Source organism: Euphorbia lathyris, chromosome 6 (genome assembly GCF_963576675.1).
Source record: "Euphorbia lathyris chromosome 6, ddEupLath1.1, whole genome shotgun sequence".
In the NCBI taxonomy this organism is placed as follows: Eukaryota; Viridiplantae; Streptophyta; class Magnoliopsida; order Malpighiales; family Euphorbiaceae; genus Euphorbia; species Euphorbia lathyris.
In genome coordinates, this window is record NC_088915.1 from 35,721,170 (window position 1) to 35,793,258 (window position 72,089).

Below are 72,089 nucleotides of genomic sequence, written 5' to 3' on the forward strand. Positions count from 1 at the left end.
AACCTCCATGATCAAACTTAATAGGCAATATTAACGGGGATTGATCATTCTTTGAGAATTCAATTGTACCTCACCAAGGTATTTCACTCTTATCACTCAATTTTTGGTGGGTTAGTGTTTGTGCGCTCTTCTTAGTACTTACTCAAAGTCATCCCGAGTTTGCATGTTCATCCGAGTTTTTCCACCTATATTATGGTTGGGCAATATTAAAAATGAACCCGGAGAGGGGTTGTAATGTAGGTGAGCTTTTTAGTGGTGAGTGTTTAATATTAGGAACTCGAGTCCGAATACCGATTTTGGTGATTGCATCATCTTTTTATCATTTTGCCCTAGCAAGCATGAAAGATGGATTTTGAAATTGCTCGAGTGGAGCTTGAGAATGCCTATTTTGCTCTCTATTTTTGCTTTATTTTTTCTTTCTTTTTATCCGAGAGTGGCACAAAAACGATTTCAAAGATTACTTGTGCTTTCTTGCAAGAGACTTAGCTTGTTTCGGGTCTTTTTGATGCATTTGATTTTAGTATTCGAACAAGAGGAAAAATGGTTACGTGTTAAAAGGGTGTTAGCAAAGAAGTTGGTTAATAGGCTCGAGGGGGCTTCCTAGAGGTTTATGAAAATGAAGAAAAATAACTAAGAAAGAATTAGCCTAAGTGGGTTCGTTTTATCATCTATTGCTCTTTTTACCAAAACAAGTGTACTTCACCCGGTATGTAATGAAAACTCTATGAATTAAGTGAAGCAAAAGCCCTCAAAATGTTGTGAAGCAAAATAAAGTTCTCGTGCGAACTCTTTTAGGCTCAAAATACCTCATATTGATTTCGGGTTTAATTGTGTACTTTCAAGTTCTCGTAAAATTTTCAAAAATCCCGTTTTTATTGCCTTTTTAAATTTCACTATGGAGATGACTCGTGGGTTAGGACTCGTTGCTTTAGTTAAGTGCAAACTTCGACTATGCATAAACTCCCTAGCTTCGGAAACAAGACCTAAACTTCTTAATTAGACTGATCCTTTGTAATTGAACATTTTTTATTTTAAGGACAAATACCAGAACTTCTAATCTATTTCCGAGGGGGGTGACGTGTCAGAGGAATTTTTGAACTAATAATTTAGTTTAATTATTTTGTTTTTGTGAGTGCAAAACAAACTACTAGTGCGGGGTTGCACAACCTCCTCGGACTTTAAAGTTTTACTTGTCCTCAAGTAAAGGAAGTCGACAGATAAGGGATTGAGACGATTAAGAAACAAACCTCTGGTTGGTTTAACCAAGTGCGTGATTTTAAAACCAAGGTTTTATGAAAAGTTTTCGATAAGCACTTACGTAAGCGGATGAGTGACCAAACTTATTCGAAACCTCCATGATCAAACTTAATAGGCAATATTAACGGGGATTGATCATTCTTTGAGAATTCAATTGTACCTCACCAAGGTATTTCACTCTTATCACTCAATTTTTGGTGGGTTGGTGTTTGTGCGCTCTTCTTTGTACTTACTCAAAGTCATCCCGAGTTTGCATGTTCATCCGAGTTTTTCCACCTATATTATGGTCGGGCAATATTAAAAATGAACCCGGAGAGGGGTTGTAATGTAGGTGGAATTTTTAGTGGTGAGTGGTTAATATTAGGAACTCGAGTCCGAATACCGATTTTGGTGATTGCATCATCTTTTTATCATTTTTCCCTAGCAAGCACGAAAGATGGATTTTGAAATTGCTCGAGTGGAGCTTGAGAATGCCTATTTTGCTCTCTATTTTTGCGTTATTTTTTTCTTTCTTTTTATCCGAGAGTGTCACAAAAACGATTTCAAAGATTACTTGTGCTTTCTTGCTAGAGACTTAGCTTGTTTCGGGTCTTTTTGATGCATTTGATTTTAGTATTCGAACAAGAGGAAAAATGGTTACATGTTAAAAGGGTGTTAGCAAAGAAGTTGGTTAATAGGCTCGAGGAAAAATAGAGTTCTCGTGCGAACTCTTTTAGGCTCAAAATACCTCACATTGATTTCGAGTTTAATTGTGTACTTTCAAGTTCTCGTAAAATTTTCAAAAATCCCGTTTTTATTGCCTTTTTAAATTTCACTATGGAGATGACTCGTGGGTTAGGACTCGTTGCTTTTGTTAAGTGCAAACTTCGACTATGCATAAACTCCCTAGCTTCGGAAACAAGACCTAAACTTCTTAATTAGACTGATCCTTTGTAATTAAACATTTTTTATTTTAAGGAAAAATAACGGAACTTCTAATCTATTTCCGAGGGGGGTGACGTGTCAGAGGAATTTTTGAACTAATAATTTAGTTTAATTATTTTGTTTTTGTGAGTGCAAAACAAACTACTAGTGCGGGGTTGCACAGCCCTCTGCGTGACTAAATAGACGTTAATTACAGAAACGTTCTAAACTAAAAACAACATAAACAAAACACAAAAAATAAAATTAGAAAAATATAAAACCAACAAAACTAAGGTGGAGGCAGATGAGGAGTGGTTTAATTTTATAAAAAAAACCCTACAGGTTTGCTTCCACGCGGAGCATATTGTAGGATACGCTCCGCGTACTATGCCTTTTATTGCATTTTTATTGGCAGAGACTTGTTCACGCGGGGCTTGGCCATAGGCACGCTTTGCGTGAATTTTGGATTTTAGGAGGAATTTGTTTTTCTTTTGATTATTTTGTAATTTTTTATTGGTTACGGGTGAAAGCGTAAATAAAATGTCGATACAAACGAGAAACGATGCTGGAAATAAAACACGAGAAATCATATCTAACTGGGAGTTCATGAACTAACCTCTTCGTCATCTCCCACTAGAAAACCATATCTAACTGGGAGTTTATGAACTCTTTGAGACCTACGAGTAGGAAATGACACTTGTGTTTCATCTAGTGAAATAGGTTCGGGTTCCACTTCCTCTTCTGTGGTTTCAGCATGTGTTTTCTCTTGAACTTCCTCAAGTTCAACTATGCTTCCATTCTCTGTTTCTTTTAGAAACTCTTTCTCTAGAAACACTACGTGTTTGGATACTATTACTTTCTGATCATCTAGATGATAAAAGTAATATCCCAAAGTTTCTTTTGGGTATCCAATGAAGAAACACTTGTCAGACTTGGGATCTAATTTATCTGACACAATGCGTTTAACATATGCTGAACATCCCCATATTCTCATAAAAAATAAGACGGGCTTTCTACCAACGAACAGTTCGAATGGCGTGGAGCTGGAAGATTTGGTTGGAACTCGGTTTAAGGTAAATAGGGCAGTTTCTAAGGCATAGCCCCATAATGATTTTGGAAGAGATGCGGTGCTCATCATGGATCGTACCATATCCAATAAGGTTCGATTTCTCCTCTCTGACACACCATTGTGCTGTGGTGTATAAGGAGGTGTCCATTGTGAGCATATTCCACATTCATTTAGATAATTCATAAAATCTTCTGAAAGATATTCTCCACCTCGATCAGATCGAAGTATTTTAATAGTCTTTGTAGTTTGATTTTCAACTTCATTCTTAAAGCATTTGAATTTCTCAAAAGCTACTGACTTGTGATTCATCAGATAGATATAACCATATCTATTATGATCATCTATAAAGCTAATGAAGTATCTGAATCCTCCTCTTGCTTGGACTGACATATGACCACATACATCTGAATGTATTAATCCTAGAGTGTCTGATACACACTGACCTTTATTGCTAAAGGGTGTCTTTGTCATTTTTCCTTTTAAACATGACTCACATGTTCCCATTGATTCACAATCAATTGAGTCTATAAGCCCATCTTGATGTAGCTTAAGCATGCGTCTCTGGTTTATATGGCCTAAACGACAATGCCACAAATAAGTTGAATTATGTAGTCTAAGTCTTTTGGTATCAATTGTGAAAGCAGAAATCTTATCATTCAAAATATAAATCCCATTTAATGATATTCCTGAAAAATAGAAAATATTGTTTCTATAAAATTCGCAACTATTGTTCTTAATTGAAACATGAAAACCATCATCAACGAGATAGCTAATAGAAATAATGTTACGAGACATCTCTAGAACATACAAACAGTTCCTCAATTCTATTACAAGTCCTGATTGTAGGTGTAGAACATAATCTCCAATCGCGAGTGCGACAACCCTTGCTCTATTTCCTACTTGCAACGTCTCCTTTCTTCAAATCCCTAGTCTGCCTAAGCTCCTGCATATTTGTACAAATATGAGATCCACATCAGGTATCCAATACCCGAAGACTGTGAAATTTAGTTAATTTCAATATAGAACATACCAGATATTGAAGCACCGTTCTTTCCCTTCTTGAGAGAAGCTAGGTACTCCTTGCAATTTCTCCTCCAATGCCCGTCTTTAGCACAGAAGTGGCATTCCCCTTTGGGCTTCTTAACTTGCTTTCCTTTGGCTTGGCTGGTTTGGCTCCCTTATTCTTCTTGGGATATTTAGGATTGGGAAAATTCCCTTTCCTCTTCTTTGATCCCTCAATGACAAGTGCGGGTATTGCCTTATCTTTCTTCATATTGGACTCAACAGTCTTGAGCATATTGGCGAGATCTTCAAGAGAGGTCTGTAAGTCATTCATCTGCTACGTTGTCCTCTGTAGGTACTCTTTCTATTCTCACATCTCCTCTTGCAACAATCTTTCTTACAAGGTGGTATCGCTTAAGGTAATGCTTAGATGCATTATAAGAACGTGGTTCCTTTGCTTATGCAATGGCTCCATTGTTATCACAGTACAGAGTAATGGGATTCACAATGTCAGGCACCACACCAAGTTCGGTAATGAACTTCTTAATCCAAACTGTTTCCTTTGCTGCCTCCGCAGCAACGATGTACTCAGACTCGGTCGCAGAGAAAGCCACACTTCCCTGCTTGGAACTCTTCCAACTGACCACGCCCCCATTCAAGATAAACAGGTATCCTGATTGGGATCTAAAATCGTTCTCATCTGTGAGATGACTGGCATCTGAAAATCCTTCTATTTTTAGTTCCCCTTCTCCGTACACTAGGAACATGTTTTTAGTCCTTCTCAAGTACTTAAGAATGTTCTTGATAGCATTCCAATGCTCATCAACCGGATTTCCTTGATAGCGACTTGTTATACTTAACGCGAGCGCTACGTCAGGTCTAGTGCAAAGCATAGCATACATAATCGAACCAATCGTGCTGGCGTATGGAATTACAGCCATGCGTTTCTTATCATCTTCCGTTTTAGGACATTGATGATTGTTTAACTTTACCCCATGTACCATGGGTAAGTTACCTCTTTTCGATTCACATGCTAAACCGCTTTAGCACCTTTTCAATGTATGTAGCTTGTGAAAGACCAAGCAGTCTTCTTGATCTATCTCTATAGATCTTTATCCCTAGTATATAAGCTGCTTCACCAAGGTCTTTCATGGAGAAGTTACCTGATAACCATACTTTCACCGGCTGTAGCAGAGCTATATCATTTCCCATCAGTAATATATCGTCCACATATAATATGAGAAATGCTACTGAGCTCCCACTAACTTTCTTATAAATACAAGCTTCTTCGCAATTTTGTTCGAAACCAAACTGTTTTATGGTTTCGTCAAAACGCTTGTTCCAGCTTCTTGATGCTTGCTTGAGTCCATAAATGGATCTCTGAAGTTTGCAAACCTTGGTTGCATCATTTGATGTGAAACCTTCAGGTTGCATCATATATACATCCTCAAGCAGGTTTCCATTTAGGAAAGCCGTTTTCACATCCATTTGCCAAATCTCATAATCGCAGTGAGCAGCAATAGCGAGCATTATTCTGATTGATTTGGACATGGCTACTGGAGAGAAAGTTTCATCATAATCAACTCCTTGTTTCTGACGGTATCCTTTCGCTACTAACCTAGCTTTGTAGGTGCTAACCTTTCCATCCATGTCGGTCTTCTTCTTGAAGATCCACCTGCACCCAATGGGTTTTATCCCTTCGGGTGGATCATCCATAGTCCACACTTGGTTAGTGTACATGGAATCCATTTCAGAATCCATGGCCTCAAGCCATGCTTTAGAATCTGGACTGGTGAGAGCCTCTTTGTAGTTCTCGGGTTCGTCGTCTAACACGGGAACCTCTTCATCATCTCCCACTAGAAAACCGTATCTAACTGGGAGTTCACGAACTCTTTGTGATCTACGAGTAGGTGGTCGCACTTGAGTCTCATCTAATGGGACTGCTTCGGGTTCCTCTATCGCCTCTGTTGTTTCAGCTGGTGTTTCTTCTTCTTGAACTTCATCAAGTTCAACCATGCTTCCCGTTTCTGTTTCTTCGAGAAACTCTTTCTCTAAGAATGTTGCATGCTTGGATACTATTACTTTCTGATCATCTGGATGATAGAAGTAATATCCCATAGATCCCTTAGGGTATCCTATGAAGAAACATTTATCAGATTTAGCATCCAATTTATCTGATGCTATGCGTTTGACAAATGCTGAACAACCCCATATTCTCATGAATAAGAAAGTAGGTTTCCTACCAATGAACAATGCATATGGTGTGGAACAGGCGGATTTAGTTGGTACTCGATTTAGGATAAAGAGGGAAGTTTCTAAGGCATAGCCCCGGAACGTCTTTGGAAGTAATGCTATGCTCATCATGGATCGTACCATATCTAGTAAGGTACGGTTTCTCCTTTCGGATACACCATTGTGTTGTGGTGTATAAGGAGGCATCCATTGTGAGCATATCCCACATTCAGTTAGATAACCCAGAAAATCATCTGAAAGATATTCTCCACCTCGATCAGATCGAAGTATCTTAATTTTCTTTCCTGTTTGATTTTCTACTTCATTCTTGAAGCATTTGAATTTCTCAAAAGCTTCTGACTTGTGCTTCATTAAATAAACATAACCATATTTGGAATGGTCATCTATGAAGCTAATGAAGTATCTGAATCCTCCTCTTGCTTGGACTGACATAGGACCACATACATCCGAATGTATTAATCCTAGAGTGTCTGATACACGATCACCTTTATTGCTAAAGGGTGTCTTTGTCATTTTTTCTTTTAAACAAGCTTCGCATGTTTCCAATGATTCACAATCAATTGGATCTATAAGCCCATCTTGATGTAGCTTAAGGATGCGTCTTTTGTTTATATGGCCTAAACGACAATGCCACAAGTAAGTCGAATTATCTAGCTTATGTCTTTTGGTATCAATTGCGAATACATAAATTTTATCATCTAACACATAAATCCCATTTAATGATATTCCTGAAAAGTAGAAAATCCCATTTCTATAAAACTCACAATACTTGTTCTTTATTGAAATATGAAAGTCGTCATCAACAAGACAGCTAATAGAAATAAGGCTTAATACATCATTTGCCCCCTGAACTTGTCCAAAAAGATTGATTGGCCCCTAAACTTTCAAAGTGTTCTGATAGCCCCCTGAACTTACATAAAATGTTCAGTTAGCCCCCTGAACTTGCGTAAATTGTAATCAATTGTCACTTGGTCATAAAAAAAAGTAAGTTAAATGCGGAAGATGGATTCCACGAGTCTTAAAAAAATTAAAACGACCAAAGTCAGAGTATACGATTCTAATATTAGAGAAGACAAGTTGTATAGTTGAGCAAGCAATAACTTCCTTTTTAATCTATTTTTTAATTATGTAATAACATTCTAAGATGCGTGAAATACATCTTCCGCATTTAACTTACTTTTTTACGACCAAGTGATCAATTGATTACATTTTACGCAAGTTCAGGAGGCTAACTGAATATTTTATGTAAGTTCAGGGGGCTATCGGAACACTTTGAAAGTTTAGGGAGCCAATCAAGCTTTTTGGACAAGTTCAGGAGGCAAATGATGTATTAAGCCTAGAAATAATGTTTCTTGACATCTCTGGAACATACAAACAGTTCCTTAATTCTATTACAAGCCCAGAGGGCAAACTTAAAGCATAATCTCCAATTGCGAGCGCGACAACTCTTGCGAGGCCACCTGCAGTTTCCGGGATCGTTAATGGTAGTAATGCAGCAAATTGGCATCTAAGTTTAAGTTCATCTGCTGATTTTGTGACAGCAAATACTGCTGGGAGAAATAGCAGAATTATTTCTGCGAATCATGGGCCAGTTATGCAAAATGAGAACCATGAGGGGCAGCAATCAGTTTTTAGAGTGGAAATGGAGACGGAAGTGCAGATGAATACCGGAGGCGGAGAAACTGCTGAGACGGGGGCGGACCAGGTGAACATCAGCACTAACGCTTCGGGTAGCAGACGTAATACGCAGGAAATGGGCCCGAATAATGTGATTGCTGCAGCATGAGGTTTGGGGGCGAGGCGTGATCAAGTAAACTGGCGTTTAGTGAACACTTGTAACGACCAAAATCAAGGGAAGTGGGCTAGTCGAGGGACAGTTTCGTCAAATGCAACTCAGATGCAGCTTTGTTCATAGATGAGGGAACTATTGGTGCAGGTGCAGTATTGCGTGATCCGAAGGGACAGTTCATTGTTGGGCTCAGTTCTCATAAGCAAGGGTCTGTATCGGTAAAAATGGTGGAGGCCTTAGCTTTACATGCATGTATAGAGTGGGCGGTAGCACAAGGTTTTAGCAGAGTCGAGTTTGAGACCGGTGCGAAGAATGGGGTAGATAACATCAACAAGAAAAGTCGAGACCTTACTGAGTATGGATCGGTAATATAAGAGATTAGATTTTTTATTCATAATCACCCGAATTGTTCGGTGGCTTTTGTTCCAAGGTTAGCAAACTGCGCAGCAGATGTTATGACACGTAATGCTCGTTCCTATGCTAATTCTTTCATTCATTCTTTTATTCTTGTATTTCTTGAAAATATCCTAACTCGAGATATGTCTATTCTTTGAAAATAAAGTTACAGTTCATTTCAAAAAAAAAGTTTGTCATATATAAATTAATCACAAATGTTCTACTAATGTTTTTAAAATGTTTACTGTGTTATAATACGGTTACAAACAACCAACCAAAATTGAATATATAATTTAAATAACTGTCAAATCAGTTTGTTCAAATTTTTCTTTAGATATGGATAAATTGAACCTTACCTAGAAATATTAGGTATTAATTTTTACTTAAGGTTAAACAGTAGTGCTCACCAGAGCCGTGAATGACCAAATTATGAGTACTACTATAAGGTTAAATATGTACTTATAAAAAAAAAAATTGAGTAAATTTGAATCTTATCCATCCCCACAAATAATAGAATATCATTAAAGGAAAAGTATGTTGATAAGATATTTATCCAGCAAATAAAGATAATGATATATAGCAAAGAGATGGGAAATAAGAGAAAGAAAGAAAAAAGGGAATTGGGAGATATTTTGATGAAATAAATAGCTACCTACCACCGGAAATAGAAAAAGATATTTTTATTTTGAGTTGGAAAAGTTAGAGATATTTGTTTGTGGACAATATAAATAATATAATATATGCAAAGAAACGAAAGTGTGAGTAATAAAAGATAAGAAGAGAGATGGAAGGGAAGGGTGAGAGTGAGAGAAGGGCAAACAGAAGCGACGTTCACTTGGGGAAAGAGGAAGAGGCTAGAATTGAAGAAGAAACTAGAGATTATTTTGATGAATTAGCTCCCAAACGCCATACAAAGCCTTCAAGAAGTGAACATTCAACCAAGTATGAAGATGCTCTCAATTCCTCGTCTTCTTCTAATTCAATTCCTGAATTCCTTGTCTTCCAACATCTTCAATCTAATCAGGTAACCTCATCTCACTACCTATTTCACTTGACATATGTACAATTTACACTTACACTTTATTTTACAGAAAGTAGTTAACGAGGAGGAGGAGGGAAAACAAGGTGGAGGAGATGAATTTGTGGAAACAGAATACTACAAAGATCTCAACTGCATTGACAAGCAACACCATACGGTATTAATCTTATAAATTACTCTGCTTTTTTTCACTTTCATCGATCCGTAATTATGTATGTTAAATTTCAGACAGGAACAGGATTCATAAAAATGGAGGATGGGAAATGCTTCAGCTTAAGACCAGACAACACTGCTGTTGGTGTTGATGTTCACCCATCTTGCACAGGAAACCCTGCAACTAATGACTGGATTCCACTTCCTCACCACGACTCTTTTGCTTCAAACAAACCCAAAAGGAGTGATAATTAATTATCACCTTTTTTACTCTTGTACCAACTATTTCTATGTCTCTTGGTTTGTCAACTACGATTGTAATTGAATTGGATTCAAGTGTAATATCATATTTATATATATTGTTGCTTCTCTAATTAACTCACAATTTTCCAGAACCACCAAAACAATTTATCAACTTAATTATTTGGTAGTGTGAGTGAGTGATACATTAACACATATATACAAGTAATAGGAACCCCAAATCCAGTAGTAGTGTTTGAACGGATCCTAATTAACCAAATCATCGTTATACCTAAATTTATTAAATATGAGTTTTAGGATGATTTTAATTTCCATTGTAAGATTTTAATAAATCTTAATCTAATAGTGAATTCAGTCATCCATATGAGCACTATTGTTCCAAATAATTGAACAAATAATTGAATACAGAATAAATTAACACCAGCTGCACCTATCAACTTCAAGAATGGTAAAGTAAAAATCAAACTAAGTGGTTGCAAAATAGCCTTCTTTTTTAGTGTGAAATTAATAAATTTAGAAAAATATGCAGCACCAAATAGAAATAAATAAAATAAAATCAAGTTAAATATTTAAAACTAGTACTAACTTCTTATATAAAAAAAATATTTACAAATAACTTTCTTGTTAGGGAAGGGCTTGATATGAATTTTATTTTATTTTTAATTGAAAGATAGAACGTTCAATTTTATGTAAACTTAGTAATTTCAAATCAAAATAAATAAGAGCATAGTAGAAAATTAGTGGCTAATTATAATTAAAAGAATTTTCTCCATTTTATGAGACACCAAAAGGATGAAAAGAAAATTATAATTGATTTTTTTTTAAAAAAAATTGAGCACAATGCGCTTACATTAAAAAAGAAATGAAAATAATACCAAAAAAAAAAATGAAAATACCCACCAGACACGGATGTGATTAGAACCCATGACCTCCCTAGTCATAGGTAAGCTCTCCACCACTAGGCTAAGAGTTTCACCACTGAAAATTATAATTGATTTCAATATATCAAATTGAGAGATCGGTAGATTTAAAGATGTTAATTATTTTTATTTTTGTTGGTGTTCTTGGGCAATAACTATAGTGCCGTTTAACGGTTTAAGACACTTTGAAAGTTACCACGAGTCTTGACTAAAAGTGTGATGCCAGGTTGTCCATGTGAGTATGGATTATGATGTTAAACTAGGCTAAATGAGTTCCATGATCATCTTTACATCTCAAAGCAAGGTTAAAGTCACTAAACAGTCAAAATTCCACCAGGTCATCGGCAGATTAATATACAACATAAATTAATGGCTCATTTACATCATCTATTATGCTGCTTAACCAATGGACAAACAATTATACTCCCGTAATGTACAAGCTAGCTGCAAAAACTATATCACGTTTTATTGCATTTGATGCAGTTTCCATTTTCTTGTAGAGTGCAGAATTACCCATAATAGAAGCAGCATTTTTAAACTCCCGACATGTCTCGTCTAGTCTGACTATGGTCCGTACAATCATTCCTTCAGGTACATCAGTAAGCTCACAGATATCAGCAAATGGAGTTCCCTGGTTCACAAAAATAACATTACAGACAGGCATTCAAAAATCAAAACTAGTCAAAGGTAAAAGAAAAACTAATGTGTTTTGATAAAACAAACCTTTGCCCACTCGTAAACAACTTCCACTAGGCCAAACTTAAGGTTGTCCCGGACATACTCGTCAGGGTCGACTTGTAGATTAAAATGGGATTGAAGCTGTCCAAGCCTTAATGCCGTATTGTATAATCTGAGGTTCACAAATATCTGGGATTAGGCTTAAGAAATGAAACTAAAGTTGAAATATAAAGAAGAATAAAAGTTAACATAAAATAAAACTGAAGAACTGAACTTTTATTATATGACCAAGGTGAATTTTAAATGCATGCTCCGAAAATTATCTTTTAGGCTCATTAATGATATGAGATTAAGGATTAAAATGGCAAACGAGCATCTTACGCAAAAACCTGAATGCCTTGACAGAAATCGAGAAAGATCACATGTGATTTGAGCTTTAACAGCTACAAGCAGAAAACATTGACAAAACATGAAAAAAATCACCGAATTACCTTTGTTTAGCTTCAGCCAGCTTCGGAGTAAGAGAAGGCTCAGAAGTTTTCCTCTGCTGAAATACAAAAGCTGACATTATAGCAACTGCTTCTTCTGGTTCCAGGTCATCAAGTTGATTCTCAAATAAACATTCTGTAGAAATTAATTCCTCCCCTGAGTTCATCTCACAAGCAACACGGCCTTTAATTTGAACAACCAGGTCATTATTTATACAACCAATTTCCTTCAGAACATCTATCTGCAAGCAAATGCACAATTTAAATTCTTCAAATTTGTGTTGTATGACTACCTGAGATTATTAGCAGGACATCCAACTTAAGACAAAGAAAGAACAACCAAGCAGGACATCATAAAACTCACCCTGCCCTGAAAGTCTGGCATTTGTTTTAGTGCTTCATCAGACATTTCATACTCTAGCATCGTAATTTCATCTTTATGCTTTTTTATTTCTTTTGCCAAGTTTATGTGCTCGTCCAGTTTTATACACCCATGACACTTATTCATTGCCATCTTTTGCAACAGGCTAGTCCATTTGCTGTATGCTTGCACAACATCCATATCTTTCATCTTCAGATCTGCCAAATAATACCAAAAAAGAAGTAATTTCAAGAGTCAGCATTTGGTTTTATGCAAAACTAAAATTAGCTCTGCAGGGAAACAACAAAGAACATGTAAAAACTGAAAAAGCGAGAAAAATATATTCAATTATAAACTAGTTACTTATGATTGCTAATATATACAATGTACAATGAATTATGCATCACCAAGCATATGAGAATTCATCATCTTGAATTAAATCTCTCTTGCAACTCAAGAATAAAAGAAAGATGATTATATTACCATATCATAAGGTTGCATGCCACTAGTATAAAAATATTTAACATCAACAGCTCATGGTATTAACACAAATTTTTGAGCTAGTAGTTTTGACAGGCAGAAAACAGTACACACTGCACGCCAACTGATTACAGCTTTCATTACACCGCAATTTTCCTAATTCTGACAGCGCATTTGCTAATATTAGCACGGATTGATATATGGGCTTTGCGAAGTTTTTAGTTCAATTGGTTCTTTGACATGGTATGCCTCGTAGACCAAGTGATCGAGAGATTGTATCTTGGCAACCCCATTTGTTGATTAAATTTCAAACACATGGTAAGATGGGCCTGTGTTGTACACACTTCAAGCCCAGGGGTATTCGCATGCGGACGTGCCAGAGATAATAATAAAATTTATTGTTAAGCCTTAACTATCAGCTTAAGCTTTTCGTTCAATTGGTTCCTTGACACATGTTAACAAAGAAGATGGCAGAATTGTATGATTTGTATTATGGATCGATACATACATGAGCAAATATGCTATACATGGAAAGAAATCAAATCCATCCCTGTGATTATGGATCGCATCCCTGTGATTATAGAATCTAATTCCTATTCCTATAATAAGGGTACTAGCTATAACAAACATGAACAGGGGTTTATCTTCAACCGCTATTTAAGGGAAAAAATCTTAGCTACAGGAATGTAACAGGAGGACAAATAGCTGATCTTTCAAGCCTCATGTTCACCATTGCTAAAGTACAAAGATTAGAGGTAAGGCATTGGAGATCACTTGGAAATATTTAATGAAGTGTGTAAGGTCATTTGATTAGCATAGCTAATGGCAATGAATATAGAACTCATAAATTTCCAAACTTTTGACCACATAAAATGCAAGTCAATGCCAAGAATGTGTCATCCTCCAAACAAGAACTCCACTGCGTTTTATATGAATTATCCATCAGACTGAATTGATCTTTGAAGGCATGTATAGAGGAGATGTAGTATGCAAGTCCAGCAGAGCTAACAATTACACAGTTCACTTTTCCCTAAAAGCAAAACATAATCTTCATCAAGAAATGGATTTACCTTTCAGTGGATCCAAGGCAGGAGGATATTTATTTCCATCAGATTTCACTTCCAACAACAGTTGAACTGTCTTAGAGAAAGCTGTACTGCTAACGTCTTCAAGAAGTCCAACCTGGTCAATTTTAATTTTTTTACTGCATATGCATAAGAATTCGATATTATCCACTCCTCTAACTTCATAACTAACACCAGCACCAGTGCCTTGGTATGGTAACTTTATGTTGATAGCACCTGATCCTTTGCGAGAACCTGAAGAATAGAAGTAGTCTTCTCCACCACGCTTTGATTTTGGCATAAGCAAATAGCCTTGTGAGCTATCGCCAGTCTGCTTATCTTGCAAGTTAGAAATCTGCATTGATGATGGCAAATCAGGCTTGAGAACTAAGACTATGTATTGCTTCATGCCGGCAGAAGGTCCTTTAACAACTACTCCAAGTAAGTGGTCTTGTGCCTGTAATATAATAGTCTAAATTTAATATCCCACAACTAGTGCATCAATAAAGCATCTCAAAGGTGAAGCAAAAAGATTAAATGTTTAGCAATTATATGATTCAAAAAATCAAAGAATTCAAAATCAGTAGGCCTCTGGCAAATTAATACCATCCTCTGAAAAGGAGGGTGGGGTTCTTGGGTTTAGATCCAGGACTTTACTCCCCATTTACTACAATAAATAATTAAATAATAATAATAGGAATAATCATAATTATTATAAAAGAATCGAAATGATAATACCAAGAAAGAACTTCATCCGCATGCATATTAATAGCAAGCACGAATAAAATTATATGCATGGGAAGCATCTTCCCAAGTCATTGACTCCATTTAGTTTGAAGTTTCGTCTTGAGTTTATAAAATCTAATTAAAATATAATAAGCAAATGTTCTGCAAAATTAATGCTACTCTTCACTTTTCACCCGGAGTTGTTTTGCCCTTAGGCTTCACTTGTCTCGGTGACAAAAAATGCAATAACTAAAAATATTAAGGAAAATATCTATTGACAAAATACTTGACTCCCTATTGTTTGGTTACATGCTTAAGATTACTTGGAAACTAAATTCTGGCTTTGGAAGTGATAGAGAACGGGCTACAAGTGTTCTAAAGAACTGAGGGTGTACACTCATAGAAAGAAGAAGCCACAGAGGATTAACACCTAGCTGGCAAGTTAGTTACTCTAGGGGTATCTAGAGGAAAAGTTGTTACACCTAGGGGTGTGAGCTGCTGAGTTTTTTTTTTTCTTCATAAAGCTGCTGGGATTAGAGGGCGAGCCTTGGCGCAACGGTAAAACGTTGTTGTCGTGTGACCAGAGGTCACGGGTTCGAGTCTTAGGGGCAGCCTCTTGTCAATTAAATTGGCAAGGGAAGGCTTGCCCCCAATACACCCTTGTGGTGGGACCCCTCCCCGGACCCTCGCTCAGCGGGGACGCGTAATGCGACCGGGCCGCCCTTTTAAAGCTGCTGGGATTAATTCTGTTATATAGAGTAGTTTGTTTGGGGGAAGGGAAGATAATTTTGTATTTGCAAATCTGCTTACAGCAGGGCTCTCATTGAGAGAGGGAAGATATCCTTCCTGGTTGTCTGTTTACCTTTACACTTTTCCTCATTTACTTCATCAATTCCTTATTCTGTTCATCTAAATATTCTCTGTTCTGAAATTGTTTCTTATCAGGAAGTGTACTGGAAAATCTCAATTTTCTTTAAATAGAGAAAAAATAAACCCACAAAAACTTCATATTTTCACTTGGGATAAGGTACAAAAAGACCCTTATGTTGGCAGCCATGGTGCAATTTTACCCCTAAATTTTGCAAGTTAGGCCAATTCCAGACATCAATAACGAAACCCTCTCTATATTCATGAATCTTGGAACCTCCACTGCACACGTTCGTCATGTTATTACTCATTGTAACAAATCACAGATATATGTATACACATAAAAAAAATTATCATGTGTTCTACATGTGTTGGACAGAAAAATGAAAATCTAAATATTTCATCGAGCTTAAAGGTATTCCATCTCCAAATCTATTATGAAATTACAAAAAATGCAAAATCTTTTTCTTTTCCTGAACCAAACTGATATGCAACTGGTGCAGAAAATATAATATGTCTGAAATTGGTCCACCTTGCCAAAGTTAGGGGTAAATTGTTTGCAACTTATCCCTTTTCACTTTATAAACACTAATTAGGGAAGGCAGGAAAAAAAAACAAGAAACAGATCGGCTTGGATCTCCAACTTTGACCGTCTAATGATATTCGCGGTGCGACTAACCAGGCATGATTGGTCTTAGTTACTGAACTATTTGGCACATACCTAGTTCCACTCTAGATTAATTCTTGTACAAATCCGAAAAAATAAGCTCTTTCAAAAAGTTGGAAGTCATTTCCTCTAAAATAGGTTAGTCTCCCCTTTGACCGAAAAAAAATCTTTTTCATTGACCAGTTATGAGTTGTCGAATGCACCAGAAAAATTTCAGATTTTTTTTTACAACAAAATTCAGTAAACAAATGGATCCTCGATGTCATAAATTTTTCTCTGTATAATCTGTCACAGTATACATAGACCACTTTCTGTAGGTTTACTATTTGCAAACTGAAAACCAACCCATCTAATGGAACTAGTAACTGCTAAACTGGAGAAAGCTTAGTGAGACTGCAGATGCTCAATTAAGAAATTAATTAGAAGAGCTGTCTTCATCAAAAGCTATACATTGCCAATGCTCTCCGTAAGACAGACTCTAAGCAATCAAAGGAATTAAATTTGATACAGCGACATACTGAAAGTAGAAGCACCAACAAATTAAGAACTCACTGATTGTGACTTCTTCACCACTACCACTCTTCCAGGTTGAAGAAATTGTTGGGCAACAGTGGACTGCATGACTACCTCTGATATCTGGTTTCTATATTCCTCAGCCTCTAAGTACATGTCATAGTATTCTTCAATTGCAGGTTCGCCTTTTATACACCTGCATTGAAAGCACCATGTTTGATCGGTAACCAAAAAGAAACCTCACAAAATCGTATGACACCATAAGATAATCAAACAACTAAAGCTACATGGTAGTTCATTTTCTCGCAACTTCTGAGATACTTGGAAGACCTTTGCAATTAAAAATATTATAATGATAAGGAGGCCCATAAACTTTAGTTACAGAAATAGGGGGGAACAAACCCAACATTAAACTGGTTTTATCATGGTGTAACCTGATCCTTTGCACCTAAAACCAGGTCAGTCTGGTTTGTGTCTGCATTAAAATCTCTTACTAAAATTGAACTGGTTTCATTATGGTTCAACCATTGAACCAAATGGAAAAAAAGTGTGAAACCCAAAGTGGCCCAATCATGATTATGGAAAGGAGAGCGAGCCAGCCATTCAGCGTAATTTGGTTGGGCAAAAATTCATATTCGTTTAAGATGTTCAAGACGCTGTCGGATAAAGGGAACCTCACCCCTTGCTCCAGGAAATTTTTGTAAAAGCCTAGATGACCTTCAGGAGCACGGGTAATAACTTGATCCTCACCAGGGAGCACTCGCCCCCTAGATGGACAAATTCAAGGTACTTAGTGATGGGTATTTTAGGAAGTTTAGGCAATTGAAACGACGGCGGCGCTATGTTGATCCTGATTAATGAGATTAATAATGGGGTTCAAGGCACGAAGAGTCTTGGCCAATCCCAAGAGGAGAGATAAAGCAATAAGCAGACACCTGGCATTATGTGCAGATGGAAGAAGCACAATTCCCCATAGCCAGCTACCTCACGCAAACATTAGAGAATGACTTCACGTGCTTCACTGAACCCTTGAAGGACGCAAATGACCTTACCTATTTGATTATGCCACTATGCCATTTTACCAAGACCAATGTGAAAACCGAGCCCTAAAGGACTCGGAGGCATGCCGAGGGGGGGACATCTAATACCCTAAAGAATATTCTCGAGTATATTCCTAATGAGCATCCTTTACACGTGGATCGATGCCCTCCTTACGATCCGGATCACTCAGGGATCGTCCGATCCAAGCTAAGGAATATCTTTAGAAGATGCTTATAGTACCATCTGACCACGTGGATCAATATTCACCGTTCATCTCAAGAACAGTACGACGAATGGAGGAGAGCCTTTGGATCACGCGAAGCGGTTACGTAAAGGACGACTGCCATATGGCAAGCCACGTGGATCAATATCCACCATTCGGACCAGAATCGGTAAGAGAGCACTTGGATCATATGAGGCAGTTACGCAGGATGCACGAGCCGTCCGGCATCATAACGGTTTGAGGACCTCAAGATCAATCGGATAATGACATCTGTCCAATAAGTCACTAAGGCACAGATTCCCAAAAATTACAACAACTAACCTTGAAACTACTATATATATATATATAGAAAAGATGAGCACCCTAAAGAGGTAAGTAACATCACAGTCACCAATATTTTAATTGCTTTCAACCCCTCTTTCAACCTTTACTAACTTAAGCATCGGACTAGGTTCACAGGAAACCGGACCCTTTCTAACCAGCTGTTTCTCCCTTTTAGGTCATTCAAGAAGATACTAGAAAGCATCACATATTGAAAAACATCAATTGATGCGGTAAGCGTGGATTGAACACGAGCTCCCATCAAGCAATGAATCTGATAACTAGCACAGTCCATGGAGCTATGACCAGTCGAGTTCCAGAGCGTATAATCCAGGAGGGAAGGGGTGGTGGAATCTCGGGCAAAATCTCTACAGGCCTCACAGCCAACGCCACCAGGAACCCCTGGATTCTCAACATCATTGGTTCCTTGATGAGATTAGCAGGCAGATCAACCGCAATCTCACTCTGAAGGATTCGGCGACTTATTGATATGAGAGCTCTTCCCTGGTTCCATTCGGAACTTTAACCAAATGGCATCATCATTTGCAGAGCATTTCATCACATCCATCCACGAGGGAAAGACGATGCAGGATTTGAACAGGGTAACCCAGGCCGAAGGAGAAACCCTAGCATAGTTTATCGAGTGATTACACGCGCTAGCCGTTCGGATAAAGGAGTTCAACGTCGGCGGAGCGATAGACTCCAAGGCGGGAATCTGTAGAAGTTGGGCCCTACAGCAGAGCATTGTCACCTCCAAGTCCCGAGGTTTCCAGAACTTGATGAAGAGGACAAGAAGTTATACCTGTTGGGATGAGCACAAGCCGAATCCATTGGTAAAGGATTGACTTGGCCCAACTTAGGACAAGAGGCTGGGGAAGGAGATAAAGAAAGAGAACAGCGGAAGCAACGAGAACAGGAGGACAGAGTTTAGTCCTCTTTAACGCTCCCAGAAAAGAAGTTATGTAGTGGGTGGAAAGAAATAAACTGCACATTCAATACCCAAGCAAGTTGAAAAAACACTGAGTCGCAACAACAACACCTATTGTGAGTTCCACAAAAGTGAGGGCCACGATACGGAAAACTGCAGACAACTCATCGTCGAGTTAGAAAAGATGGCTGAGAGTGGTAAGTTGTTTCCTGAAAAATATGAAGATACCTTGCGAAAGGAGAAGAAACCAAATGAAAGGATGTCGAATGGTGTCATTAATGTAATCGCAGGAGGATCAGGTCCCAAAAGGAAGAGAGAGGTAGCTAGCCTGGAACTGTGTGGGAGGCCTGATCTGACTTCTATTTCGAGAACCTCAAGAACAAGTCGAACCAATGGCATGACGATATGTTGGTCATTGAGATAATGATTGCAGAATTCAGGTTTCAGAGGGTTTTCATCGATACCGGAAGCCCAATCAACATTATCACGAGAAAAGAATTCAAAACCCTACATATCAACCCGGACAAGTTGCTTCCCAGTACGGCCCCACTGGTAGGAATTAGTGGACACACTAGGTAGCATTCGGCTTAAGGTGGAAGTAGGAGACTCTGGGCCCAAATGGAGGACGGAAGCTGAATTCCTAATGGTAGACACATTTCTACCTTACAATACAATTATGGGTAGATCGATGTTATGCAACTCGATCAGAGCCCTATCTATTTGGCACTTGGCTTGGTAGATTCCAACCGAGGAAGGAATGGCAGTGGCTCAATGTAATCGGATGGTAGTGCATGAGACGTACATGGCATCTCTGAAGGAAAGCCGATTGGCGTTTAGAGACCGTACGGATGGCAGAAGGAAAGCTAATCCAAATTGCCTCAGAGTTAGCTGAACCTGTAAAGACTCAAGTACTGGACTGCGTAAAAGAAAATATAGCGGCTTTCGGATAGTGCCCGGCGGATGTGACTAGAATATCACCTAATGTCGTGATACATTCATTAAACATTGATGAATCAGTGGAGGGCGTCAGGCAAAAGATGAGAAACCATGGCTCCGAAAGAGAGAAGATCATCAAAGCTGGAATTCAGAAGTTGTTGGATTGTGGCCACATTAAGGCAGTTGAGTACCCTGAATGGAGGGCCAATGTTGTGTTGGTGAAGAATGTTAATGGCAAGTGGAGACTCTGTGTGGATTTCATCGATCTAAACAAGGCATGCCGTAAGGATTTACAACCTCTGTCTTGCATTGATATGCTCATCGACTCAACGGTGGGTTACGCCATCTACTCTTTTTGCAACGCATCACAGAGATCTCTATGAACCCCAAAGACAAAAAAAAAAAAAAAAAAAAAAAAAAGACGAGCTTCACCACACAAAAAGGGACGTATTGTTACAATGTCATGCCCACGTACTAAAGGTTGGTAAATGAAATCTTCAAAGACCTAACAGGGGATAAGGTAAAGGTTTACGTAGACGATATGATCGTAAATAGCAGAACCAATGAGGAGCATGTGAAAGATCTTACTAGAATCTTTGCATCATTAAAAGTTTATAATTTGAAGCTCAATCCTGAAAAGTGTACCTTTGGAGTAGACTCAGAAAGTTTTGGGGGTTCATGATTTCCGAAAGTGGAATTGAGGCTAACCCCGACAAGATCCAGGCAATATTTAAAATGGAGCCTCCAAGGAAGCTCAATGATGTGCAAAAGTTGATCGGTAAGATTAATGCTCTAAGTCGTTTCATCTTATGCTCAGCAAAGCGTACCTTTCTACAAAAGCTTGAAAGGGGCGAAAGACTTCTAGTGGACAGCTGAATGCCAAGCTTCATTCAAGAAGCTAAAGGAATTCCTGGCACCTTTGCTCGAGGTAGGAGAAACACTCTATTTGTACATAAGTGTGGCCAACGAGTTAGTAGGCACGATCTTGATCAAGGAAAAAGGGGGAAAGCAATTCCCGATATATTACGTAAGTTGAGTGCTGAGGGACGCCGAAACCAGATATCCCAGGTTGGAGAAATTAGCCACCTTGTTGTGGTTGGATCTGACATGCCCCTAAGGAAGATCCTCGGGCGACTAAAGACATTTGGCAGATTGGCCGAATGGGCATAAAAACTCACCGAGTTCGAGCTTTCGTACGAGCCCTGAAGGGCATTCAAGACTCAAGCCCTAGCAAATTTCTTAGTCGAAATACCAGTAGAGATGAGCGAATTGGGGCTCACGAAGGAAACCTGGGAGTTTCTTGTGGATGGAAGCTCAAGAAGATAAGGAGCAGGGATCGGGGTATATGTTAGAGGCCCATAAAAGATCAAATTGGAGTACGCGGCAACTTTAAATTTTTCAGCAACAAATAATGTCGCTGAGTACAAAGCAATGATTCAAGCACTCCATATCCTAAAGGTCATAAAACTTGACCGCGTGGTGATCAAGACCGATTCAAAGCTAGTAGTGAACCAAGCAACCAACCAATACAAGGCTAAGAAGGATTCAATTAAACTATACCTACAAATTGGAAGGTCGGCACATCGAGGTCCGGAGAATTCCAAGAGAGCAGAATAAGAGAGCTGACAAGTTGGCTAAGCTGGCGTGCACCCAGACGGACCCTGCCTTAGCCCTTGCATCATGGAGCAGAAGACCCAACCTAGTACAACCAAAGTAGAAGCAATGGTGATCGACACATCAGAAGAATGATTCCATCCAATCGGCAAGTATGCGATAACAATGGAGATACCTGCTAATCGAAAAGAGAGGATCAAGGTGCTAAGAAAGGCTGGAAGATACTCGGCAACAGGAGAGGACCTTTATATGAAATCATATAGCCATCCATTGCATAAGTGCGTGGGCTTTGATGAAGCTTAATATATTATGAGGGAAATTCACGAGGGGGACTGTGGGGCTCATGAAGGAGAGAAGCCTTCGCCCGAAAAGCACAATTACAAGTATTCTAGTGACTTTTGATGGCTAAGGATGTTGCCGAGTACGTGAGAAAATGTGGAGTCTGTCAAAGTTATGCACTAGTAGTAAGATCTCCAGCATCGGGCATGAATATCATCCACCCATCCTAGCCCTTTGCTACATAGGGAATCGATATTATGGTCCCTTTCCTAAGGTCAAAAAGCAGAAGAAGTACCTACTTATAGTCGTCGACCACTTCACCAAATGGTTGAAGTCGAGTCGATGTACTCCATAACAGCGGCGGCCGGTATTGATTTTGTGGATAAATAAATACTCACGAAGTATGGGATTCCACATACAATCATAATGCACAATGGGAAGCAGTTTGATAGCACAGCCTTCAAAACCTATTGTCAAAAGTTACACATCAAGCTTCGGTTCACTTCCGTAGTTTATCCCCAAACCAATGGAATGACAAAGGTAACAAACCGCACCATTGTTCAAAGCTTACAAAAAAGACTAGAGCTCATTGATTCAAACTAGGTAGAATAGTTGCCAAGCGTCTTGTGGGCCTATCGGACCTCCCCAAGGACAACTACTGGAGAAACCCCTTTCTCCCTCTCCTATGGAACCGAGGCATATATCCCAGTCGACATCCAAGAGGGTGGTTTACTCTGCGACAGACAATGAGACCAACATGAGAAGGAAGTTGGATATGGCTGAAGAGAAACATGACCGAATGGCGATAAAGATGGAGGCCTATAGACAGAGGAGAAGGCATTCTATGACAAGAAAGTGAGGCCGAGGCAGTTTCAGTCAGGGGATCTAGTTCTCCGAAGCACAGAAGCGTCCCAAGCCGAAGCAGGTAAGGGCAAGATAGGGAATAAATGGGAAGGACCCTTCTAGGTAGCCAAATGCGTTAGCTCTCATACATATCGTCTGAAAGAGATGAATGGCAAGCCAATACCAAAGACATGGAACGCTATTGCTTTGCGCAAGTATTACAATTACGCCTGAAAGGTCCAAGGTCCAATTAAGGTTCAAATATAATAAAATTACTTTCGCCATTTTGCTACTACTTTGTAGATAGAAAAAGAGCAAACATTGTAACTGCCAAACGACAGACGTATGTAACTTCCTATCTTTCGACAGTCAAACTATTAATGAAATTTCTTCGTCAACTATTTAGCATTTTTTATGAGTTATCTTTCGGAATTCCTTAATCGACTATATTAAATCGACTATATTAAAGATCAATCATATGCATGGTACAAGGATCTCGACCAAAAGTCTCAAGTAGAATAAATTCCAAGACCACACTCCCTCGGAAACATTCTAGAAAACCTATCCTAAATTGTGGTAAGGATCATTAGATTTATGGATCATGAATTCCACCTTACAACTTAACGAGAATCAAGCAATAACAGAGGACAAATAGCTAAATAACAATACGATAAAAGTAAAGGGAAGAAAACTTGTATAAATTGCACAGAATAAATGTTTACAGAAACTTTACGACAAAAAAAAAAAAAAAAAAATGACTTGATGATCGCTTCTAGACCAACACCAAGAGTACTCGAAGTTCCAGGTTCTAGTTCTTTCGCCACCATGCCTTCGACGAAGGGCCCCTCAATCAGGCCTTCAGTCTTCTACTAGGCTGGCTCAAGATGATCCTCAGCATCAACCACCTCGATGGGCCTTTCAACATTATCAGGAACCTGGACTTCGAGAGCCTCAACTTAGACTTCACCAACCGGAGCATTAGGTTGGGGGACCTCTTCTTCTCCATCGGAATCAGGGAAATCTGGGTCATACTTAGGACACTCAACATCATCCTCGGGAGGAAAGATGTTCACCCAAAATTTGAAGTCAGCATACGGATACTTCTCCCTGTTCGCACGAAGGATCTTGACGTTGAACTTATTAAGTCACCCCAGCCAATATCATTTTCACATGGAACATCTTTCTTAGCTTTCTCATTCGCCTTTCTCTCGAAGACCATGTCAGCTTGCAATTTTTGCAGTTTGTCCCCTTTGTCACCCAAAAGGTGCTAGAGAATTTTATACAAGTCCTTCAGCTAATTAAGCTCGCCTTCGAAAGAATGAAACTTCTTTTCAACCGAGTCTATATCAGCTGTTAGAGAAGCCACAACAGCATCCTTTGCGCCAGTTGAGCTTCTTTGTCCTTCGGAAGCCCAATGTTCTTCAAGGCCGGTCTTGAGCGTCTTTAAGGTCAACTTCAAGCCCTTTCTCCTTCGCTCAACCCACGCCACGCTCAGCCCGAAGCCTTTCCTCGTTGGTCTCGACCCTCTGTTGGGCTAATTGTGCAGTGGTCAACTCCTTTTGTAGTCGAGCAATGGTAGGCGAAGAAGTCTTGGTCAATTCTAAGCTCAGGTAACCTCCGGTTGAATAGTCTCTTCCTTTTGGGCTTGCTCGCAACAAAGGTCATCTTTCTTTTGAGCTAGCTCCTCGTGGGCCTTTTTTAAAGCTTCTTCATTATTCTTGCTAGAAGCATCTCAAAGGTTCTGCTGAAGCTCATAGATTCGTTACAAAGTTGTCTCCAACCTAAGAACGACTTCGGCATAAAAGGGTAAGGCCTGTTCAAAAGAGTTGTATAATTACCGAACCAAAAGCAAAGGGAAACTCGAAAATAATTCATGGTTTACCTGCGCAAAACGGGTGTTCAGAAGCTCCACAACCGCCTCGTTTGACTGGCGATGGAATAGAGCCCTTTCAGTAGGAATCCGAGCTATGTGAGCAAGGCTGCAGGCTATGGAAGGATACTCCAAAAGAGGCCCTTCGGGATACCTTTCCAACCAAAGCTGGAACAAGCACAAGCATCGGTTAGACTTCAAAAATGCACAACAAAGTTGGCGAAAAGCAAAAAGATAGAGAGAGCTTACATTATAGGTGTTGTATTTGTTGAATAGGGCCTGCCCCTAAGAGTCAAGATTTATACGATCAGGAATCACCTCCGTCCAGTGAGGGATGATGGCTGGAGCCTTCCCCTTCCCCCTAGCCCCGGCTAAAGTAGGCCGAGGCAGAGGAATCTGAGTGGCAGGAGCAGGCGCCAAGGCCCCTTTTTTAGCGATGGAAGCAGGTGCCAAGGACCTTTTTGGAGGGACAAGAGCAATCACTATAACCTTTGACATTTGGCCTCCGGGCCTTGTTCAGAAAGGCCTCCAGTTCGCTTAACGGGCGACGAGGGCAGCTTCCTGATCACTACTCCTTGTTCGAAAGGAGTTGGAAGCAAGACGAAAATGACAAAAGGGACTGATTCTCCTATCGGGACCACAGCAATAGGGGGAAATAACAAGAAGGGTGCCCTGAGTAGCCAGTTGGACCAGCTTGGTTTGACAAATTAGGCTTTTTACGGGCCATATTAGAAGGAAGATAAGAAAAACAGAGAGAAAGTTTAGGTAGACTTACTTGTTCGGAGGAAATAGAGATCACTGAAAAAGAGGTAGCGCAATCACTGAAAATGTCATAGGAGAAATTACGTAGGTAAAAGGTTCGAAAATGTTGAAATTTATAGGCAGTTTAGGCAATTGAAACAACGACGGCGCTACAGTGACCTTGATTAATGATGGGGTTCAAGGCCCGAAGAGTCTTGGTCAATCCCAAGAGGAGAGAGAAAGCAATAAGCAAACACCTAGCGTTGCGTGTGCAAATGGAAGAAGCAAAATTCCCCATATCCAGCTACCTCATTGAGGGGGTTCTTGTAATTACTCTAAAGTCTAAATAGAACTACAATTACTATAATCAAAAGCTTAATCCAAAGTAGCTAATAATACTTAAGCCATTGAGTCTAGCTCTTTTGCATCTATGACATTCCATGTAACTATATTTGGAGTACTAAGGTTTAAGAAACTTAAAATATTAAATGTAAATGAGAGCAAAGAAGATCCAACAGAAGACATTTATGAGATAAAAGACAATTCAAATTCAAAATTGTGGTAAAAATCCCAAGCCATCAGATTTCCACATCAAATTCCTCAGCATGTTAGTTGTCCTTGGATCTTATAGACATATAGTCTCAAAAGTATTTGAGAGAAAAGCCAGATTAGTCACAAGATCACCAGAAGATAAGATAAAGTAATAGACATCAAAATCATCACGTCTAGACATATAAATTCATGCTGAAACAAGCAACATAATGAAAAAACCTGCATAACTGAAGTAATAATACTTGCTTGCTAGTAACATTTGAAATAAGAAAATAACAAATATATATATATATATATATTAGAAATTAAGACTTTATCACTGATATACTTACTCGATAGATTTGGCAGGGTGCTGAGAAAGCTTTACCATCAGAATTTTCTGCAAATCAGGGAGTTTCTTTTGCGCATGGAACTCCGCAAAACTTCTTTTCAACATATCTTCTACCTGCATTTATGTCATCATACCAGGTGAACTCAATGAATCGATAAAGTGTTCTCTGAAATAAGATTCTCGCAAAAAGTTAAAATTAGCACAAGTATAGGGAAGGAAAAAAGAAATTAAAAAAATTAAATCTACAAAAATCTATTATTCCGTCCATCCATTGGTTTCACTTTGCAGGTATCATTAGTAGAATGTTCGCAGAAATTTCTTAGTCTCTGGAGGAGGAAAAGAAAACACTACATGCTCTGGAAGAAGTTCGGCATGGTTGAAGAAGAGTTTTAATTTGGAAATGAAAAATTCCACCACCTCCCCTCCCTCTCTTTTATTGGTAGTTGGTAGAGGAAGTTAAAAAGTTGAATAGACATCATATATTTAGGGCACGGCAATATCTTTTCACTAAAGGAATCACTGAACTTAAGATACTCAATGAAATGCACTTATTAAACTGACCTTTTTTGGTAAAGAACGGGCTAGTAATGGGGATCTCTAGGATCAAACATCAATTGGGCCTAAAGCTATGAGGATACACACGCAAGAAGACGAGGAGCAGAACAAAGGGTATAAGTTAGTTATCAATAGGGGTATGGGTGGAATAAGCTAGTTATTGCATATAGGGTTGTTATCTCTTATACGGTGAGCTGGCAGTATTTTTCGGATATAAGTATAGGGTTGGGAAGGAAGAGAATAGGCTGGTTTTGGTTAATTCTCATCAAGTCTTTGCAGGGCTCTGCTCTAATTGGAGGGGGAGGTGTTTCCTTCCTGTGGGGCTTTAGCCTATTCTGTAATCACTTCAATCTAAAGTTCTTCAATCTATGACAATTCTCTTCTCTTCTATACTATATTATTCTATTCTATTCTATTTACCTGTGATCTGTTGAGTATTGTGTTGCTCTTACCAAATTCTCCATTATTTTTCCAATGCATACAAGGCATGCTCAAAGATAGTAAGATGTATAGCAGCTATGGAATTGCTAATTTTCATCCAGGCACAAATGGTTGCAAGCACAAGTAATAGGAGTTTATATTCTTTTTTTTCTTTTTTTTTTGTTAACAAAGAAGGCACTAGGCCCAGAGAAGAGGGGGAGAGGGAGAGAAGGTAAAACACAAAAAATTAGCTACGAACAAATCTACTAGTAGCCGAACCCTGGCAATCTGCATAGAGTGTTTCCTGGAGGTCTGCAGGGGGTAGATCAAACTCTTGAAATCCCATGTCACAAGAACCTGCGAAATTCGCCAACCAGTCGGCAGCACAGTTACCTTCCCTAAAGATGTGTTTAATCGTTAGATTCCAATTTCTATCCCTTAGCTCTCGACATTTCTCAATTATCCAAGAATACGAGTGCTGACGATCCACCACGTCAGTTAACAGCTTCAAGACTACTTTCGAATCCACTTCCGCGATGACATTCCGGAACCCTTTCCCCCAGGCTAGACTTAAACCGTAGAACAAACCCCATAGCTCAGCGAGTGTGATAGTGCACCATCCAATTTTAAACCCGAATCCCCCAATCCATTCGCCATTCGACCCGCGAAGCAAGCCCCCAGCAGAAGCTAAACCCGGATTTCCTTTGGCGGCACCATTCGTGTTCACCTTAACCCAACCATCCTCGGGCGGCTGCCATCGGATCCAAATGCGGTGCATGCTAAAGACGTTGGACTTCGCCAACATTACATTTCCTGCACCCGGCAAAATTCATTGCAAAGCCCCAGAATTAGCGTTAAACCAAACTCATTGCCATCCTGTCTGCCAAAAACCCAACCATTTCTTCGCTTCCAAAGTAACCAGATGGCGTACGAAAAAACCGCTGACCACGGCAAATGATGAAAGGCCCGATCACAACTGATGTTAAAAAAGATCCACGACTTCAGGTTACCACTGAACAAAGCCGATCTTGCGTTCCATGGGACGATTCTCATCCAAAAACCTCAAGCAATGAAGCAATCCCATAGAATGTGTAATTCAGATTCCCCTTAACGGCACTTTATGCAGTCCGGAACATCGGCCAGCCCTCTCTTTACCCGATTAATGTTGCATAACAACCCGCCTTGGAGAGCAGTCCAGATAAAAGCCTTGATTTTCTCAGGAACAGCAAGCTTCCAAACCCTATCCCAATTCCTCTCGCTTGTACTGACAGACGGTAGAAGTAGCTCGTAAGCTAATCCAACCGAATAGTTTCCGGAAGAGCTCAAAGGCCAGTACCATGGGTCAGAATCGCTACAGGTCGGGCTAAGAGCGTAAGCTGCTACACGCAAAGCGTCCGACGTTGACAAGAGGTCATGTAGGCGAGCCCAATCCCAGCAATTGCGATGTTCAATCCAGTAATCCACAACAGCTTTATTCACTTCTTCATCATCCAAAATTGTCGGGTCCAAAGCTAATAGAACTGAATTTCCACACCAAATGTCTTTCCAGAACCTTGTATTTCTCCCATTGAAAATTAACTTTGCTGCTCCCTGTTGTAAAACTGCTTTACCCGTCGAAATGCTTCTCCAGGTAGCCGAGTGCGATGGCTAAGACTTCAGAACCTCCAGACCTTGTCTGTTACCTCCATACTTTGCTTTCAACACTTTTACCCAAAGAAAGTTTGCCTCTATTAGTATTGCCCAGCTTAGACGGCCTATCATCGCAGTATTAAACTCACGCATTCTTCTTATCCCCAGGCTACCCTCATTCTTCGGTCTAGTGACTGTGTTCCAGTTAACATGGTGGATTTTCCTCACATTACCCACCGAACCCCAAAGAAAGCCCCTATTTAACTTATCAAGACGGTCGCAGATGCTTCGGGGGAGAATCATAGTCTCCATTGCATAGCTAGGCACCGCGGTCATAACTGATTTCACAAGCGTCAGACGGCCAGCTAGGTTGAGGCTCTTAGATTTCCAACCTGCTAATTTTGACTGAACTCTATCAATTATTGGCCCATATTAACTCTTTGTTTACTCTTTGGTGGATAATTGGCATGCCTAAGTACTTCCCCAAATTAGTAGTTTTGGAGATTCCCAAGCTGCGGCAAATATCCTGGCTCATGGCTTTAGGTACATTGCTGGAATAGAACACTCTCGATTTTTCCAAGCTAACCTTTTGTCATGAACAATGGCAGAACTCCTCCAGAATTTGGCTAATGACCGGAGCTTGCTCCACAGAGGCTTCAGCTAAAAGAATAATATCATCTGCGAAAAGGATATGAGACAACGCAGGGCCACCCCTTGAAAGAAAGATTTGCTTCCAGGTACCTGAATTAACTGCATCCATGATCATATGACTCGGCCTCTCCAGACACAGGACAAAGAGGTAGGATGACAAAGGGTCTCCTTGCCTAAGACCTCGAGAGGGAGAGAAGGGTTGTAAAGGCTCGACATTCCACAAGACCCTCATGCTTGGTCCGGTAACATAAGCCATAATTAAATTAATCAAGGAATTGTTCAATCCGACTTCTGTGAGAGTGCTCTTGAGGAAATCCCAAGACAGTTTGTCATAAGCTTTCTCCAAATCTAACTTTAAAACCATAGAACCCCTGCGCCCTTTCTTACGTTTAAAGGAATGAATTATTTCTTGAAGGAGGATGATATTATCTGCAATCTGTCTTCCTGGTATAAAGCTGCTCTGTGCAGGGCTAACAATAGCTCGAAGGACCGGCTTTAGTCGATTAACAATGCATTTTGTCACCAATTTATACAGCACTGTACAGAGACTAATGGGCCTGAATTGAGTGATCATTTCTGGATGCGCTACCTTTGGAATTACGGTGAGAAAAGTGTCATTCCAATCCCCAGGCATCTCTCCAAAATTTAGAGCTGTAAGGACTGCTGCCATAACCCTTTCCCCTATATTCTGTCATAGTCTCTAGAAAAAACCGGCTTGGTAGCCATCCGGGCCTGGTGCCTTGAACGGGCTCATGTCAAACAGCGCCCGGCGTATTTCTGGAGCAGAAAACTGACCCTGAAGAGTCGCTGAAGTAGGAGGCGTTGGGAAGGTACAGTCAGTGAGAAGAATCGGCCTACTACTTACCTCCTCCGTGAAGTGCATAGCAAAGTGGTTCGAGACAAGCTCTCGGATTTGCCCATCATCCCAAATCCAGCTTCCATTAAGGTATGAAAAAAGGCTGAATTTTTGCCCCCAAAGCCAAGCCACTTAACTCTGGACTTCTGGTACCAAAGAGTCTCTTTTTGCAAGAGCGTGACATCCAGTTCAGAGAGAAACTTCTGCTCCAATCTAATCAGACCTCGAGAATAACGCGTCCCTAGAAGCCTTTGGACCCCTGCCAAGCGACTATACAGCCTCTGTTTCCGATAAAAAAATATTCCCAAAAGTGTTCCAGTTCCACCGCTTCAGCTCAGGTGTAATACGTTTCAGGCTTTCTGAAATATCTTGATCCCTTTGCCAATTTTGATCGAAAAAAGTGGAGAAACTCTCATGTTGGAACCAAGCAGCTTCGAAGCGGAATGGTTTCACCAACGGAACCAAGGTGTACGGTTTCAGATTGAGCGAGATAGGGGCGTGATCAGACCTGTTGCGGGGAAGATGCGTAATAAAGGCGTCAGGAAAGCAGCTGCGGAAGGCTTCATCACACAAAGCTCTGTCAAGTCGACAAGCGATCCTTGTACACACAGTCGAACCCCTGAACCAGGTGAACGGTGGACCCTGAAACTCCATGTCAATTAATTTCATGTTATTAATCCATTGTGCGAAAAACGTGCATCGATCCATGATCCCTGGCACCCCTCCACGTTTTTCTTCTAAATTTTTGATGCAATTAAAATCGTCAATCAACACCCATGGCCTCCTTATTCTCTTCTGTAGACACAACATCTCTGCCATGAACTCTCTCTTGAAATGCATTTGAGGTCTGACATACACAAAGGTTGCACCAAAAGTTCTCTTGTCAAAAGGCCCCCCAATGATAGTGATTTCAAAGTGGAGAAATTGTCTGCTCTGTTCAACAACTCGAATGCTCAGTTTGTCTGTATTCCAGAAAAGCCAAATCCCACCACTAAAGCCTTCAGTATCAACAGCTGTGACATTTGTGAAATTAAACTTACGTGTGAGATCCTCTGCTTTCACCGTCGGGAGGCGAGGTTCCAGAAGCACTAGAATCTCCGGTTTATGAATTGCAAGTTTGTGCCGAAGAGCCCGGTGGAACTCATTACCACCGGCTCCAAAACAGTTCCAGGACAAAATCATAATCAAAAGGCAGAGAGGCGAGCCGAGGTACTTGCTAGACAAGAGGAGACGCGTCCAAGTCCTTTGCTGGACCTGTAAATTCAATCATTGCATTAATATCTTTGGAAGACAGTGGGATTCTAACCTCAGAGGTTGAACGGTTTCGTTTACTTCTCCCCGAGGAGTCCATAATGTGAGGGCTATTTTCCTTGCCCTTAGCTGCACTGATCATGTCAAAAGAAGCATCGCTGACATTGTCCAAGAGCTGTCCGAACACATTATTTGAATTTGATGTCTGGCCTCTCTCAACAATGCTTCGCTGTTTTATGATTTTACCTCGGAGACCAGATGGCTGGAAGGTGAAACCAGCTGAACCAGTTGTTTTTTGATTGTTGCTGGCCATTTCTTTTGTTGTTGCCACCCGATGAGCCCTTTGTTCTGTTACAACCTTCAGTTGCTGTTGTTGGGGTTCTGGTTTCTTAGCTCTTGGTGTGTATTTTCGCTTTGGTACACAAAGCCATTCTCCATACTTCAATGAGCTTGTATCTCCCCTTTCCTGATCAGTAGGTCTTGCAGTCTCCCCCTCATTGCTTTGGGCTGATTCGTTGTGGTTCTCCTGGGGATTCATTGTCACATCCCCCCCTTGCTTATCCGCCTCCTTAACAGCTCCATTTGGAGAGGTGTTTTCTTTGACATTCCCCTGGATGTTGCATGGGTCCTTCTCGTGCCCATAGATTCCACATTTTAGACACGCAGTATATAAGCCCTCGTACTCTATATGATAGGTGTTGCCATTCAATCGGAATTGGCCAATCAGGGGTTTACTACGGTCAATTTCGACACATACCCGTGCGAATTTCCCCCTTGCTTTCCCAGTAGTATTTTTATCCGCTCTCACAGCTCTGCCAAAAGAGTTCCCAATTAGTAATAATGCATCTTCTTGGTAGAATTGTACAGGTAATTCGGGGAAGCGAGCCCATACCATTGTTGTATCCACCGAAGCAGTTGAAGGAACAAAATTAGGGGACCATTCTCGGACCGTCAAATAGTTCCCTTGCACCATCCATGGCCCGTCCTGTATTACATGATCTCTGTTCGAAGTTCTGTCGAAGTTCACCAGCTGGAATCCATGCCCCAGGTCTATCATTGTGAAATATTTCAGCAGCCCTATTACGGATTGCAATAAATCCCACATTGCGGCCAAGGACTTTAATGATTAACGCATTAGCCCTTACCTGAGACCATTCTTCGACAAGCTCTGGTATAATTGTGATTTCTGGGAAGAGAGGGTCATCATTAACACGACCAATCGCCCCCTAGCCCGTCGATCTTAAATCTATGGGGATCCGACGTGGTTCCGCCATCGACACATTGTTTAGGATATCTTTGAAGGAGCGGTAACGGAGGGGCGAAGTTGGGGGAGAAGCATTAGGGTCGGGCGGGGTTGAGGGTGGCGGTGGCGGCGGCGGCGGCGGAGAAGCTGTGAGTATCGGATGGTGGGTTAGGGATTTGGACATCGGCGGGAGAGCTTTTAAACTTTTTAAAAATATCGTATCTGATGTTTCATAGGAGTCTATATTCTATATATAAAAACTAGCCAGTATCTTTTTATTTTAGCATTTCAATTTCAAAAGAAGTATAACCGACATCAGAAGAACCAACATGCATGGAAAATATAAAGAAAATTGTTTTTGAAGTCGCACAATTTCATACTGTAAGATATTCATATGATTTGGACCTTAACTATAAGCATAAGCTTTTAGTTCAATTGGTTCTATGACATGGTATAAGAGCCTCTTAGACCAAGTGATCAAGGATTCGATTCCTCGCAACCTCATTTGTTGATTTAATTTCAACGCATGGTAAGATGGCATGTGTTGTAAACCTATGTTGCACGAAAACGGATACCTGGAAACGTTATTTCTAAGAAAATTTAGCTAGGAAATGGAAATGGAAATGGAAACAGAAAAGAAACGGACGCGAAACACGGAAACACTAATGAAGGAGAGTTTCCGTGCAACATAGTTGTAGACACTTCAAGCCCAATGGGCATTTGCATGCGGGAATGTGTCAGATATTAATATGAATTGGGACTTAACTATAAGCTTAAGCTTTAAGTTCAATTGGTTCCATAACACACATAATAATCAATAACCATAAATCTCTGATTTTTGAGTTTCAATTTGAACTATAATTATAATAAAGTAATAAAGGAGGATTGGTTGGAATTTTTATTTTTACTGGTACGACTTATCATTATATACTGGCCTAATGCACAAATAACCCCTGAACTTGTCCAAATGTTGCAACTGTCCCCTCCAACTTTCAATTGTAACAACTTACCCCTCAAACTTGTCCAATTGTAACAACTTACCCCTTCAACTTGTCCAATTGTAAAACACGACCCCAAATTGATGACATGGACTGCAATTGAAGAAACACGTGAAATACAAAATCTGCAACGCTCGTGGAGTATGATAATCAGATCTTTGGCGTGATACGAATCTGTGGAAACTTTTTTAAGGTTGCTTCAAATACGGGGTAAAAAAATTCCCAATTTGGGGTTATGTTTTACAATTGGACAAGTTTAAGGGGTAAGTTGTTACAATTGAAAGTTTAGGGGGGCAGTTGCAACATTTGGACAAGTTCAGGGGGTTATTTGTGTATTAGGCCTTATATACTATATAGAATGTTTTCTCGCGCATATTCCACTTTCACAATACTTTAAACTTCTATTAATATTAGTTAAGCATTTCATAACCACAAATTTTACAAGATATAAGCTCCAGATTCCACACTTACCTTTAGTTCTTCCACTCGGAGGAGATGTAAGATCATAATATAAGTCAATCGAAACTGAGATTGAAGCCTGGTAGCACTTCCAACTATAACATGCTTCAAATCCCTTTCCTCAGGGATCTCATCCCTACACATCACAACAACTGTACCAATTTTGTCAAGTCCTCGTCTGCCAGCACGTCCAGCCATTTGAGTATATTCTCCAGGAAGTAACTGTCTAAATTCCTTGCCATCGAACTTTCTTAAAGTATCAAACACAACCTGCAAACCACATAAATCTGTCAGACTTGGGGCTAAATGAGCAAGTGCTGAGAAACAAAATTAAATTCAGGGTACACTCATTAAATTCAGTTGCTCTTTTTGATGTATTCGTAATTTACTTTATTCAGTTTACTTGCACCAGTTTTATAAAATAAGATTTTGAAAGAACAAGGAAGCATTTCTTTCTTTAAATTAGGTATCTTAAACTTGATATCATGGTTCTCTCTAACTCTAACGGGCCGTTTGGTATTTGATGGGGATAGGGATAAGGATAAATATCGGGACGGGGATAAAAAAAAGGGCGGCCCGGTCGCATTACGCGTCCCCGCTGAGCGAGGGTCCGGGGAGGGGTCCCACCACAAGGGTGTATTGGGGGCAAGCCTTCCCTTGCCAATTTAATTGGCAAGAGGCCGCTCCTAAGACTCGAACCCGTGATAAGATAATACATTTTGGGATAAGATAAAAATAGGATGTTGAGAATTATTATTCCATGTTTGTTTTGTGGGATATGGACATGGATAAAATAATACATTTTACTATATTAACCTTACTTAAGTTACAGAATATTGATTTGAGGGATAAGATGGACTTTTTCATCTCATTAAAATTGTAGGAGCTTATCCCACCCCCTCTTAGGTATAGGATTTGAGGGATAAGGCTCTTATCTATCCCGTAACCCTGTCTCTAAAATAAACACGAGATAAATGAACTTTAGATATCTTATCCCTATCCCACCCCATTTATCCCTCGTAACAAACACCCCCTAAAAAAGGGCGGCCCGGTCGCATTACGCGTCCCCGCTGAGCGAGGGTCCAAAAAATCCCAACTTAAAACCAAAACCTGCACACTACTTTCAAGAACTTTTCCTGATTATTAGTCCAATAACTAGATCCCAAACATAGAGCATTACCAGCCTCATTAGCAGAACAGGTCATAATCATGTATACTAGAACTTGTGGCAACAAACAGGGTTGAAGCTACAACAGTTTGCGCCTGAACTTGTATTCAAGGGACAAATTAGCCCAAATGAATTTTTGTTGCCAATTTGTACTTTAAGACAATTGGACAAGTGCAGATTTAACCAATGAAATAATCATGCATGTTAATCTGGATTGAAGTGTCGCTGGAATACAAGTTCAGGGGGCAAATTGTTCGTTTGTACCGTGTTTCGATATAGTTGTAACAACATTAGAGTATCAGGAATTGTTAAGGGTGTCAAAACGGGTTATCGCGTCATATCGTGTTTTATGATTTATAAATTCCACATGATCATATCGTGCAGGACCCTGTACCATAAAGTGGTACCCAGAAAATAATCCAGCTCTAGGTGTCTTTCTGTGCTGCTTAACTGTCTTGCTAGACAGTCTAGAACTCGTTTGAAAGAACTGTACCATCTCATAAATAAATTGATCAAACAAAATGTCTGACTTTTAATTGCTAGCATTAAAAAGGAAAATCCAGGTCAGATTAAGGCCAACTATGTAACTGATCAGAAATTTCTATCTAGTCACTAGATAATCTCTAGAAATAACTGTCAAATAGATCTCTACCTAATATCAAATAAATGTCTAGCTTCTAAATAAATAATTAAACAAATTCAATTCCCATGTATAAAACTCTGATAGACTGGTTGAAACCGCTTCCTAACAGATAGTATGACAGAGAACGGAACAGGGCCAATATTCCGAATCCTAATCAAGACAAGCCCAAAGTGTGGAGAGTGTACACAAGGAGACGCAAGGATAATGCAGGGCAGATTAGTAATTAAGTGCAGGGCAGATTGGCAATTAGCTTCAGGAGTTAGTTATTTGAGAATGATGAGCTGTAAAGGTAGCAGGAGGTACAAGAGTGTGTGTGATGGGATCTGTATGGGTATTGGAGATATTGTTATTGCTGTTTGGCTGTCTAAGTGCATAGGCTCATCCATTTTGGATGAGAAGGGGACTGAGGTTTACTCAATCCATTTATCTTTTTGTATTTCTTTCGTCTACTTGTTTTCTACCTATTATTATCAATGAACATGAGTATTCACTGATCTGTGTTGGATATTGGCTATTACTTACTAGTTGTGAGGTTTGAATTCTATATCATAGTATGCATGGAGGACAAGTAAATCTTCCTACAAAAATAACCTCCTCCAATAAGTTCCGAGCAAAAGTTAAACATTGCTACCTAAAAGCTCTGGAAGCATAAGCTGACATAAGTAATCATTATTTGTGCACCTCATAAACATTCAAACATTAGGGACCAACAGAGAAATCATAAAATGAAAACGAAGCAGAAAAGATAAAGTACATCTTTTAGTTAAATCAGAAATAAATAACTACAACTACAATGTGAAAATAAGTTAACAAGTCAGGAGTACACCTATTGTAACAGGATATATCATACCAAGGTTCAAAATTTGTTAGACAGAACTCACCGTTCTAGCTGGGGCGTTAACACCCATAGCAAACGTTTCAGTTGAAAATAATACCTAAAATGAAAAACAAGCACAAGACATTAAAGCAACTAAAAATAATGAAAGCCATTTGATTACCTGAACAGCAACAGCACTAACTTCCAACAGCGTGCATTTTTCAACATTAACACGCATGAGTTCTTTAACCTCATGCAAACATCATCGATGAAAAACAATATACTAACACAATAAAATATGAATGTGACTACATAATGGTAACCCGCTTGTTGGACAACATTACCTTGATTACACCACGGCAGAAAAGCATTTCAACTACTTCCTTAACAATTGGAAGCAGTCCTGCATGATGTACACCAATCCCTCTATGAAGAAGGCTCTGAACTCTTACAATCTGCACATAAGATTCATCCATGAGAACTGAAATAAATTTATACCCATAGAACACATATATTAGGCGAACCTGTGGTAAATTCCTGTCAGATCCTTTTAGTCGTGAAAATGCTTTATCACAGAAAACACGGATTTCACTTTTCTCAGAAGCACTAGTGAGGTCCATGCCTGGCATACTGTCAGCTGATTTATCACACCGATTCTTTGAGAAACAAAATATAACTACCTGAGAGCACAAGGACAAGACTGCTTAAATTACATCTAATGCTAAAACTTGCCAGGGAACATTTATAAATTTCCCACTAAGGACAGAGACAGCATGGACAATATGTTACTAACAAAGAAATTTCCGAAAGTAAACCATGCTTGTTCAGTGTGAAATTGTCATTTTATCAAATATATCAGATCAAAGAAAACTTAAAATGTCGAACACGGTCTTGTCTCCATTTGTCAAGAATAACAGTTGCTAAACCATATTGGACACCGAAGGGGAGTCTAATAACTTCATTCAGCACTTAAAGTTAAAATACTAAAGTGTTCTCTTATTATTTTAAAACTGTATGATAGTGGATAGCTGCTAGTAATTAAAAAAAATTATTAAGGTAACATGTCTTCTTAATCTGATAAGTAAAAATATATAACTTCAAAGTTTTAACCTATAAATTTATTTATACATTTTAATTTTATTTTTTTAAGAAACTCACCTTTCTACACTTAAAACCATCTTAAGATGATCTCCAATGAAACAAAATTTGCCAACATAAACTTACTAAACATTGTAAATTAGATTAGATCCAGTACTTTATTTTTAGCACATTCATAAAACATAATAATTTAAAAAATTTAGCATCCATAATTTTTAGCATTTAATTGGTTCTTAATCTTGAACCTGTTTTTTCCAACTTTGCTAGGTATCACATTCACAAATTATGGAACAAAAATATTTCCAAGTTTGATTTTGCAAATAAAAGACAAAATGAAAACGGGAACATTTATATTTTGAAACACTTCACCACAAACGCTTTAAAAATTCCCCCAAAACACCACATTTTATCTATTTATTGTTCTTTTTGTTGTCTTGAAAGAATCAAGCGTCAAATTAAAAGATTACCATGATAGTTTCAAAAAATAAAATAAGATAAGCCTGATGATAATTTAAATTGATGTACAAAGAAAGAAAACCACATACAGGTAAAAGAGATTTCTTTAAGAGATTGTTAACAAGCTGCAACCATAGGGAAGCCTCCGACCTCCTTGAACCCCAGCTATATTGGCCACTCCCATTGTTTTGATTCCCTCCACTATTGCCAGAGAACTGGGAACCAAAATATTTATTCTGTTTATTATGATTAGGAGGATGTTCACGTTTCTGTCCATGATTTCCATCCCGCATTGCTAAAGATCCAACACCAACTCCACTTGTATTCTTTTTCTTCTGTGCATCTTTAGCAGCTTTCAATCCCTGAGTTATGAAAGTTTCATTCTCGCAAATTTTGTAAAGTTCTCCAGAATAAAAAATGCAATGCTCCAATGGGACTGGTCTTTTTGTAGTCCTGAAAAAAGATCAAGCAAAATGGACATTGTCATCTGAGCACAAAAACGTATATCAATTCTGCAGAAAATTTGTTTGTTCAAAAGAAAATTGAAACCATGAAACAACAAATTATGTTAAAGTTAATCACTCTAAAGAACTCAACTCAAAAGATCCAACAAGCTAAACATTTTTCTCTCACAGGGAGTTTCACAACTAACCCGGTAACTTGTATTTTCTTTTGTTTTGTGCGACCAATCCAGTCTGCAAATTCAACTGTGTTTGGTACCTATACAAGTCATGCAGATCAAATACCAAGAAGCTATGAAACTGTGCTACAGTAGCAAAAAATCCCATGGGAAGAATAACTACAAAGTAATCTGTAAACAACTGTCAAAAATCAAAAGAAGCAACTTAGTTTGACATTCTTTTAGCAGTAACAAAAGATAGAAAAACAGTCAAAAGAAAATTAAATTCCTTTTGTACATCATTTCCACATGATTCTGATGTGTAAGGCATGATAAGAAAAACGTTTCTTATGAACAGCTTGAAACTAAAAACGTTTCACACTATTGAGTAAGAACTGTTGCAAGAATTGAACCAAGAGTTTTTCCATCTAGAGTTTTTCAGAGTTCGCTAAGTAGTAAGAAACTATAAACAACTCCTGTCATTTTGGAAGGCCTCGTTCAAATTCATAAATTTTGAGATCAAACAGCTCAATCACAAAATAAAAAGTGCTCTAAAAATATAGGTCAATCTAAAGTAAGCTGCTGAACATTTTGTTGCTGAAGAGGAAACACACATGACAAGAGATGAAAAACATGTCTGTGACAATGTCAAGGGTCAGTGAGAAATGTCATTGAAGGAAGAAATACATACCGTGGCTGAAAGGAGGACAATATTTACATGCCTAGGGAGCATGATTATAACTTCTTCCCAAACAACACCTCTTTCAGCATCATTGACATAATGAACTTCATCAAATATGACCTATCTCATAGATTGAGCAGGAAAAAAAAAAGTGCAGTACTTCATCAATACAGTGAAAAATGGCAAAACAACTTTACCGAAAGAATTCCAATGATCAAAATTGGAAGGGGAATATTAAAAAGAAAAAATAACCATATCTCTTTACCCATTCAATATCTCGTATGATATCAGCACCTCGGTAAAGCATTGACCTCAATATTTCAGTGGTCATGATAAGACAAGAAGCCTCTGGCCTCAAGCTAATATCGCCTGTGAGAAGGCCAACATCAAATTTCCCACAAAAATCCCGATACTTTTGGTTGCTTATAGTTTTAATTGGAGCAGTATAAACAGCTCTGGTGCAATGCTGCATGACAGGAAAAAAATCCCATGATATTATTGGCATGAAAGAATATATTAATTAGAGTAAGGAGGTTATCTAAAATATTGAGTTAGAAAAATAAAATAAAGATGTAATTCCTAATCCATGAAATAGATTCAGAAAATCATACTTTAGATGCCAAAGCAAAAGCATATTCTGCCACAACTGTCTTTCCAGCTGAGGTGTGAGCTGCCACGAAAACAGAATCTCCCTTTTCCAAATAATATATCGCCTGCAAGAATTATAGAAGTACGGAGGAAAAAAACAGAGAACAAAAAGGTACTGCTTAGTCAACTAAGGCAAGCAGCAAATATGAAAATTATACACTGGCCTTCCAAAACAGATATAGGCAGCATGTGCTGCAGTAGAAAGAAGACAGATATGTTCTACACTGAACAAGAAGGAAAACAGAAGGATCTTTCAGTTAACAAGAAAATCCCACCATCAAGGAACCCCATGCATGCTTGCAAAGGCACTGTTTCAAAGGAAGTCCTAAAAGCAGCTCTATTAAGATAACGTAAAATTCGAGTTATAAGCAACATTTATCTTTCCTTCTAGAGCTTTCATTTCAAATATGCAATGTTTATGTTTTAGCATTGACAGAAAAAAGATGCCAAGGTGTCTAGGTTTAATTTTTCAAAAGGCTTGTTAATGAATAAAGAATGTTATAGTATTAGGCAAAGCTATTTGCAGGCATGAGAATAATACAATATACAAAAGCACAACATCCTAAACATATGTGGCCCATCTAAACTATTTAAATAATTTAAGTCTTTAAAATATTTCTAATATTATCAAAAGAAAACCTAATAAATACCTTAATTTAGACTATATGAGTCACAATTGTGGTGTTCAATATGGTATTATTCTTCTAACGATATCATAATTCAAGCAATAGCATCTTTTTAAAAGTATATTTCATTAATATAGAAGAAATTGAAATGTGTTGATCAGTACCTCCTTTTGGAATATATCCAATTCAAAAGGAAAATTAAGCGCCATATCAGGAACTAGTTCATAGAAATGCTCCGCAATCCATTCACTGTTGCCCCTATGAGCCCAGGCCTGCAATATATGGAGTTACACCATAAGGGACTCGGAAGCTACCAAGAAAATAATAATGTTGAAAACTGATAAAGTTGACACCTCTTTCTGCTTGCTTGCACCACTTTCACCATTTCCATCAGATTTTGACATACCACCTGATTCAACAGACAAAATCTCATCCAAAACAGACAGCTCGGCTTCAGTTGAAATACCAGGCACATCGATCTTGTTTGCTTCACCATCCAAGTTCGCAGACTCCTCTTCTAACAATTGATCTTCAGAAGTAGTATCGGTGTTAGTTCCACATGAAGAAAATAAAAGAATGGGAGAAAATCATGACTACAATTTGTGATACCAGAAGTAAAAAAGTTACAGGCCCAAGTTTGATATGGACCCAGTTGGACTTGAAGGGAAGCATTAGAGTCTTGTACTTCTGGATTTGTTTTGAGGGAAAGGAAGTTTACGAATAAGGAAAAATATGAAGAGGAACACAAAGGCAAGCAGTCCCACATTGAGAAATTGATAGAGAAATTAAGGCGAGAAAGGGAACAAAAGGGGAGACGTTGATTAGGGCTAGCTGGAGTCTGTTATACCAGGGAATTGGCGTGAATTTGGATGTGTGTGTGTAAATAATATATGGTTTTTACAGAGGATGGCAGCCTTTTGTATGAATAGTTTCTGTTTGTCTCTGTATTGATTGCATATAGTAATATGGTAGAGAAGTTTCAATCAATCTGTCATTCATCTACATCAAGTATTTTTTGTGTTCTATGTTGTGTTATTGCTGTGTTGGTTTATGATTTTCTATCAGAAATTATAAGCATAATAGACTACTTATAAGTGAATAGACGACTGAAAAGCCAATTTGGATCTCAAGTCTCTTGTTATGCAATCTAACTCATTGATGAGAAGCCCAATCTTATTTGGAATCTGTTTGGTGCTCAATATTTGAAAATCAACACTTTGAGGTCCACAAAATATTGATTACGGTATCAAGCATGAAGGGTTAACATGGTTCCTCATGCAAATGCCCAATGGCCTAAATGCCTATAAAACATAAAACTCATCTCTTAGTGGCAACAAGTATTGCCTAAGGGGTTGCAGATTATCTCATTTAGCATTTAAAATTAATGAATTAAATGTGTATTATTAGCTTTTAGATTGTTTTGATAATACCACTTATAAGTTTTAATTAAGTCAAAATATTAAACTTAAAATTTTAAGTTAACATTAACAATAATATTTAAAATTTTATATACATAATTATTTATATACTCTTCAAAATATATTCATATTAACACTTCTCCTAAAATTATCATAAAAATAATTTTATATATCTTAAAGAACCAATATACCCTTAAATTCGATATCTTATTTTCATTACTTACCAAGCAACTTTATAGTTCAAAATTTTCAACATTTATAAAATTTAAAATTCAGAACTTATTTTTTTAGCATTTAATTTTCAGCTATACCAAACAACACCTAAGTTCTTAACTCCTAGCCTACCTGATCAGAGAGGTTATATGCATTTCAAAGGACCACCAAAGCTAAAAGTTCAAGCTCAGTTCAAATAATTGAAATAACAGACACAGGCACAAGGGATAAATATTTCCAATGTTACTTCCAACATCGAGAAAAACCACATGCATATGTTTACCAGCAAATTATGGAACAGAAATTCCACCAAAAAAGAAAAAAAAAATTAAAATAAATAAATAAATAAACAATAAAGGAATACTGTAATTCAAGCTAAAAAAAAATATAGTACTCATAACATTTATAATATCAAAAAAACTCTCGTATCAACATGATGCATAATGCAGAATCAAACTTGGCCTGAAAGAATTGCAGCAGAATCCATGATGCCCACCAACCATTCAACCATGAGACGTTGAAACCAGAAGCAAATTTATCAAGTCTCAAACACTCCCATCTATGTAGAACTTTAATCCACCTATCTAGTTGTAGTCCTTTTGAAAACCTGGCTCCTAAGGATTAGAATATTTCTAAATTAGTTTTATTCTTATAAGGAGACTTTTATTTTAGTTCATAAGTTAGTTTTATTCCCATTAGGAAACTGATTTAGTTTAATTCCTAAATTATAGATTCCTATTTATGTTAAACTTCCTATTTTGTCTTGATCTTGTCCTATTTAAAGGACAACCGAATGCAATAAAGACAAGCAGAATTTTAATGTTCAATTTTATTGTTAACCTAGAGATTGGAGCTCTCTCTTAACAAGGTCCAAGGTTTCAGTCTCCCTTTGACAAGCTGAAGATTATTCAAAATAGGTCTGAGAAAGAAATAATAACAAAGAGAAAAGGCAGCTCCTACAGCGCCTGTGACAAGATCCATGGCTAGGGAACATAACAGCAGACCCTAAGAGGACCAGCGATTCACAACATCAAAGATCAAACTTGACCCATCGAAATGTATCTTCGGCATATCAACGTCCCCTTACCTTCAATATCACAATATAAGTTCAGCACATCACCATCCCTTTAAATTCAATGCAATCCTCTATTAAGCCCCATAGGCAATTAATTTCATAACCCAAATTGGAGGACGCAAAATTCCATGGACAACTTCCTATTACTTTGCTTAAAATATATAATGCTAAAAACTTTTGTGACAAAAATGGAAAGACGCAAATAATACATACCATCTCCAACATATTCTGCAGCAAAATCCTCCTCCCATGCCTTTTTGAACAGATCATCAAGCTGTACAGACAATTCATTCTGCAAAAAACACCACCGACATAAATATACTAATATACCCTACCGCTAGGGAAAAAAAAAATAACTCTTACAGTTTAGTAGTTAAATTTAGAAAAAATGCAACAACGCACCAACTTTTCATGTGAAGTGGAATTGACTGGAGTTTGGTCCTTGTAAACATTCCATGAGCATGGATAAGCCTTCAAAGGAGAAGAGCAAAAAGACAGGTCAATGTACAAGAACTTATATGGGATCAAGTATGAAGACATCGAATTTTGACATTACATCTAATTACTTACCTTAAGATCACCAAGCTCTAGCCCTTGCTTAAGACTTGGAGGAATAGACTGAGCTGCACCACCATTCAGCAGTTCACGTACCCATTCACCATTTGTAGCACCAGCAGGAAGTATCCTCTCTAAAGGTTGAGAATCATCAAAACCTCCTGGACGAAAAGGTCGGTTGTTGATGCTTCCTCTCACAAAATCCTTTGCAGGTCCACTAATGCGTGGCAATGGACTAAAATCTTCAGCTCCAACAGTTAAATCTGACACATCCACCTAATACAATACAACAAGCCAGTTGTTATGAACACGGGTTTCGTATCTTGTTATGGAACCTTGTACCTTATAAGCTTCTATTTAGAAGTTTCCTTCCCTTACCTATCTTGTTGAAATAGTTAGGAGCTAGTTAAGGGAGAACTCCATGATCTCAGAATTGTTTGGAGCTAGTTGAGAGAGACTCCACAATCTCAAGAATGAATTTGTTGGAAATTTGCTTGCTTTTTTATTGAATAGCAGTATTAAATAAGAATTACAAGCAGTCTTTTTTAGGAATTAATTACTGCAATTAAAAACAGAATCCTCCTATAACTAGGAAAGCAAAATCATAAATGGGAACTAACTATCGCAGGAATCCTAAATAGGAACTACTTTTGCAGAAATAAAAACTAATGCCTAATTCTATTAGGAACAAAACTATTAAAGAAAATAAAAGAATCTAATCTAACAGGGATGCTAAAACAGCCTATTTCCTAACACCAGTTCTGTAACAAAAGTTAAAATCACAAAAGATTGAAAATGATGAATCAAAAATCCTTCCAAAGCCCCCTCAAATAGCAGTTTGAATGAGCATCCTAATGAAATCTCTGAACAGTAAAAGAAAAGGACATTGTATACCTAGATAGACTTGCTATGATGAAAAATTCCATAAACAGAAAATAAAGCAATTAGGAAACACCTTATACCTGGATCGAATTTGGCTCCCACATTCCTTGTTCTGATCCCAATTTTTTCCGTCTGAATGGTAACTCCCATGTCGGAACTACAACGGAACGTGGCAATGAAGGCTCCAGGAGTACTTTAGCCCTTTCAAACCAGTCAAAATCCCACTGCTTTCCAGCTTTTTCTGCCAAAAATTCATCAGGGTCTAATCTTGGCAAGAGATATTTCTCCTCTATGTGCTCCTTTATTGATTGATGTGTCTCCCTGGGAAAGGCAGGGGGCTGGAATAGATTAAGATGAAGAACTTATTACACAAAAGCATAACGTTATTCCTTATTCATAGATACCACTCCCATACGAAGTGAATGAGGCATTTTGCAAATGCATCCCACTACATTTGGACTACCAAGAAAATGTCATAATTGAATTAGGTTCTGACTTCAAGTAGATAATTTAAAAAAAAAATTAAAAAAAAATTAAAAGATTAGTATGTTCACCAATGCACTTGAACCAATGTCCTATATTATCACTTCGAGGTTCCAACCACTGGAAAGGAACTTAATATCTTGACATGGAAATTACGAAACAGAAAATGCATTTGTAAGCAAGAAACACACAGTTAAAGCTAAAAGCCTTCGAGGAATTAGCAGAAAGAAGCCCTAGACTAGACAAGCCGCAAACGATAGCCAAATTAAACAGTATACAGAAAGCACAAATTGTACACAGCCAACACGAATACTTACAAGTACAAAATCAGGTAGCGACTTCACGGGGTCGGAGCGCTCCACAGTGGTGAGTGGTTCGACCCTGAGGTGGCCACTGTAGCCAGAGAACCCGACCCGGAAAGCGAGCTCGTTTGTTGCTTGGATTCGATCCATCTGCTATGGCTAAATGTGGGAATTTCGAATATACGCCGATTGCTTTGATTGGAATACCAACATTGATTTTCGCGGGTTTTAAAAGAGATTGAAGGCAGCAAGGAAGAGAACAACAGCGTTTTCAGTTTCCTTTTGTAGAATTTCAGTATAAGCTTTGTTTTCTAGAAATATATATCTGTATAAAAGTAAAATTATAGAGTGAAAGACACCGTTAATAAGAAAATGCTACAAAAATGACATCTAACAATATTATAAAAGATTCTTCAAAAAAAAAAACAATATTATAAAAGAAAATGCTACATTGAATAAAAGCATTGGTTAGGTACAATCCGTATGCTACAGTTCTGTAATTTTCAAGAATGATGCCAAAGTCGTTACTGATTCTGTAGCACATTGAAGAGATCTTATGGAATTTGGTCAGATTATTGGCCAAGTTTGTTTCAAGGTTTGGTACAAAATGAACGTTTCTATGCTAATTTGTTTTCAATTATCTAATCCTGTAAGACATTCTGACTCGAGATGCCTCCTCTATTTTTTAAGGGGTAAGGTGCAAAAATACCCCTAATGTTTTGGGTCAGGAGTAATTTTACCCCTAACGTTTAAAATGGTGCAATTTTGCCCCTAACGTTTGTAGCCAAGAGCAATTTTACCCCTAACATTGGTAATTTGGATCAATTTCAGACACTATTATAAAACACAGATGTTTTTGTTTATTATTTTGCACCAATTGCATATCAATTCATTCTAAAAAAAAGGATTTCATGTCTTTTGTAATTTAATAATAGAATTTGAGATTAATATTTATAAATTCGGTGAATTTTTTGAATTTTTTTGTCTAATTCGTACAAAAGACAGTATATTTTTTTATTTTTTTTTTATTTTTTTTTCACATCCCGACATATGTTTATGATTTGTTATTGATAAAATGACGCACATGTGAAGTGTAGATGATAAGATTTATGACCGAGAAGACAGTTTGATGAATTATTTCTGAAATTGACTCAATTTATCAACGTTAGGGGTAAAATTGCTCATGGCTACAAACGTTAGGGGTAAAATTGCACCATTTTAGACGTTAGGGGTAAAATTGCTCATAACCCAAAACGTTAGGGGTATTTTTGCACCTTAACCCATTTTTTAATAAAGTGCTTATTTTGCTCAAAAAAAAATGCTACAAAAATTGCATGTAACTATATTATAAAAATGTTTTAATTGTGTTAACTACAATTCAAGTCAGGAAAAGGAAAAGAGGGAAATGGCGAAAGAGCGAGCGGAAGAGCGAGAGCGGCGGAAGGCTAGGGTGACTACGGCAACAGGTGGTACAGGCAGCCGATCGGACCATGAGTGGGGGGATCGGGTTGCGGGGAGGGTGCTGGTTGCGGATCCGGGACCGGATGGGGAGGGGGCGGTGGGCGAAGGGAGATCGGCTCCGAGTTTGAGTGTTAGACGGGGAGTGGCGAGCGTGTTAGGGATCGCTCGACAGAGAGGGAGCGGCCGGCTCGCAAAGGGGTGGAGAGGTCGGATCCGGTCGCGTTTCTGAGTGATGCAGGGGACGCAGAGGCTGGGTGGTCCAGGGAGAGGTTAGCGAGGGCGGCGGAGCAGGCGTCTGCTGGGGGCGGGGTGCCGGCGTCTGCTGCGGCAGTGCCGGATTGGGATTCCGGTGCCAGGGATCTTGTCACTCGGCCCCTTGGACCTGGGGAGGCGATGTCCCGCGTTGCGGTGGAAACCGATCCGGCTGGGGAGCTTGGCAGTAAGTGCCCTGTTGCTAATGTGTTGATGGGCAATTACACCGTGGAAGTGCCGGCAGCGGGGGAGGCTGCCCAAGAGAGGGGGCCGTGTTAAGCCCAAAATATACCTAAAATATCATCAATAATTACATCAATATTGCTATGAATTTGTGCTGTTTATATCTGTTTAGAATACTTTTACTCTCGAATATGTTTCTTTCATGCAAGGTACATAAATATTTGGTAACATCCAAATAGGAGTGAAAAAGGATCAAAAACAGAAGAAAAACCCTACAAAAGGAGTCGAAGACGACGAAAATTAATAACGCCAAATCGAGGACGAGAACGAAAGCCGAAGAAGCGAAAAAGTTCCGTGCCGCGACCACGGCTCCCCCAATTCTCGGTCGCGATACGCTCCCTTCAGCTCCTCCTTCCCTTCGTTCGAAGACCAAAATGATGCTCCCCCATTCTCGGCCGAGAATTAAATATTCTCGGTAAGAACAGAAAATCTGTAGAAGCCAAATTGCACACTTTCGTTTTCGACGAAACGCGTTCGTTCGAGTGGATAAAGACGTCCTTTCACAACGGATACGATCCTTCACAACGGACACGACACTTCAATCAAGACTCTTCAACATCTATAAATAAAGAGTTGATGAAGAGTTGAAGAGATGTAGAAGAAAGAGATTAGTATAGAATTTATGCAGAAATTCCGAGTCAAGTGATTCAGAATTTAGATTTCATTTCTGTTCAAAACAATATGATGTACACACATTGTTTATTCAATAATAACAAATACAGTAGCGTTTAGACATTGTTCAAATTTAGTTTACATTTTGGTAGTAGACAGACCCCGTCTCTATTACGAAGATTCAACGAGAAGATTGATTAGAGGATCCGCCCTTGAGTCTGACAAATTCTAACGAAACCCAAGGAAAGGATTGACAACCCGTTCACTTGCAAGTCGTCGAATGTTTCCATGCTTCTTGTTCTCTGTAAACTTGTATCAATTTATATTTCATCTAATAAAGTCTGTTCTATTCGATAGATTTTTATGCATCACTTTGGTAAAGGATCCGAAGTGGATTGATGCTGGTGTTTTCATTAAAACGTAGTTTAATTCAAAATCTTTACAAGGAAACGTTGTTGAACACTTAGACAAATTATTATCTCGGTAGAGTTTTAATTTGGTTAAGGAAGCAATCTAAACCAGTTAGGAGGATTGTTGCGTTCAAAGCCTAAAAATTAGAGGTTCCGTCATTTATTTCATCTTTATAATTTATACAAAGTTTAAAGTTGTTTTCTTTGCTTAATGCAAACAAATACATTTGTTTACTTTTCTAAAAAGTACTAAGCGTTCCTGTCTTGCAAATTCATTCTTAAATCAGAATATTTTCTAACATTTTCATACTCTAATCTAATTCTCATTCTAGCAATTTCAAAACCAAAACCGATTTAACGATTTTCCTTACTATAAATATTATAAGTAAATTTAACCGATTCAAAATAAGTTTTTGTTAAAAAAACGTTCCCTGTGGGATCGATATCTTTTATTACTACAAGCGTATACCGTGCACTTGCGAAAATCGCTCAACAGGCCGGATGTGGCCAAAATTTCTAAAGTTGTTAGGGATGTTGTAGCAGCCCCGTTGGGAGGACCGTTGATCCAGGGGGCTGCGGGTAATAATGGTATGTTTACTGTTGCTAATTCGGGCCCGCAACAAGGTGGGGATACGGTTGATAATTTTAAATTTGAGAAAGGCTTGGGGAATTCTTCCTGGAGAGATAAGGTGATGGGGGTGGTCGAGGAAGAACCCATGTTGGAGGATGACATTATCGAGTATGAGTCGGAGGAAGTCTTTTCCGACTCTGATGTTGAGGATGGTGTTCAAGAGGACCCACTGTGTCCTGTGATCCGTCTCTCCTCTGAGGATAAGCGCGTGCTCAGGTCAAAATGGAAATTAGCCTTAATTGTCAATGTGCTTGGGAAAAGGATCAGCTTTAATTACTTTGCACAGAGGATCCAGGCACAATGGGCTAAGAAAGGGAAGGTTACCATTACGGATCTGGAGAATGACTATTATGTCATTAAATTTACAAGGTCAGAGGATTTTAATGCTGTAGTTAATGGTGGCCCTTATATCATATCCAATCATGTGTTGGCATTGAGGCCTTGGGTCCCTAATTTTAATCCTCATGACTGTTCTGTGAATAGGATCCTCACTTGGGTTAGATTCCCAGGACTGCCTATTGAGTACTATAACGAGAGATTTCTTAATAAGATTGGTGGCCTTGTAGGGAAAGTTCACCATGTAGACAAAACTACCGTTGGGGCAGTGAGAGGCAACTTTGCCAGGGTGTGTATTGACATTGATCTTGCTAAGCCTCTTCTGTCCAAATTCTGCGTTCAGAATAAAGTCTTTCATATTGAATATGAAGGGATCCACAATATCTGCTATGTGAAGGAAATTAAGGCTAAGGTATAGCAGCGGAAATATAAAATTTTAGCCTACTTCCTTTTAACCATAGGATCCGTTAATCATTATTTCATATAAAGAGGGATAAGAAGAAATACCTTTTGAAGAACAATCTACCGTTGTTAAAGAAGCGCCCACAATTCTTCTCCGAGTTTCCAAGCACGAAGTATAACACGGTGAGGTTAAGTTAGAATCAACCGTATGAGATGCAACCAAGATAGATTGCCTCTAATTAACCAACACAAGATCAAAGAGAAAGAAAGATAGATGAAATTAATCGATCGATGGAAGCCGTATGAATTCTTGTCCACGAACTAGGGGATGCAAATTCACTTTCTCTCTTTAATTGTATGTTTCGAAAATCACAATGAGGGGAGGGGTTAGGCTTAGTCGAAATTCATGTAGTAGGGGGTATATATAATAACTTGTATCTAAACCCTAGTTAGATAGGAATAGGTTACTTAATATGAATTCAATTCGGAATAGGATTCCCAATTATTATCTTATAATACATCTAATATATCTAGGATAATAATAAATAACCTAATTGGATAATAATAGGAGTATATTAATCTAATTAAAACTCCTAACTTAATTATCTCTTAATTAATTTAATTCATAAACCTAATCAAATTAGGATTAATTGAATTAAAATAATTCCTTATTTATTATATATAAATTTCGGCCCCCTCTATTTAAATGGGCCTTACTGGGCTCAATTGGGCTTCCATCTATTAATGACATACATCTCTCTTTTGGTTCCAAGTCTTATGTGTGATCCATTAGGTTCTTACTACTTCTGGCCGTATGCAACTATTAAATTAATTTCTTCAAGAATTATATTTAATCCTTGCATAACGGAATGATGTACTGAGTATGTTATTGGCAAGTCTGTAATCATTCCCCCAGAGTCCGTTAAGAAGACAGGTTGATTCTGTCGTTAACCCTTCCGTATTAGTTACAGTATAATTCGATCCTTTATCAACTACATCCTTGAACTGAATCTTATGACTATGGGTGATGTCAAGTCACATATAGCGAGACGTTCGTTTTACTTGTATAGGCCGAGTCAACTCAAATAGATAGGTTAAGTGAAATCTGTATTTCTTACTCTTAAGCTATCACCTTGCAAGGATTTAGAGTCGAGTCTTCCACAAGCGATCCTTGGATGTATCTCCCATTAATCGGGAGTGATAAATGCTCAATCCAATGTATAACTACCCTGACATTACCTCCTGTGACACCCAACCTTTGCAGTTCACACCCCAGAGTCATCTCTGTTAAGGATCGTGGGACCGCAGGATCAAAGTCTCACATTCAGTAATTCAGGATGACCAATTAACATTCCTTTGAGTCTGAGGATTAGTTATACCTATTAATACCAATGAGATGAACAGGTGACAAGGATGAATCTACCCATCTTGTTATCTCAAATCGGATCCCCAATCCTAATGAACGACGTTTCATCGGATTTATGTAACTGTCCAGATATCTATATATATATGAAGCTTGTGAGATCAGCTTTATGTCGGACAGAAGACATTGTTACATACAAGTCTCAACAGTGATATATCAATCCTAAACAGATCACTTGACTTGGGGTGGTTTTAAGTTTATTAGTTTATTATAAAGTTTTGTCTCACTTCATGCTTGTATGAACACTTTATAATCACTTTAAACAAACTTACGGATTTCCTTTTATTAGACTTTATTTAGTGCTTAAAAGGGATTGCCTTTATATATAGTTATAAAACATATATCTCATTAAAACAAATGATATAAAGAACAATTCATTTACATTAAGTTTGTATCCTGCAACAATTGTCTATAGGACACTAAACCCCAACATACTCCCACTTGGACTAAAGCCAATTGTTTCTAAATCTTATCCTAGTAGAAGTTAAATGACGATCATGTACTTTCTGGGTTAAAGGCTTTGTCAACGGATCTGCAACGTTGTCCTCTGTAGGTACTCTTTCTATTCTCACATCTCCTCTAGCCACAATCTCTCTTATGATGTGGTATCGCTTTAGGTAGTGATTGGATGCATTATGAGACCGTGGTTCCTTTGCTTGCGCAATGGCTCCATTGTTATCACAGTACACAGTAATAGGATTGACAATGTCAGGCACCACACCTAGTTCTGTAATGAACTTTCTAATCCAAACTGCTTCCTTTGCTGCTTTCACAGCAGCGATGTACTCTGACTCGGTCGTAGAGAAAGCTACGCTTCCCTGCTTGGAACTTTTCCAACTGACCGCGCCCCCATTCAAGATAAATAGGTATCCTGATTGGGATTTAAAATCATTCTCATCTGTGAGATGACTAGCGTCTGAAAATCCTTCAATTTTCAGATCTCCTTCTCCGTACACTAGGAACATATCTTTAGTCCTTCTCAAGTACTTAAGAATGTTCTTGACGACAATCCAATGCTCGTCTCCCGGATTCCCTTAGTAACGACTCGTTACAGATAACGCGAACGCTACGTTAGGTCTAGTGCATAGCATAGCATACATAATCGAACCGATCGCGCTGGCGTACGGGACTACAGCCATGCGTCGTTTGTCATCATCAGTTTTAGGACATTGATGATTGTTTAACTTTACTCCATGTAGCATGGGTAAGTTACCTCATTTCGATTCAAGCATGCTAAACCGATTTAGCACCTTTTCAATGTATGTAGCCTGTGAAAGACCAAGCAGTCTTCTCGATCTATCTCTATAGATCTTTATACCAAGTATATAAGCTGCTTCACCAAGGTCTTTCATTGAGAAGTTACCAGATAACCATACTTTTACCGACTGTAATAGAGCAATGTCATTTCCCATCAACAATATATCGTCCACATATAGTATGAGAAATGCTATAGAGCTCCCACTTGCTTTCTTGTAAATGCAAGCTTCTTCGCAATTTTGTTCGAAACCAAATTGTTTTATGGTTTCGTCAAAACGCTTGTTCCAGCTTCTAGATGCTTGCTTGAGTCCATAAATGGATTTCTGAAGTTTGCAAACTTTATTTGCATCCTTTGATATGAAACCTTCAGGCTGCATCATGTATACATCCTCAAGCAGGTTTCCATTTAGGAAAGCTGTTTTCACATCCATTTGCCAAATCTCATAATCGTAGTGAGCGGCAATAGCAAGCATGATTCTGATTGATTTGGACATAGCAACAGGAGAGAAGGTTTCGTCATAATCAACACCTTGTTTCTGACGATATCCTTTCGCTACCAGCCTAGCCTTGTAGGTGCTAACCTTTCCATCCATGTCAGTCTTCTTTTTGAAGATCCACCTGCACCCAATGGGAATTATCCCTTCGGGTGGATCAACCAAAGTCCACACTTGGTTAGTATACATGGAATCCATTTCAGAATCCATGGCCTCAAGCCATGCTTTAGAATCTGGACTAGTAAGAGCCTCTTCGTAGTTTTCAGGTTCGTCGTCCAACACGGGAACCTCGTTATCATCTCCCACTAGAAAACCATATCTAACTGGGAGTTCACGAACTCTTCGTGATCTACGAATAGGTGCCACTGGAGTCTCATCTAATGGGACTTCTTCGGGTACCTCAACCGCTTCTGTTGTTTCAGTCGGTGTTTCTTCCTCTTGAACTTCGTCGAGTTCAATCACGCTTCCCTTTTGTGTTTCTTCGAGAAACTCTTTCTCTAAGAAGGTTGCGTGCTTGGATACTATTACTTTCTGATCATCTGGATGATAGAAGTAATACCCTACGGTTTCCCTGGGATATCCAATGAAGAAACATTTATCAGATTTAGAATCTAGTTTGTCGGACGCTATGCGTTTGACATACGCTGAACAACCTCATACTCTCATAAATGAGAACACGGGTTTCCTACCAACGAATAATTCATATGGTGTGGAACTAGCGGATTTAGTTGGTACTCGGTTCAGGGTGAAGAGGGCAGTTTCTAAGGCATAGCCCCAGAACGTCTTTGGAAGTAAGGCCATGCTCATCATGGATCGTACCATATCTAATAGGGTACGGTTTCTCCTCTCGGATACACCATTGTGTTGTGGTGTATAGGGAGGTGTCCATTGTGAACATATCCCACATTCAGTTAGATAATTCAGAAAATCATCAGAAAGATATTCGCCACCTCGATCGGATCGAAGCGTCTTTATTTTCTTTCCTAATTGATTTTCTACTTCATTCTTGAAGCATTTGAACTTGTCAAAAGCTTCTGATTTGTGCCTCATCAAGTAGATGTAACCATATCGAGTATGGTCATCTATGAAGCTTATAAAGTATCTGAATCCTCCTCTTGCTTGGACCGATATAGGACCACATACATCTGAATGAATGAGTCCTAGAGTGTCTGATACACGCTCACCTTTATTGCTAAAGGGTGTCTTTGTCATTTTACCTTTTAAACATGATTCGCATGTTTCCAATGATTCGGAATCGATTAGATCTATAAGCCCATCTGAATGTAGCTTTAGCATGCGTCTCTTGTTTATATGGCCTAAACGACAATGCCACAAGTAAGTTGAATTATCTAGCTTATGTCTTTTGGTATCAATTGCAAAAGCAGGAATTTTGTTATCTAACACATAAATCCCATTTTGTGAAATTCCAGAAAAATAAAAGATCGAATCTTTATAAATATTGCAACTCTTGTCTTTTATTGAAATATGAAAACCGTCGTCAACAAGACGGCTAATAGAAATAATGTTACGAGACATCTCAGGAACGTACAAACAATTCCTTAATTCTGTTACAAGCCCAGAGGGCAAAGGTAAAACATAATCTCCAATTGCGAGGGCGGCAACTCTTGCTCCATTTCCCACTCGCAAGTTTATGCTTCCTTTCTTCAGTTCCTTAGTCTGTTTTAGCTCCTGCATATTTGTACAAATATGAGATCCACATCCGGTATCAAGTACCCAAGATTCAGACAGTGAAACTGTATTTATTTTAATATAAAACATACCAGATGTAGAAGCACCGCCTTTTCCCTTCTTGAGGGTGGCTAGATACTCCTTGCAGTTTCTCTTCCAATGCCCGTCTTTACCACAGAAGTGGCACTCTCCTTTGGGCTTCTTCACTTCCTTTCCCTTGGACACAGCTTTCTTACCTTTCTTGGGATGTTTAGGATTGGGAAAATTCCCTTTCCTTTTCTTCGATCCCTCAATTACAAGAGCCTGTATGGTATTGTCTTTCTTCATATTGGGCTCAACTGACTTGAGCATATTTGCAAGCTCTTCAAGAGAGGTTTGCAAGTCATTCATCTGATAGTTCATGATGAACTGTGAATAACTTTCTGGGAGGGATTGAAGAATTAAGTCAACACTTAGTTCGTTATCCATCGCAAATCCAATACTAGAAAGTTTGGTAATGTAGCCAATCATCTTGACACAATGTGTCATGACTGATGTGCCCTCTTGCATCCTGCAATGATATAACAGCTTGGATATCTCGTAGCGTTCGCACCTGGTTTGTTTCCCAAACAATTCCTTTAGGTGCATGATGATGGAATTGGCATTCATCTCCTCATGTTGCCTTTGTAATTCCGATGTCATCGATGCAAGTATGATGCATCCGGCATGATCGTCATCAGCCTTGTGCTTTTGATAAGCATCAATTTCCTCGATGGGAGCATCATCTTCAGGGACAGGGGGTATCGGTGTATCAAGTACATACCCAATTTCCTCGAACTTCAAAACAATTTTGAGGTTACGAAACCAGTCGGTGAAGTTTGACCATTCAGTTTGTTATCGGTAAGAATGTTTTGCAGATTGGTTTTAGTCATAATTTTAAGAGTGTGTGTTTAAACAAAACCTGAGAGTGAGAGAGAGTAAACGTATGTCATTCATTTGCTTTAAAGTATAACAATCTAAAATTATAGGCCTTTTAATTTATTTCAGATTGCTCCCACTATTTTGCCAAATTAATAGCCCTCCATATTAATTCGAAGAATTTCACAAATCCTTTAGTGAGGTAGGATCCTAACTCCTGAGATTTCGCCTTGAGTTTGCTCAACAAGCTAGTCTCATTTGTTAGGTAGATTCATGTAATCAATCACATCTTGAATGTGACTCCTAGGATATTGGGTTACTAACCACATTAGTAACTAATATGATATTCACATTAATCCCAACCATATTGCCCATTAGTTTATGACAACATGAGTTTGATCTAATTTAAGTATTACCCCATATTCATGAAAGAATGACTTTCGATAATTCAGGTGTTACCATAAGACCCCGAGCTTGAGTTTGCTCAACAACCCAAAGGCCCCCAGTACTGCCGGCTGAATTATAATATTAGGGAGGGGCAACCGATTTTAATAACTTGCTTATTTACTTAACTTTTTAAAGAGGGATTTTATTTAGGTCTCATAATCTAACTTAGTCTTGATTTGCTTTAGCATACATCAGACACACATACATTCACATACATTGGCGTTATGGACATATCATCTAAATTATTCCGTCGAGCCAGAGACGGAATAAAAAGGGCAAACCTAAGGAAATACTAACTATTACATATTTCTCTTTAGGTCCTCCGTCTTCTCCATGGCGCCTTGAAATTACATATTAATTTCTATACTACTATAAGAAAGCTTCAATTGAATTGAAGGGAATCAGATGAGAGGAGAAATTACAATAGATAGTAGAAAGGCAGGACGCGCAGGCCCTATTTCAAAAATACCAAAAGACTAAAAGAGGGTCCAAATATGTCCATAACTCCAAACATTCATAGACTCAATTAAATAAATTTAATTGGTTGATTACATAACCGGCTTATGTAATATTTAGGTTAATCACATTAACTTGTCAAATTAACTTTCATCCAATTTTACTTCTAATCGTTTTGTATCTTTATATTAATCCTTAGATTAATATAACCATATAAAACGTCGATTATGCATGTCCCAATTATTTTTATTTCAATTCATTTAACACTTTGATTTACAACTTGGTAAAAACAAACTTTTAAACGAATTTTCATTCGATAATCAAAACAGAAAACTATTAATTTCTGAAACATATATATATATATATACAAATTGTTTTCAAGCCGATTTTAACAATTAAAATCAAGTGGGATTCGGACCGGGGGCCCGAAACTGGGCTGATGCCGTTGGGCAGCAGCCCTGCGGCTGCGCACGCGGCTGCTGCCGCGAGGCAGCAGCCCTGCGGCTGCGCACGCGGCTGCTGCCGCGAGGCAGCAGCCGCGCGATAGCGGCTGGTCGCGTCGTGAGGCGCGACCCGAGCCGCTGTCGTATTTTTTTTTTAAAACATATATATATATCAGATTTTAAAACGGTTTTAAAAACGATTTTCAGAAATAGGAAAAACTACAATAGATTTCCGTTTTATCTTTTAGAATTAATAAAACTAATTTTATTAACCTAACTATAAAACTAATAGATTTTGTTATAATGATTATCAACCGAATTAATTAGGAACATACTCATAATCTATTTTAATTAACAATTAACTAAAATTTATTTATCTTTAGAATTAATTAATCAAACTATTTGTTAATTAATCCTAACCATAAATATTTATTCAATCCTATTGAAAAACTTCTAAATTTTCATATATGAAATAACGGATTTAACGATGGCTCTGATACCACTGAAGGAAATTAAGGCTAGGTATAGCAGCGGAAATATAAAATTTTAGCCTACTTCCTTTTGACCATAGGATCCGTTAATCGTTATTTCATATAAAGAGGGATAAGAATAAATACCTTTTGAAGAACAATCTACCGTTGTTAAAGAAGCGCCCACAATTCTTCTCCGAGTTCCCAAGCACGAAGTATAACACGGTTAGGTTAAGTTAGAATCAACCGTATGAGATGCAACCAAAATAGATTGCCTCTAATTAACCAACACAAGATCAAAGAGAAAGAAAGATAGATGAAATTAATCGATCGATGGAAGCCGTATGAATTCTTGTCCACGAACTAGGGGATGCGAATTCACTTTCTCTCTCTAATTGTATGTTTCGAAAATCACAATGAGGGGAGGGGTTAGGCTTAGTCGAAATTCATGTAGTAGGGGGGTATATATAATAACTTGTATCTAAACCCTAGTTAGATAGGAATAGGTTACTTAATAGGAATTCAATTCGGAATAGGATTCCCAATTATTATCTTATAATACATCTAATATATCTAGGATAATAATAAATAACCTAATTGGATAATAATAGGAGTATATTAATCTAATTAAAACTCCTAACTTAATTATCTCTTAATTAATTTAATTCATAAACCTAATCAAATTAGGATTAATTGAATTAAAATAATTCCTTATTTATTATATATAAATTTCGGCCCCCTCTATTTAAATGGGCCTTACTGGGCTCAATTGGGCTTCTATCTATTAATGACATCCATCTCTCTTTTGGTTCCAAGTCTTATGTGTGATCCATTAGGTTCTTACTACTTCTGGCCGTATGCAACTATTAAATTAATTTCTTCAAGAATTATATTTAATCCTTGCATAACGGAATGATGTACTGAGTATGTTATTGGCAAGTCTGTAATCATTCCCCTAGAGTCCGTTAAGAAGACAGGTTGATTCTGTCGTTAACCCTTCCGTATTAGTTACAGTATAATTCGATCCTTTATCAACTACATCCTTGAACTGAATCTTATGACTATGGGTGATGTCAAGTCACATATAGCGAGACGTTCGTTTTACTTGTATAGGCCGAGTCAACTCAAATAGATAGGTTAAGTGAAATCTGTATTTCTTACTCTTAAGCTATCACCTTGCAAGGATTTAGAGTCGAGTTTTCCACAAGCGATCCTTGGATGTATCTCCCATTAATCGGGAGTGATAAATGCTCAATCCAATGTATAACTACCCTGACATTACCTCTTGTGACACCCAACCTTTGCAGTTCACACCCCAGAGTCATCTCTGTTAAGGATCGTGGGACCGCAGGATCAAAGTCTCACATTCAGTAATTCAGGATGACCAATTAACATTCCTTTGAGTCTGAGGATTAGTTATACCTATTAATACCAATGAGATGAATAGGTGACAATGATGAATCTACCCATCTTGTTATCTCAAATCGGATCCCCAATCCTAATGAACGACGTTTCATCGGATCTATGTAACTGTCCAGATATCTATATATATGAAGCTTGTGAGATCAGCTTTCTATCGGACAGAAGACATTGTTACATACAAGTCTCAACAGTGATATATCAATCCTAAACATATCACTTGACTTGGGGTGGTTTTAAGTTTATTAGTTTATTATAAAGTTTTGTCTCACTTCATGCTTGTATGAACTCTTTATAATCACTTTAAACAAACTTACGGATTTCCTTTTATTAGACTTTATTTAGTGCTTAAAAGGGATTGCCTTTATATATAGTTATAAAACATATATCTCATTAAAACAAATGATATAAAGAACAATTCATTTACATTAAGTTTGTATCCTGCAACAATTGTCTATAGGACACTAAACCCCAACATACTCCCACTTGGACTAAAGCCAATTGTTTCTAAATCTTATCCTAGTAGAAGTTAAATGACGATCATGTACTTTTTGGGTTAAAGGCTTTGTCAACGGATCTGCAACGTTGTCCTCTGTAGGTACTCTTTCTATTCTCACATCTCCTCTAGCCACAATCTCTCTTATGATGTGGTATCGCTTTAGGTAGTGCTTGGATGCATTATGAGACCGTGGTTCCTTTGCTTGCGCAATGGCTCCATTGTTATCACAGTACACAGTAATAGGATTGACAATGTCAGGCACCACACCTAGTTCTGTAATGAACTTTCTAATCCAAACTGCTTCCTTTGCTGCTTTCACAGCAGCGATGTACTCTGACTCGGTCGTAGAGAAAGCTACGCTTCCCTGCTTGGAACTTTTCCAAATGACCGCGCCCCCATTCAAGATAAACAGGTATCCTGATTGGGATTTAAAATCATTCTCATCTGTGAGATGACTAGCGTCTGAAAATCCTTCAATTTTCAGATCTCCTTCTCCGTACACTAGGAACATATCTTTAGTCCTTCTCAAGTACTTAAGAATGTTCTTTACGACAATCCAATGCTCGTCTCCCGGATTCCCTTGGTAACGACTCGTTACAGATAACGCGAACGCTACGTTAGGTCTAGTGCATAGCATAGCATACATAATCGAACCGATCGCGCTGGCGTACGGGACTACAGCCATGCGTCGTTTGTCATCATCAGTTTTAGGAAAGACTATAGGAGTCAATAAGTTGAATATGAAGAAACCTAAACCTAACCCTAAAAAGAACCATAGTTCGTCGGACTCTTGGGACAAAAGGGGGCCTGCTGGCACCTATTCTAGGCTCTCAGGAGCCCCGAATAAGTACCTGGTCTAGGGTAGGGGCTCGTGTTCAGTAGCTTTCTTTTCTGATGGACTTTTTTGTTTGGAATGTTAGAGGTGCGGCTAACAAGGCTACCCACATCCATGTTAAAGATCTAATTAAGCAATTTAATCCTTCTTGTTTTGCTCTTCTTGAAACCAATGTTAGTGGTTCAAAAGCAGATTAGGTGGTTAGAAAGTTTAAGAATTGGAGTGGTGTCGGATCTGAGGCTACTGGTCGGGCAGGGGGGATTTGGCTTTTTTGGAAGCCAGATCGTGTTAATATTGATATTATCAGTATGGATAATCAATTCATTCATAGTAAGGTCTGTTACCCTAGTAATAAACCTTTCTTTGTTACCTTTGTTTATGCCGATCCGGTATCGACTAACCGAAAAAGGCTGTGGGAGATCCTCTTTTCTATAAGTACAAGCATGGTGGAGGCTTGGATGGTGGCTGGGGACTTTAATGATATTGCCCTTATGAGTGACCAAAGAGGGGGGGTAATCATTATGTGAACCGGTGCCTTAATCACAAGCAGAATATGGATTTATGCGGGCTGTCTGACCTGGGAGCCGCTGGTCACAAGTTTACTTGGAAAAGGAATAGCGTGTTTGTTCGGTTGGACAAAGTTTACGCGAATGTTGTTGCAATTTATAGATTTCCCGAAATAAACGTGCTTAACCTTCCTTTCCGCCATTCTGACCACTGTCCTATCCTCGTTAAGCTGGTTAAATGTAATCGGATCAAAGGGAATAGACCTTTTAGGTACCTTGTTGCGTGGGATTCCCATCCTGAGTTTAAAATTTTTGTTAAAGATAATTGGCAACCTCATTCTAATGTTCTCCTTGCCGCGGAGGGGTTTAGAAGGAATGTGGTGGGATGGAATAAAAACATTTTTGGCCACATTATCAGAAGAAAAAATAAACTTTTAAGAAGAATTAAAGGCATTCAACGTTGTTTGGAGACCAGATTCGATCACAGTCTGAATTGTCAGCTTAGATCCCTCCAGAACGAGTTGGAAGCTGTGCTTAGACAGGAAGAGCTTCTTTGGTTCCAGAAATCTAGAAAGGCTTGGATTAAGGACGGAGACCGGAATACTAGATTTTTCCACCTTTCTACTATAATTAGGAGACAGAGGAATCAGATCGATGCTATTAAAGACTCCAATGGTGATTGGGTCTATGAGGATGAAGATATGCGTCATCTAGCCCTTGACTTCTATAAAGACCTTTTTAAAGAGGATAAGGTGGATTTGGATAAAGCCATCTCTGGGATTTCCTTTCCTAGGCTGGAGGAGGATGCTATTAAGGAAGCTTTCCATCCTATTGACCAGAAAGAAATTGATCTGGCTTTCACCAGTATTGGAGCTACTAAGGCTCCGGGGATCGATGGTATTCCTGCCAGTTTTTACCATAAACACTAGGAAACTGTGAAGGAAGGCATTTACAGTTTTGTTAGAGGTGTTTTTGGCGGTTCTAACAATATTAGGCTGGTTAATAAAACCCTCCTGGTTCTGATCCCCAAAGTTGAAAAACCTTCATCCTTTTTACAAATGAGGTTGATCAGTCTTTGCAACGTGCTTTATAAAGCTATCACTAAAATTGTGGCGAATAGACTCCGGCGCATTCTTCCGGAGATTATAAGCCAGAATCAAGGTAGTTTTGTTCCTGGCAGGCAAATGATGGACAATGTGGTGATTGCCCAGGAGGTGGTCCATTCCATGAAGATGAGGAAAGGTAAGAAAGGGATTGTGGCGCTCAAACTAGATCTGGATAAAGCTTATGATCACTTAAACTGGAGTTTTCTTCTGGATAGTTTAAAGCGAGCTGGTATCCCGGATAGCTGGAGGAGATTGATTGAGGAGTGCATTTCTTCTCCTGTCTTCTAGGTTTTGATCAATGGAGATATGTCTGATGAGTTCTCTCCCTCCAGGGGTATCCGTCAAGGGGATCCTATGAGCCCCTTCCTTTTTGTTATTGCTATGGAGAGGTTGTCTCATCTGATCCAAGAGGCCGTGAACAAGGGGATCTTCCATCCTGTGTCCATCAACAAGTTTTGCCCTCCTATTACCCATTTGTTCTTCGCTGACGATGTGATGATCTTTGTGGAGGGGAATGAGGAGCAAGTTGGTGTGGTTATGGAGATCCTTAATTGTTTCTGCACTGCTTCTGGCCAGAAGATCAATATCCATAAGTCTCGGATGCTTTGCTCTAAGAACATGGATAAAGGCGTTTGTAAAAGGTTAAGTGATTTATCTGGCATTCCTCTTACTCACTCTTTGGGGAAGTATCTTGGGGTCCCCCTCCATAGCGACAGAGTGTCCAAAGCCTCCTTTAAAGAGACGCTGGATAAAATGAATGGGTTGTGTGCTAGTTGGAAAGCCAATTCTCTCTCCCTGGCAGGCCGCCTAACTTTAATTCAGTCTGTCAATTGCACAGCTCCTAATCATATCATGCAAGCCTGCAGGTTGCCTGAGCCAGTTTTTAATGAGCTTGACAAAATTAACCGGCGTTTCCTTTGGGGAGAGTCTAGAGAGGGGAAGAAGATCCACCTTGTCCCTTGGAATGAGGTCTGCCAGCCGAAAAGCATGAGGGGTCTTGGTATAAGACAAGCTAAAGACAACAACAAAGTCTTATTAATGAAGCTTCTCTGGAGAATGTGGCAATGCCCCTCCTCTCTTTGGGTGCGTCTTCTCTGTGGTAAGTATCGGAAAGACAAAATCTTTGGGGGGACTAAGGAGAGAGTGGTCAATTGTTCCTTCCTCTGGAAAGGGCTTAGCGCCGTATTTGCTGAGTTCTGCTTGGGGGTTGGTCTGGAGGTGGGGAATGGTAAGACCATCAGTTTCTGGTATGATACATGGATTGGTGATAAACCGTTATCAGATGTGTGTAGCTCCCCCCCCCCCCCCCCCCCCCCGCCTAGTGATATCCGTAACTGGAGGATTGCCGATGTGGTGGACTCTGAGGGGGACTGGATCTGGTCTAAGTTTGATACCTTCCTTAGCCTGGAGACTCTCCTTAGAATTCGGGGAGTGAAGGTTAGTAATCAAGAGGAAGATATGGATAGGCATTGCTGGGCCTTGACTAATAATGGAATTTATTCTTGCAAATCTGCCTTTGAAGCTTTTACCCTCAACAGGTCTGATCCTCCCTCGGATACTTGGAAATCCATTTGGGCCCTCAAAGTCCCTTACCGTATTAGGAGTTTCCTATGGCCGAGAGTTAAGGACAGGCTGCTTACTAATTCGGATAGGCACAGACGACATTTGACGAGCTCAGGATCTTGCAGTAGATGCAGAGGCCAGGATGAAACTTTGTGCCATGCTCTTAGGGATTGCTCTAAGAGTAAAGAGGTTTGGAAGAAAATTCTCCCTCACCACATTCTCTCTTCCTTCCTGGCCCACTCTGAGAATGACTGGTTCTCTGATGGTATTAAGGGGAAACTGCTGACTAAAATGGAGCATGGTGACATCTTCTTTGCTATCATCTGTCACCAAATTTGGAAGTGGAGAAACGAGGAGATTTTTGGTAACAAAACTGTCTTTATTCCTAACTTAGCTGAGTTCTTCTCGAAAAAACTCTCTATTATTATTGAGAGTTTCAAAGGGGGTCCCCTAGCCAGATCTACCCAAAGGAAAGAGGTCCATCTCGTTGGATGGAGCAGGCCGAGAGATGGGGTTGTGAAGTTGAATACGGATGGCTCCTGCCTTATCAATGGTAAGATTGCTGCCGGAGCCCGGAGGTGTTCTTAAAGATGCAGGGGGCGCCTGGCTTTCTGGGTTCACCCAGAATCTGGGGTTGGGCTCTTCCTTTTCTGCGGAGCTTTGGGGTATTCTCTCTGGTATCAAGCTTGCTAAAAGCCTGGGTGTTAAGAAGTTATCTGTGGAGTCTGATAACATGGAAGCCATCAAAATGATTTCTGATAATCATGCTATTTGTCTTAATAGCTGCAACCTTATAAAAGCCATTAAAAGGCTTTGCTCGTCCTTTGATTTCTTAAAGTTCACTCACATTTTCAGAGAGCAGAACCGAGTTGCGGTTCGCTTGGCTCTGGCTGGCCATGAGGGGATGTTAGGTGTTACTACCCTTTCTGTTCCCCCTACCTTTCTCTCTTCTCTTCTTTTAGAGGATAGGATTGTGGTTAGCTTTCCTAGGCTAATCCCAGGTTAGTTGTTCTTTGTTTGTTTGTTTTCCTTTCTTGTTTCTACCAAAAAAAATGTTTTAATTAAAAAATATTAATTTACATTCGTCGGTTATAAAAATCATATGACCTTTGATTCTCATATTTATCGGTTATAAAAACAAAAGTTTAACACCTTTAATTTTTATATAGGTCAGTTATAAAAAAAAAAACTTAAAAGTCTTTAATTCTCATGTGTTTCAAAGCTTAAAACCATTATTAAAAGAAAATTAATATTCATTCCTCCATCATCCGTTATAAAAACTTTAAAACTCGTTTGATTCTCATATAGATTACAACTAAAATTCTATAAATCATTTCTCATTCTCTTTAGGATTCAGCGATCTTCTCAATTTCTGCTCCTCCTACCTAATTCTATTTCTTTCTCCACGAAATCATTAGATCTCAAGAGAATATAATTACTTTATTTATTATCATCGTAAAAGCAAAGAAAATAAAATACTACTCTACATTAGCATATTATTTATTATCAATTACTAACTGATTAATTAAAATAATAAAAGAAAACAAGAGTTATATGGAGATGGAAAAACACTAAGTGAAGAGAATCTAAAAGTCACAAATAAACATATATATAAAGCATGATAGATAATATTATACCACCATTATATTCATTGACCACCGAAAATCAAAGTTTTCATCGATCTTTAATTTTAATTATGTATTAGTTTTGTTCTTCACATTCTTATAATATAATCTATAATTTTATTCTTACTTCAAATAATATAGTCTTATAATTTTGCTTTTATTTTCTTAAGAGATTCAGATTTATTTAGGAGCGGTTTCCATTGATAAACTGTATTAATAGCATTTTCTTCCAGAATTGGAAGAATTTAGACTTTGATATCTCCAATTGAAGAAATTCGATGGAAATAAAAGAGACATAGAAAACTGAAATCGGGAAAAGCAAATGTGTCAATGTTACGCGAATTCCGCAAGTGCACGGTTCCGCTTGTAGTATTAATAAGATATCATTCCTATAGAGAACACTGATTAACTATTATAACTGATTTAATTTATAAACTCGTTTTCTCTTGGTTATAGATAATAAATAATTAGATTTGTAAATAGTTTTGTTTAAAAGAATAATAATAATACTTAAATTATATTTCCTAAGTTTCTATTCTATGCATAGCCTCTGATACATATAGATTTTTATAAATATAAACCTGAAAACTCTTTTCAAACTTACTGCAGTTGTATCAGATAAGAATATTTAATCTAATCTCTCGTTCCAGGATTAAATAACTTGGATGTTTTTAGATAAATAATCCTAATTTATCGACCTATCATAGTGAATTAGAATTAAGAATTAAAAACGTATCAAGTGGATTATGTGATACAATTATCCTTTTATGAAATGAATCTCTTCTAACTTCATAAAATGATAATTATTCCTATGTCTTGCTTAAATGGATTTTCCTAGAATAGTCATAAAAGCAGTAATAGAATCTGATGATGAACATAGAATAATTTTCATTAGATTGAATTGTGATTTTGATAAACAAGTGTTTGACAGAGTTAATGATATGTCAACAGTAAAGAATACATAGAATAAAGACTGTAACAGATGAGAGTATAGGGGTTGTGAATCCTTTTACTGTCTCTATAAGGTTGTCAGGCCTCTAGACGTCTTCTTCTTTTGTATCTTGTATCTTGTATCTCGAGGAAGTGTATCTCTCGATCTTGCTTCCTTCAATGCTGGAAATAAAAGATTAGAAACTATAGAATCTTGATATCTTCAATTTATCTCTGCAGAGTATCAATCTGTATTTTATCTTCTTGCTCATTGTATTGAATCGTCTATCTTAAATGGAGAGAGGTGTATCCTTCTTATAGTGGATGAAGGATTGTGTCTTTTCAAGATGATAACTCTTCAAGTGTTGTTATGGATAGTCATAGCCCGTGGTGAAGAAGAATGATGATTCAGGTTGAAAGAGATGCATTTGTACTGAAGAATCGTGTCTTTTGCAGTGAAAACGTCGGTCACGAACGAGACAGGAGTGTCACATTCGTGACTTTGCTCGAAGTTGTCTGTCACGATCGCGACATGGGTCACGATCGTGATAGATGGCTTTATGTCAATGCTCAGGTTTAAGGCATGTCACGTTCAATACAGGAGGGTCACGAACGTGACAGACAGTTTTGCCCTATTTCTGGCTCATTTCTTCTGTCTTTGGCCTGTTCCTTGCTGATATTCCTTCATATTAAGTTTTTATGTGTTTCAAACCTATCTCTGTAAAAATCATGAACAAACAAGTGAAATCTTTTCAAAACCTATCCTAAACTAAGCTAAATGCATTAATATAAACATGAATATGCATGCATAAATACGTAATTTAAGGACTTATCAATTCCCATACACTTAATCTTTTGCTTGTCCTCAAGCAAAGACGTTTGCTTCTTCTTCGAATAGTTTTAAATTACGATTATATAAATTCATCTTTATCTGAAAAATTGAAAATTTCTAAAGAATTTCTTTGAAGACAATTTATATGCAAAATCTAAAGTATGTAAATAGAATATAACTATCAACTATCTCATTTGTACTTTTGGTAACAAGATGAAGCTTTCAAGACGTTTTTGAATCACGCACTTATGATAAAAAAAAGACTCAAGACATTTTTAGGTATCGTAATTTCTATTTCGCTCATATGGTTGCATTTTATGCTCCGTACCATACTCAGCTTTTTCCGCTCTTTTCTTATCTCTTTTGTATTTGCTTTTGTTTTTTACTCGTTTTTCGAGTTGCAATCTGCATATATATATTTTTTCTGTTGGCTCACTTAAGTGGTTGCATCTTATGCTCCATACCACTTCTCACATTTTTTACATCTGATTGGATATTTCTCTCAACTCGTTTTTTCTCTCAAATGCATATACCCTCATCCTTTATTGACTTAATGACCTTATATGTATCATGGTTGTAGTTTCCTTAGTTCCTCAACTATATTTTGAAATTATTTTGAGAAGAATCAAGTTAAAAACAGTTTTGTAAAAACATGTTTTAAGAAATCATAAGTTTAAAAGTTGCATATAAATGTTCAATTTTAAAATAAAGATAAAGATATACAAGAATAACGTAAAATGACAAAGAGGAAGGGTACCAGAATTGACTTTTTTGATTTATTTTTTCGATCGCTTTCCCTGGTCCAAGTCAGTAAAGAGACACAACTTTCTTGATTTTTCTAATTTTTTTGCTTTCTTCATTGATAATAATTTTTCTCTTTTTTTCGTATATAGACTCGATAGACGACCCCCCTACACTTAAATCGGACAATGTCCTTATTGAGCAGGGAAAACAGAAAATGTAAACATGCTAAAACTAAAAACTAGAAAACGAAAAAATAAAAAGAAAAATATGGAAAGATAGAACATATTATGCATGTGGTGAAGACGGTGGAGATGGTGTGAACTCAACATTGTTACGTCGGAAAAAGGAAAACAGTTTCCGACGTGTTGAAGCATGATCTTTCTTCAAAGTCTCAACATCTTGGTCGATTGTGTCGACCTTAGTCAGCAAATTAGCATTATCCTCATCAACACGGTCCAACCGTGTCAAAACTTGTCTCTTAAGAATAGTTTCTACTTCCATTTTTTCAGTCATTTCCATGGCAAGAATTTAGTTAGTTCATTTTGCCATAAGCGATACAGAATCATCATTTCACGACGATGATTGACAGAAGCTCTATTATCACACTCGATCCTAAACGATCTCAATCGGCATCGGACGTGAAATAGAAAGATCATAATCGACACTTAAGAGTCTCCAAATTATCCAAATATCATACTTTTCAAGAATTCCTCTCAAATACATTTAGACTATATACATATTTCTATTACATTTAAGTGTCAAATACTACCCAACATAACCAAATCTCCAAATTACTACAAAGGCAAATGTCCTAACTAAAGACAACATCCGATGACTTGATACTTCAACCTTGTTTATCAACCAATAACTTCTTCTATATCTTGCTCTTTCTCGCCTAAAACATTAAAACATTTAAAAACATGAGACGGAAATCTCAGTAAGCAATTATCAACTACATAATTAATTATACTCAAATTAACTATATATATTATTATTTTCTAAAATATATCATATAAAATTTATATTTTTAAAAATAATTATTTTATGGATGAAATCATAATAAAATACTCAAAATAGTATTTTTAACCAAATATGCAATTTAAAATATCATAAGCTTGTTATAAACATTATTTCTCAAAAAAAAAAAAACATTATTTTTCAAAATTATCTCAATTTGCCAAAACGTAGATCATTATATAAAAATACTTAATATAAAACTTGTGTTCAAAATAGTTATATATATTGATTTATTTAAAATCTCAACTATACAAAATAAATATGTTTGCAATTAACCATTTACTCAAATCTACCGTAAATCAATAAATACTTCATAAACCGTAAATCAATAAATACTTCATAAACCGTATATCAATAAATACTTGATAAATCGTATATCAATAAATACTTTTTTTGATTGAAGACTGGTTACCGAGGGCCGCAATGGGCATCCCAGCCAGGCTGGCACCCCCAAGCTGAACCCCCGAACCCTTTATTAAAGCTCAATGCAAGCAAAAAATGAAAGAATAAAGAGTCAAAGATTATAAGGACTAAGAGAAGCGAAAAATTGATCCTCCCCTAATATCCCTTAGAAAAACAGGACAACAGAAGTCCGGAACTGACTCCCACCAGTAGTAACTGGACGCTGTTCTACCAAAGTTAGCAAGAACATCAGCTACCGCATTGCCTTCCCTAAATACATGAGAGACAACCGGACTAAAGGAGCCCATTAGGTGGATGCAATTGATCCACGCTTGTCGGATCTGCCAAGGGACATCCCTGCATTTGCTGTTGAACATATAAACCACATATGTTGAGTCGCTCTCGAGCCAGATATTTGACCAGCCAAGATTGAAGGCTAAAGAAACGGCCTTAATAGCAGTAGAAAGCTCGGACATAGGCACTGACTGACAGTCCAGCGGATAAGCGAACCCCCCAAGCCACGAGCCATTTCCCGACCTGATAACACCTCCGCAGCCAGCCCGTCCCCTCACCACTGAAGCATCCGTATTTATTTTGATCCAAGGCGGCGGTGGCCTCTGCCAGCAGACCGAAACAATCCTCGGAGCCCGCGGAAGTCTTTTAGCAATTCCCAGTTCATTAAGAACATGAGTCTCAACGGATGAGTTCCAAATGTGACCCTTTCCTAGGAAAGCCGACTCCTTAATACATCTCCAAATCCACCGCAGAATCAGAGAGACATTCAGGGTTTCATCTTCAAAAATGATACGGTTCCGAGAGTACCAAATCACCCAGACAGAACTAACTAAAGCGGATGCCCAAAGCTCGTAAACCTGTGGGCTGAAGCGGAATTTAGCAGCTCCCTCCACCATCTCCCGCAGAGAAGATCCCAAAGGCAGCCTACGCCCAAACAAAGACGCGACCCCAGTCCAGATGAGCTGCACAAAACTACAATTTAGAAATAGGTGGTTTATGGACTCATTGTCCTGTTGACACATGGGACACCGGGAGACAATAATGCAGCCACGTTTCCGAAGCTGATCAGCGGTAGGCAGATAGCCCAGAATCGCACGCCAGCAGATGAGAGAATGAGCCGGCGAAATAAATTCGCGCCAGATGAACCGACACCAATCCTTAACCTCTGTGCGCGGACGCAACTAGGCATAGAACAGCTTAACCGTAAGGACGCCGCAGACAGCAGGTTTCCAGATGCATAAATCCGTAGCATCAGACCCTCCCTTGATATCATGAACTCTAAGTCGAACCTCCTCATCTAAGTCCGAAAGAGTCCAGCAGTTCCCCTAAAGGAGATCATCAACTAACTCCGTCCGCTCCGTGCACTGGACAGCAGAAAGACCCTTTTGTGTAGCCACAGGTGGTTCAATCCAATCATCAAACCAAAAGCTCGGCTTTGAGGTCAAACCAATCCACCAGAAGCAATTCTCATGGATTATAGAATAAACTGACCTGATAGAGGACCAGACAGTAAAGTTGAATATCCAATTCTTAGGGTTCCCCATTCTGTTGATGAATCTCGATCTAAGGATACGGAAACACAGAGAGTCTTCTTGAAGTAATCCCCAAGCCAGCTTACCCATGAGAGCCTTGTTAAGGGAAACTAAATCTTTGACACCGAGACCTCCTTCTGCAGGTTTTTGGCAGCAGAGCTTCCAGGGAACAGAGACCAACTTCCTATTACCAATAGAGCCAGTCCACACAAAATTTTGCATAGCGCGCCTTAAGCGAGAGAGTGAAGCAATAGGCCATTTATACACAATTAATGAATGCATGAAGCTACCGGTGATTACCGAATTCACTAGGGCAACTGTAGACACCGAGTCGGAGGACCTGTGACGAAAACCTATAACAAGACGGTCGAAGCGGTGGATTCCGGAAGTTTTAAAACAAAAATATATAATAAAAAAGGAAGAAGTTAGTGGGAGTCGCGGTTGTCGAGTGGATGGCTAGCGAGTGCTCAGCAACATGGTGCGAACGCCTAGCGGCAGCAGACGCGCGTCCGACGACAGTGGGACGCGTGCCCGGCAGCGCGGGGCGCACGCTTGACGTCCGCTGGGCGCACGCGTCCGACGGCCGTTGGGCGAGCGCCCAACGACGTGGGGCAAACACCCAACGTAGGTGGGGCGAGCGCCCGACGTCCGTTGGGCGAACGCCCAACCAGCGTTGGGCGCGCGCCCAACGAGAGTTGGGCGTGCGCCCAACAAGAGTTGGGCGTGCGCCCAACAAGAGTTGGGCGTTCGCCCAACTAGGTTGGGCGTTCGCCCAATCTGCTTTGGGCGACGCCCAATCTTAATCGGGCGTCGCCCAAAGTCTCCGGGG

At 38.6% G+C, this 72,089-nt stretch overlaps 2 protein-coding genes across 4 annotated transcripts; one reads left to right on the top strand and one right to left on the bottom strand.

Moving 5' to 3' along the window:
* Positions 1-9,391: 9,391 nt before the first annotated feature.
* LOC136232947 (uncharacterized) lies at positions 9,392-10,239 on the top strand. 2 transcript variants are annotated; one of them, XM_066022435.1, is made up of 3 exons: positions 9,392-9,693; positions 9,761-9,865; positions 9,941-10,239. In XM_066022435.1, the coding sequence occupies exons 1-3, from the start codon at positions 9,454-9,456 to the stop codon at positions 9,953-9,955; spliced, it is 360 nt and encodes a 119-aa protein (XP_065878507.1). In that variant the 5' UTR covers positions 9,392-9,453; the 3' UTR covers positions 9,956-10,239. The 2 variants fall into 2 exon arrangements, with proteins under 2 accessions (XP_065878507.1, XP_065878506.1); XM_066022434.1 differs by having other exon boundaries at positions 9,400-9,693; positions 9,937-10,239.
* A 1,005-nt stretch (positions 10,240-11,244) lies between these two features.
* On the bottom strand, positions 11,245-46,881 carry LOC136232330 (DExH-box ATP-dependent RNA helicase DExH11). 2 transcript variants are annotated; one of them, XM_066021402.1, is made up of 24 exons: positions 46,763-46,881; positions 46,328-46,637; positions 45,608-45,865; positions 44,661-44,921; positions 44,493-44,561; positions 44,304-44,382; positions 41,738-41,913; positions 41,549-41,656; positions 40,722-40,823; positions 40,376-40,576; positions 40,120-40,230; positions 39,462-39,529; positions 38,899-39,262; positions 37,780-37,935; positions 37,600-37,710; positions 37,320-37,373; positions 34,640-34,897; positions 26,567-26,679; positions 16,926-17,082; positions 14,120-14,570; positions 12,573-12,787; positions 12,212-12,450; positions 11,766-11,892; positions 11,245-11,673 (listed from the first exon to the last, which is right to left on the bottom strand). In XM_066021402.1, the coding sequence occupies exons 2-24, from the start codon at positions 46,460-46,462 to the stop codon at positions 11,461-11,463; spliced, it is 4,026 nt and encodes a 1,341-aa protein (XP_065877474.1). In that variant the 5' UTR covers positions 46,463-46,637; positions 46,763-46,881; the 3' UTR covers positions 11,245-11,460. The 2 variants fall into 2 exon arrangements, with proteins under 2 accessions (XP_065877474.1, XP_065877475.1); XM_066021403.1 differs by lacking the exon at positions 46,763-46,881 and having other exon boundaries at positions 45,608-45,848; positions 46,328-46,465.
* Between the last annotated feature and the right edge of the window lie 25,208 nt (positions 46,882-72,089).

What these genes read in the sequence shown, in the direction of transcription:
- LOC136232947 (XM_066022434.1), top strand. Translation starts at nt 9,454, where the DNA reads ATGGAAGGGAAGGGTGAGAGTGAGAGAAGGGCAAACAGAAGCGACGTT. An exon ending in AACATCTTCAATCTAATCAG is followed by an intron (nt 9,694 to 9,760) that starts GTAACCTCATCT and finishes TTTATTTTACAG; the next exon opens with AAAGTAGTTAACGAGGAGGA. An exon ending in TTGACAAGCAACACCATACG is followed by an intron (nt 9,866 to 9,936) that starts GTATTAATCTTA and finishes GTTAAATTTCAG; the next exon opens with ACAGGAACAGGATTCATAAA.
- LOC136232330 (XM_066021402.1), bottom strand. Translation starts at nt 46,462, where the DNA reads ATGGATCGAATCCAAGCAACAAACGAGCTCGCTTTCCGGGTCGGGTTC. An exon ending in TGCAGAATATGTTGGAGATG is followed by an intron (nt 41,914 to 44,303) that starts GTATGTATTATT and finishes CTACTTCTGAAG; the next exon opens with ATCAATTGTTAGAAGAGGAG. An exon ending in TGCCAGACTTTCAGGGCAGG is followed by an intron (nt 12,451 to 12,572) that starts GTGAGTTTTATG and finishes ATTTGCTTGCAG; the next exon opens with ATAGATGTTCTGAAGGAAAT.